General features: G+C 30.8%; 4 protein-coding genes and 2 long non-coding RNA genes across 13 annotated transcripts; 3 read left to right on the top strand and 3 right to left on the bottom strand.

The window, feature by feature from the left end:
* Positions 1-2,745: 2,745 nt before the first annotated feature.
* LOC102578472 (axial regulator YABBY 5-like) lies at positions 2,746-7,332 on the top strand. Its single transcript, XM_006358219.2, has 7 exons — positions 2,746-2,945; positions 4,415-4,540; positions 5,660-5,786; positions 5,918-5,966; positions 6,082-6,157; positions 6,432-6,501; positions 7,056-7,332. The coding sequence occupies exons 1-7, from the start codon at positions 2,871-2,873 to the stop codon at positions 7,070-7,072; spliced, it is 540 nt and encodes a 179-aa protein (XP_006358281.1). The 5' UTR covers positions 2,746-2,870; the 3' UTR covers positions 7,073-7,332.
* Positions 7,333-17,469: 10,137 nt separating this feature from the next.
* LOC102606239 (nuclear pore complex protein NUP1) lies at positions 17,470-28,756 on the bottom strand. Of its 7 annotated transcripts, none has more exons than XM_015313881.1 (9): positions 27,463-27,798; positions 27,175-27,335; positions 24,349-24,407; positions 20,758-21,020; positions 20,180-20,375; positions 19,471-19,758; positions 19,299-19,382; positions 18,390-19,103; positions 17,470-18,156 (listed from the first exon to the last, which is right to left on the bottom strand). In XM_015313881.1, exons 4-9 carry the CDS (start codon positions 20,973-20,975, stop codon positions 17,647-17,649), a joined length of 2,010 nt encoding a protein of 669 aa, XP_015169367.1. In that variant the 5' UTR covers positions 20,976-21,020; positions 24,349-24,407; positions 27,175-27,335; positions 27,463-27,798; the 3' UTR covers positions 17,470-17,646. The 7 variants fall into 7 exon arrangements, with proteins under 7 accessions (XP_015169367.1, XP_015169368.1, XP_006358279.1 ...); XM_015313882.1 differs by having other exon boundaries at positions 27,175-27,588; positions 27,685-27,798; XM_006358217.2 differs by lacking the exons at positions 27,175-27,335; positions 27,463-27,798 and adding an exon at positions 28,425-28,756.
* Positions 28,757-36,347: 7,591 nt separating this feature from the next.
* On the top strand, positions 36,348-38,592 carry LOC102605898 (equilibrative nucleotide transporter 8). Its single transcript, XM_006358216.2, has 2 exons — positions 36,348-37,057; positions 37,747-38,592. The coding sequence occupies exons 1-2, from the start codon at positions 36,496-36,498 to the stop codon at positions 38,442-38,444; spliced, it is 1,260 nt and encodes a 419-aa protein (XP_006358278.1). The 5' UTR covers positions 36,348-36,495; the 3' UTR covers positions 38,445-38,592.
* A 7,382-nt stretch (positions 38,593-45,974) lies between these two features.
* LOC102605334 (uncharacterized) lies at positions 45,975-49,123 on the bottom strand. 2 transcript variants are annotated; one of them, XM_006358214.2, is made up of 4 exons: positions 48,795-49,123; positions 47,446-47,733; positions 46,456-46,628; positions 45,975-46,290 (listed from the first exon to the last, which is right to left on the bottom strand). In XM_006358214.2, the coding sequence occupies exons 1-4, from the start codon at positions 49,056-49,058 to the stop codon at positions 46,179-46,181; spliced, it is 837 nt and encodes a 278-aa protein (XP_006358276.1). In that variant the 5' UTR covers positions 49,059-49,123; the 3' UTR covers positions 45,975-46,178. The 2 variants fall into 2 exon arrangements, with proteins under 2 accessions (XP_006358276.1, XP_006358277.1); XM_006358215.2 differs by having other exon boundaries at positions 47,446-47,730.
* Positions 49,124-51,243: 2,120 nt separating this feature from the next.
* On the top strand, positions 51,244-56,955 carry LOC107062801 (uncharacterized). The gene is made up of 3 exons (XR_001474848.1): positions 51,244-51,320; positions 51,953-52,035; positions 56,730-56,955. It is a non-coding gene; the product is annotated as an uncharacterized lncRNA (long non-coding RNA).
* A 6,491-nt stretch (positions 56,956-63,446) lies between these two features.
* Positions 63,447-64,892, bottom strand: LOC102604996 (uncharacterized). Its single transcript, XR_001474846.1, has 2 exons — positions 64,675-64,892; positions 63,447-63,855 (listed from the first exon to the last, which is right to left on the bottom strand). It is a non-coding gene; the product is annotated as an uncharacterized lncRNA (long non-coding RNA).
* Positions 64,893-71,223: the final 6,331 nt, after the last annotated feature.

Here is a 71,223-nt window from a genome sequence, read left to right as displayed (position 1 = left end):
CCACCACTCCTCAAAAAAATATTTTTAATTTTTTTTAATTTTTATGACAGTTTAATGCGGTATGGAGTTTTAATAAAGAAAGAATTTTTTTTTTATAATAGTGATATCGGAGTCCGTTTGCACACTATATATCTCTACCATCACAAGTACTAAACAACTTTAATAGATGTGAAATTGTCACCTAATTATTTTTCTCTAGAGGGATTTGAATCTGAACTTCGTAGTTTTACTCCGATTCATTCATTACTAGGTTATATCTTAAGAAGGGTAAAAATGAAATACTTTTGAAATTTGTTGTGATCACTTATCATGGAAACTTTAGGTCTCGTTTGGTAATAAGTATATTTGAGAAAAAAATAGGAAAAAATTGAAAATTAGTGTTTTCATATAAATTGTCATTTCTTGACAAATATATTTAGCAAACATCTCAAGTTTTCAAGTTTCAGGAGAAAAAAAAATCTAGGTCAAATTCTAGTATTTGGAAATTTTAAAATTACCCCAAACTTTTATATTTTATAAAAACATCCATCATTTATAGTTTTGGACTAAATTTTATTCCTAGTTTGTTGTACAAAAATTTATCATTATATACATATTTTATATAATTTTTATCTGAACTTGCTCTCCGAAGTCACTTCCAATTACAAATAGTAATAGTAGTTTTTTGTATACAAATTAATGGTATTTTTTTTTCAAATTTGTATTAATTATGTTCATTTTCATGGATTTTACAGAACATTTTTATTATAAAACGATAATACAAACTTATGGGTGTATTTAATAATTTTTATAACTTATGAGTGAAAATCATAGTATATTTTTTTTTAAATCAAATATTTCTCTCAAAATCTACAACCAAGCGCATAGTGAAACTTCACCCAAAAATGACTTCCCCAAAATGACTTCTCAAAAATATTTGGAAATTTGTGGCCAAATGCTAGCTCAGAGTTAAGTTATATTATCTCTACATAAAAAAATGTGATATACCTTTTAGAATATATTAAAAATAAAAATATGTCATATTAATTGAGATAAAAGTACAAAATTGTATTACTTCCTCCGCCTCAATTTATTTTATATTTTTCAAATTTCAAGAGTCTAACAAATTTTTACTAATTGATATTTTTTCATATGTGAATTTTCTATATTTCAAATTATCAATTATTATAACACATAATATATATATTTTCATGGAAATTTCAATTATGTAACTTAAAAATTTTATATTTCAAAATATAAAAATTTGACTCTCAAAATTTAAATCGCATTACATTGTACAAATGGAGTCCTCTTTCTTCTTGACTTATTCCCTTGTAGACTGTTAAGCTACTAGTATGTATAATAGAGCCAAAAAATTTTGATCCCTCTTTCCCCTATGAAACCCTAATTATCTTTTCTATATTCTGACATAATTCTGAAAAGAGCCCACCTTAATATCCCTAGCTTAAATTCCTAAAAACCCAGTTTCCTATGTACCATATATCCTCTATACATACACACTATATAATAGGTACTAAGTTGTATTCATTTACTACTTATTTTTTCCAACTATTTCCTATTGCCGTGGGCACTATTCATCATATGATCCCTAGCTATAGGTCTATTTTATTTTATAGACAGAAGGATAGTCTTGGCGTAACTGGTAAAGTTGTGATCACCAGATAATCATATCACGAATTTGAGTTGTGGAAAACAGTCTCTTGCAGAAATGCAAGGTAAATTAGTTGTTGCCATGTGACTAGATCATGAGTACGAACTGTGGAAAACAGTCTCTTGCGAAAACGCATGGTAAAGTTGTTGCCATGTGACCAGATCACGGCTTTGAGCTGTGGAAAACAAACTCTTGTAGAAATGCAAGGTAAAGTTGTTGTCATATGACCAGATCGCGGGTTCGAACTGGGAAAAATAGTCTCTTGCAGAAATGCAAAGTAAAGTTGTTGCCATGTGACCAGATCACACATGTTCAAACTGTGAAAAACAGGATCTCTTGTAGAAATGCAAGGTAAAGTCGCGTATAATAGATCTTTGATTGTCCAACCCTTTTTCGAATCTCATACATAAAACGGAAGCTTAGTTTACCCGGCTGCCCTACCTTATCCTTAGTTTAAATTCCTAAAAACTCAGTTTTCCATGTACTATATATCCTCTATATATACACACTATATACTAGGTACTAAGTTGTATTAGTCTACTACTTTTTTTTCTTTTCTTATTTTCCCTTTTATTATAGTATTTCCTATTGCCCGTGGGCACTATTGATCATATGATCCCTATAGCTAGGTCATTTTTATTTTATTTTATTTTGTAGATACTAAGATGCATTCTTAGGTTTATAGTGTATAGGAGAAAGTGAGAAAAAAGAAATTAAAAGGTAAGTTTATGTTGTTTTTTTTTTGTTTGCTTTCTAAAGATAGATGTATTTTGTAGGGAATAGTAATATGTCTTTCTTTATATATACACATTTTTTACTGTTTTTGATACTACATTATATTAGTCCCCTCACCCCCCCCCCCCCCCCTCTCTCATAATCGTATTTAGAACTCGTTGGAACAACTGTTGAATCGTAATATTCATATAGTTCAAAAAATTCTAAAAACACCTAACAATTTAAATCTAAAACTAACAAAATAATAATAAATTACTAATTTAGAATTTAATTTCTTGACGGGAAGATTTTGTATTTATTCAATGTTACCTATATTATAGAGAGAGAGAGAGAGAGAATAAATAAAAGTATTTTTCTCTCTCTTTATAGTGTCTCTAAAAATAAGCTCTATATATTTGGTGTTGTTCCTTCTTCTTTCATCTTGAATTAACCATTTCTTCTTCCTCTTCTTTCTTCAAATAAACAAAAAAAAATCCATCAAAAAATGGCAAGTTGCATTGATATTGCTTCTGATCAACTTTGCTATATCCCTTGCAACTTTTGCAATATTGTTCTTGCGGTATCTATCTATCTATCTATCTATCTATCTATCTATCTATCTATCTATCTATCTATCTATCTATCTATCTATCTATCTATCTATCTATCTATCTATCTATCTATCTATCTATCTATCTATCTATCTATCTATCTATCTATCTATCTATCTATCTATCTACGTTTTGACCTTGAATTCTTTTTCTATCATATGGAAAATAAAATATGAATTCAGGATCTAGAGTCGGTTGATTTTAAATTAGTATGACCTAATAAGTATATGTAGTAGAAAGATGTGAGTTCAGTTGAACCTGCAGAACCTACTCTACTCTGAATCCAAGTTTTTCTATAAGTGAATTTTGGTTGTCTTTTCTTTTTCTTCTTTTTTTGTGCTTGAACTATCTTTGTCATGTGTGAGAAGATAAAGCTGATTTTAAGAATTCAAAGAGTTAGTTTAATTTGTGTGTTTTGCTAATATTATTGTTATTTTATATATATATATACACACAAATCAAGTGATCTATATAGATTTTGGGGTTTTCTTTGTTTTTAATTTGCTTTGAGAAGTCAAGTCACAATCCATATAGAGACTTTTCTTTCTTCTTCATTCTTTGATGTTTTGTAGTCAAAGAAAGAAGGAAAAAAGAAAAGTCATATTATATCCTGAAACCTGAATCCTGAACCCTGAACCTTCTAATCAGAAATATTTTCCTCTTTGTTCATTTTATGAGTTATTTTTTATGAAAATTTGATGAAGACAAGTCCTTAATATTACTCATAAATGATTTAATTTCCTTTTATTTGTTCTTTTTTTTAATATACCTTTCTCTCTTTTTCTAGCTCTGTGTTATATACCTTTCTCTTCTTTTTGTTTTACTGAAAAGATTGCACTAAGTGCAACCACCATATTTCTCCTCATGACTATGTTTTGATGAGCTTTTAGTTTTACCCTCATGTGTGCTTTTAAATAATCATCAATCTCTCCACTTTCTTCACAAAAAAAAACAACCAATTTTTGTTTTTTATATTTTTAGGGTTTTCTTTCCCAAAAATAGCTCTATTTTGAAATGTTGTTGTGTACACACACAAAAAAAAAAGGGTTTGTAGGTAGAGATTTTCAAGATTTAGAAAACCCCTCTAAAACTAAGAAAAAACAAGAAAAAATCATCTCTCTATATATATTGTGATTTCAAGATTTAGAGTCGGTGAATTCTGCTTTCTAGATATGTGTATGTGTGCCCCAAATTTTGCACGCGCACACACACATATAATAACCAAGAGTTTGTGAAGATATAATTGAGAGTTATGCAAAAAGTGTACGTTTTCTCTAACTCAGATGATATAGTCACACACTTGAACAGAGTTAAACACGACAATTGAAACTTGTTACAACTAGTCTAGATTTGCTACTACCTCCAACTTTTCAACAAATTTTAGTAATTTCAAGATCTTAAATTTGTGTTAATTTGTTTTCTTAATTAATTGTTGTAGGTGAGTGTACCATGCAGCAGCCTATTAGATATTGTGACTGTTCGTTGTGGACACTGCACAAATTTGTGGTCCGTTAACATGGCAGCTGCATTTCAGTCCTCTTCTTCACAAAATCATCACGTTCAGGTTCGGTCCAAAAAAGAAAAAATTAAAAATTAAAAAAAAATCACTTTTTTTTAATTTTTTGCAGCTCAAATTGTGGGCGTTTTGTTTTTCTCTATGTATCATAATTAATCATAGGTTTCTGAATTCTAGGGGTTTTTTTTTGTTTTTTATTTTGTATTCTTTTGAGGGAATAAATATGTACAGACATATTAATACTCAGATCGAGTTTTTCAAAAAAAATTAAAATTTTAAGTACTATACTAAATATATATAGCCGCCATATTAACTAAAAAAAAATTAAATGTAACATATTTATTTTCTATTTGAGGCTTGCAGCTTTTATAAATCTAAGCATTTTTCTAGGCTATACTTTTTTATATATATAGAAGAATTGTTTTGATTTGATAGTTTAATTTATTTATTTTAAAATTTTCTATCAGGGTTTGTCTTCTACTGTGGAAACAAAGCCTAAAAACTAGGAATTTTTGGTCCATTTAATTTTATTTTATTTTGTATTTATAATCCCTAACTGATTCAGTCACTTCAATGCTGTTATGACCTATCTTCTCTTCTTTTTACATAAAACATCACTTCAAACTTTTTGGTCAAACCATAAAGAAAACCCTCTTAGACCTACCACCCCTCCCCCACCCCCCACCCCTCACACACAAACATATTCAGTATAGTGTCAAGGTCGGGATACAGAGAGGATATAATATACGCAGATCTTATCACTATCATTAACAGATAAAGAGGTGAGAAGTCTCAACTACCCAACTATAACTATATATATCGGACTTCGCAAGTAGATTGTTGAATGACTAGACTGATACTTAAAGGATCATTTGGTTTGGTAAAAAAAAGGCTAGGAATTATACATTTATCACGCGTTTGGTTATTGATATTATATATCTCATATAGAATGTGGACTTATAATCTCAAGATATCCTTGTTCAGAACCAAGCGATCCTAGATGTGGACAATATTGATATTTTAATATAGTAGGCAAGTAAAAGTGGACAGAGGGCTAACACCAATCAATATAGATGTATCAAAATTTAATGTTTTCTTGTACCAAACTTTATGTATCTATTTATTTCAATACTTATGAAATTATGCATATTTTTGACATATTTTTAGGTTCCAAACTACACTGCGCCTGAGTACAAGATGGATTTTGGTTCATCAACCAAATGCAACATGAACAGGATGTCACTGAGAACTCCAATCACAAACAACGTTCATGAGGAGAGGATTGTCAATCGACGTAATTATATTCATATATACATTTAATTTTAAAAAATATACAACGTTCAACATAAAATATTACGTCACGTACCTAAGTATACGAATATTTTTGTTTGGTTATTAATGTTTAGTGTGTTTTTCTTTTTTCAGCTCCCGAGAAGAGGCAGAGAGTACCTTCTGCATATAATCAGTTCATAAAGTATATATGTATCTTTATTAAAGTCTTTTTTTTTTTTTTTGCAGAAATAACCACTATCAATTTTTATTTTTATTTAAAAATAATTTTTTTTGACACAAAATGCCTAAATGTGCAGAGAAGAGATTCAGAGGATTAAAGCTAATAATCCAGATATCAGTCACAGGGAAGCATTTAGTACTGCTGCCAAAAATGTAACTACTTTTTTCTTACATTCTTCAAACCCTTTTTTCATTTTTATTTCCTCCACATATCTATAATAATAATATTATTATTATTTTTATATATAAATATTGATAATATAAGGAATGCTTACATTATCAATATGTTTTAACGTGTTATAGCAGGTAATCTGGCTAATTTTCTATGTTATTAATCTCCCTTTTTTTTATGGACAATTATCAATAGTTATCTTTTAGGTAATAGTATAAAAATTATTTGTATGATGTTTAGCTTTGTGTGGTGTAGTGGGCACACTTCCCTCATATTCACTTTGGACTCATGTTGGAGAGCAACAATCAAGCCAAACTTGCTTGTGGTAATGTACTTATAACTCAAATCTATATATATTTGCATCTTTATAAAACCCTCATGGTGCATAAACTTTGATCTAGTAATTTTTTTTTTCTTAGGGTCATTTGACATTAATTAATCTTATAGTTAAACCTTTTTTTTATAACGATATCATTTATCTAGATATTTTCTTGATTGTTATAGTGAGATATGGTTATAGAGAACATATATAACATAATGTGAAAGTTGGTTTCAAATATAATTTAGTCGTTATAATGAAATGTTTGTTATAGAAGATGATTGTTGTAGAGAGATCTGAATATTATATTTCAGAAATCTAAGTGACATGCTTTAGAATATCAAAGAGAGGCTTTGATTTTTCTTTTCTTCCAAAGAAAGTATAAGTTGTAGATTTTCTTGATGTCTGAATTAAATTGACTACTAATTTTATGTTACACTATGTAAAATGAAGGCTGTATTTTTAATATTCTTTATTAGTAATATCTTCTTTTAAAAATATATATTTATATCCTGCAACACTTACTTTATTTAATTTTCTTTTGTTACATTATTTTTCAGGGAGCAGAAAACTATAAGCTACTTTGCTAAACAAATAAAAGATCTTCATTTTATGAAGCTGAGTGTGAACTTGAAGACAAGAGTGTGACATCAAGATGTTCTATGGAGTGTGGACATTATAAACTATATATTATAATCAAGTCTTTTTTCTAATTAATTCGTTGTATTTCAACTTATATATTGTTGAAAAAACTAAGTTTCTTTAATTATTATTGTCTTCCTCTTATCAAACAATTGTCTTTCTCTAATGAAAGTAAACTTTAGAGAGGTTTCTCTATCATGATCTTGTTCTTTTAACTTAATACATATGAAATTAATCGCTTGGGTGCTCTTAATTTCTTTTGTTTAGCTCCTGCCTGACCATAATTTTTGAAGTTGAAACTTGAAATTTGAGTTTTTGAAATTTGAAGTGGCGTTTGGACATGCATTTTACTTTAAAAAAATTGAAGTTCTGTGAGTAGCAGTCCAAAAAACTAGCTCCTTGAAAATATTTGAAGATCAGATTTTCAAAATTTGATCAAATTTCATGACCAAAATAATATTGGATTTAAAAAAAAAAACAATCTATGATCAAACACTAGTTTTGATATTAATGCAAAATCCCACTTATTCATGTTAAGTTAATTTTTGTTTTTAAAAAAAAAAAAACTAAAGATAGCAAGAAATGAATTTATCAAATCGAGCAAATACCACTTGATTTAACAATTAATAAAGCCGCGTTTGTACGATTCAAAACAGTCAAATATAATGCAAGCATTACTGCCTCCATGGCTCGAACCTCTTGATTTTCAAATATTACATCCAAAAGTTCAATTATGTAACTATGTTATAGGTTAGATTTTTGTGTTGCAATTTGAAGTCAAAACATAGAAAAACTTATTACTATTTTTATTATAAAGTTATAAAGGTGAATTTATTTATGTCTTGTACCTTGATGAAGGGTCTTATCTTCAGTACTTATTTTTCATTGTTATATCTTACTCTAAAGTCTTGTCAATAATGAGACTCCAGCCTTCCCATTTTTTAAATGCTGCAGATACTACAATTAGAAAATATATAACTATTCCATTTTGGTTACTTTTCATCTACTATATATATATACTTCATTCAAATCAAATGTCCTATAACATCATAACCAGAAATTGAAACCTTCATTTAAGGAAGCAAAAACCTAAAAGTTTTTTAAAAGCTTTTGAAATGTGTCAATTAATTAAAGTTAGGTCTTATTTTTGGTTGGACAACAATTTGTTAAAAGTTGTGTGTAAAGCCCCATGGGTGTTGCATAGGTGTTAATATTATGTCACACATTGAAAGTGATATGCCAAAAGTATGAATATGGATGTTTGGAATTGGAGAGAAATGAATTGGAGCAAGTTAGGAATAATTTGGATGTTTTTTTATAAAAAGTAACGACCTGAATATTTGTGGTGGATGAAAGTTATAATACGACATGATCAGCCTATATTTTTTTTTATCGCGAGGGAGGTGTCTTAAAGTTGTATCTTTCATATTAATCTTATAAGTTTGCCCATTGCAATCCAAAATTAAGATTTTTACAATGATTTAGAGCTATAATTAATACCTTTTAACAATGTTTTAACACCAAAACTCATGAATCTCTATGGATTCCCTTTAATTTTTCAAAAGTGAATTTAAAAAGTAAATGTTTTACTTTGGATTTGATATATATATGTTTTATAAGATCATTAATGTGAACGAGTTTAGTAAATTTATTTCGATATTTGTTAGATAGTATTACATACTTTAATTGTGTTCAAGCAATAGAAAAGCTCAAACTTTGGAGAATAATGCTTAGAATTCACTCTTGAACTATGAGATGAGTTTTTCTTTAAAATTGTAAGATTTTAAATGGAGAATCTTATTTAGAATCCATAATAATAAGTTTGAATTACTTAGAAAATCAAGGAATATGCTTACCTTGTCATAGGAGGAAAATGGAGAAGAGAATAGTTTTGTTCTAGGTCTTGGGGTTGTGAAAAAATGGAAGAAAAATCGTAAGGGTTGCTTTCATAATTAACTAGGTAAATTACTCGTGCTTCACACGATATTGAATTATTTTATTAAGCTTATATATGATCATTCGGTAATATCTGTACTTTCGATACATACACTACATTGTCAAGAATATTTTATCTTAAGGCAAAGCGTTCCTCCCGAAATCTTAAAGTGCTATTTTTTAATTTTTATTTTTGTTGCACAAAAATTATGAATCATAGAGAGTTTTAAGTATAAGAAAGAATTCTAAGAAAATCTCCATGAAAATAGTTGGTCAAAAATAACGAAATTTTCTAAACTTCAGGAAGTTATAAAGAACAACATCAGAAGTTAAAGAAGACCAAAAAGCCTAGAACAACACCCTCAAGTAAAGTGGAACATCACGTCCATACAAGAACATAATTATCTAAATTCAAATGGAGGACGTCCTGCTCCTTTCTTATGAACCTCCATCAATCTTTTTTTTATTATAGTATGTCGTATCATGTATATGTTAAAATGACCCTAAAATTGTTAATATCATAAAGTTTTTTTCTCCTTGTCTCAGAATAGTCATTACTATTGCTTAGGTTTTATATTACCAGCCCCAACTTTTTTAAAATTGTATCATAGTTATTGTTATGCTTATAGTATGCAGTTACAACGATTAATGCACTGATCAACCAAGTAGTAGATGACATCTGAATGAAACTGCTCACATGTAACATCTCGAAAATTTCTAAGCTAAGACCCGAACCATTCTTTATTTACATGTAAGATCGTATCAGGTAATTCTTAAATTGTTCATAGTTGTAAAGGTCAATTCTTTAGTGTGGAAATAGATTTGGCTATGAACTAAGGGGTCGTTTGGTGTGAGGGATAAAAATAAATAGTGATGGATAAAAAATTGTTTCTTGTTTGGTTGCCATGTTTGGGATAACTTATCCCACCATTTATAGCATAGTGATGGGATAAGTTATCCCATATACATGGTGGGATAAGTTATCGCAGGATAGCTAACCCCAGGATAACTAATCTTCGGATAACTTGTTCCCGACCAAATAATTACTAAGGTCAATAAATCCCCTAGCACAAAGTTGAGTCGAAAACTCCCTTACCGATTAAGTTTTGACATAAGATTCTACTTAGGTCAACTTCAAACGATCTTATCTCCCATCACATAATCAATTAGGTGGCCCATGACCTATCAAATTGAAGGTCATTGAGTCCTTTTTTCCAACTCCACCGAGTTTGCCTCATTTTGAGTTCGGAGTAAAAAGTTATGGTCGTTTTACCAGAGACTGTCATATTAAGAAAAAGTTGACGACAACCCTAACGAGCAGTCAACTACTTGACGGTCCGTTAGCTGGCCCGTCAACTTTGCAGAATTTTCAGTGTTTCAGGTGTTTTTGACGATGACATGTGACAGGTGGTCATCCTGGTGATGGGCCGTCAGGAACTTTTTCAGACGAGCTGTCAGGAACTCTGTGAGATACGCTTGGGGTTTAAAGTTTTCTAATTAATTAAGGGTATTTCAGACTTTTTCTATCCCTCCTAAGCCTCATTTTTGACCATTTTCACCTAAATAAGGGTCTAATCAGTGTTAAAATATTCTTTCACGTTCTTTAACAATTCAAAGACTTAGAGCAAGGATTCAAGAGGAGAAAAGCAAGGGTTTCGATCATTCTTCAAGTTTCCATCAATTTTCGTCAAGAACTTTGTTCTTCCCGGGTATGTAAGACTATCATAGTGTTGAACTAGTTCGTCCGTCCTCACGCCCTACATCTACTTTCAAATCAGTAAAAGAGTAATCTAGAATTTTTTTATCCTTGATTTCGAGTATTCTTGAGATGAGTAGTATCGTTGAATTCTGAATTTCTATTCTCAATTTTTGAGTTGTAGTATATCATGTATTGATATTTTTTGAATTGATTGTTCAAGTCTATTTTCCAGCATGAACCTTATTATTGAGTTATTTATTAAGAAATCTTTTTAACCAATCATTGTTTTAAATTGATTTCTGAGAAAATTAAATAAGAGTTTTGAGTAGAGTCTAAAGAGATGTTTTGAGAGAAAGTATAAGAGAACTAAGTACATCCCAACGATATCATTTTTGAAGTGAGAAAAAAGAAACTTTGATTTCTAAATGAGTTTATGAGTTTAGAGATATTTCAGAGCAGTTACCTCCTTTAAGAGAATAGTTTGAGCAATTATCTCAAACCAAAGAAAGGATATGTTTTATACATTTGAGCATGAACATATATATATATATATATTTTATTTTATTTTTTAGTAGTAGTATTGAGCACCGATATGGTGATGAATTCAAACAACTCAAAATCCTCATAAATGATGTCTTGCCAACATCTCTGTATGTGTGTGTGAAATTACATTTTATGTTTGTTTTCTCTTGTAAATTGGACTGATATTGATGGCAAAAGTTGTTTTCTTCTCTTTTTTCACCCAAAGGTGAACATATCTAGTAAAAGACCTTTTATGTCCAAGCATATCATATAGTTTACAACTCTCCCACAAATGAAGCAATTATGTTACCTATGTGAAACACAATAGCATTCATGGACCACAAAATGCCTATTGGCCTGGCATCCAATCTTTGTATCCATACCCCCCTACCCCCAATATATTTTGCCTCAAAGCACTAAGAACAAACACTTTTAACAATTTGCTTCAATAGCTTGCTCAAGATTTTTCTTTTTTCATTCATTCAACTTTTCAAAAGAATAAGTGGTCCAAAACTTTTATATGAATGTGTTTACCAATAAAAGAGGAAGATTACATATGTCACCAATTGTTTCCCACTTTTGATGTGCACTTGAAAAATTGCACCTTTCATCATGGAGCACTTCACTTATTGTATTTTGAGTTTAGAGTTTTGTATATCAAGAGTATACAAACAAAAAAAATGTAGAAAAATTTCATTTTGGGTGCTATTTCTACAAAAACTTCACACTATCAAAGTTACTTAAGATTCATAATAACTTAATATAGTCGTGTAATAAATAAAGTGACAACTTATTATGTTGTTCACATTCTGCAATTATGTTGTCAGGATGTGTGTCGAATCCTCTGTAATATATGCATTTTTTATGAATTCAATACGAATGTAATGATATTTTTAAAAGATTCAAGTAACATAGACGATTATGGTTGATTTAGTAATGACAATGTAATAATATTTATATTAAGATGCTATATTTGTTGTGTAAACTAGGAACACGTGTCATTAGTTATTACCTTGAGATAAAAGGGTGATCTCATAATTTTATAATCTCTTACCCAAACCAATGGTTCAATAACTTGTACACGTGTCAAACACTCTATCGACGCGAGTTTAAATTTTAAAATTTATATGTTTAATAATAATTTTAAATTAAATATTTATCAAGACCTAATTGGTTTAGTTTTAAGACTTGTAGACTCAGTACCATTTGACCATAAATTTCAATTTATTTTTTTTATTATTTTTGAAATTTATGAAATTGAAATTAAAGATGAAATTATGTCTGGTGATACTTTTTGCAAAGAACATTTGAAATAATACTATTAAAGGTGGAAAATGAGTTGAAAAGCTGGTGTAACATGTTGTTTTCGAATTTAACTTCAAGCTGAATTTGAAATCTTTATCAAACATTAAATTTCAAATAAAATAAAAAGTTGTTTTTTTTTTAAAAAAAAAGAGTAAATATTTTTTATGGTCAAAAGAATTAGTTTGCTTTTGTCAAAACTTATATAAGACCGTGAAAGGAATTAGTACAATTTATGAGTGACATTGACAGACTAAAAAAATCCAAAGAAATATTAACAGAAATATATTGAGCTACATTACCTTTTATCATTTATATATTCAGACTGGATTTTCTCAATTTTTTTTAGTTTTACTGATGAATAGTCAAATCAATTATATCTGTACTATATATATCGATAACAAAAAACTCCAAAAACAAAAATCCAATAAAAAAAGATAAAGAAATGAATACTAACATGATTAATTAATAAAAAGTAAAAAATGATCAAACTTGTCATGTACTATACTATACTATTCCAATTAATTCAATAGCTTTATTATCCATTAATTTTTTTTGTTTAATTCTTAGTTTTGAGAAAAAAAATTAAACCTTAATTAGAAGTCGATGCATAATAAAGATCTTATTTTTTTAAGAGTTTGAATATGTGAAGTCTACCTATATTACGCTTTAATTTTGTTAACATAAATATAAATACGAAATAATTTGTTAATAATAAAGTATATGATAAAATTGAACAATTTTTTTTTCATATGACAAATTTAAACTATTTTTCTTGACTAAATGTAAGAATAAGAAAAAGTTAAATTAGGAAATATGAAAAGATATTTATGATTGTCAATTGCCACCAAGAATTTGTGAGGTACATGTTTTTATAAACATGTAGGTCCATTTAGCTAGCTAGCATCTTTGAACCCTCTGGATCAAAGGATGAGACATGCATTTATGCATCTGAACATGACCGATAATGACAGAGATAGAATTTTCATCAAAAATATATTATGATAAAAAAAAATAGTAGCAATAAATATACACATTAGTAAAGAATGTTAAGCTTCTTATCGGCATTAGTTAATTATCAATTGGATCTAATGTTGTTATAGGTTTTAGGGACATTATTTACAAAGAGTGTTAATCGTCTAAAAAAAATACATATTTAACTGCAATTAAGCTATTTTCATTAATTAATTGCGACTGATGATCATTTTTTGATGTAGTGATATCAAAATATAAAGAGGTAAATTCACGAATAAGTCAATGAGGATCAATATAGGTATCAATTGACACCCCCCTCAAGTACATATGGCTCCACCTTGTGGGCAAAACATCGGTATTGAAAAGGATTTGTCAAAAAATCATATTGTAGGCATAAAGTTAAAATGAATTTGTATGTATATATAGTAAGTGTTAAATTTCTTTGATTTTGTAAATTTTTTGGTATGTACTTCTTCCGTTCAAAAATAAGTGTCAGCTTAGCTCTTTTTATATTAATTAAAAAATATAATAAATACAAGATATTATTTACTAAATTATTCATATTTATTAGATTTTTTTTAAAAAAAAAGTGAGCATTATTAAGAAGAAGTTGTTCTTCAATATGCATAGCTAAAAATAGTTACTGATTATTGTCCTAAATTTCAAAAATAAAATTTAATTTGAAAATAATATTTATATAAAACAAACAAACACTTATTTTGAATTTTTTTTTAAAAAGAATCTAAGAGCAACAAGAAAGGCAGTAAAAAAAAACAAGGAATGATTGAACAAAGTCTCCTTGGGATCAGCAAAATTTGGTTAAGAGATGGAATAACTTAACAAATTAACTACCAGAGTAATAGGAATTGTTTGAAAAAAAATTCATCAATTTTAATATTTTAATAGACAAATTTAAGATCATAAAATTTACAAATTTCATATATATTTTTAGTTTAATATCATCAAATTTAAAATTTTCTCTTCATTTCTTAAACTCTGTATCAATCAAATCAAAACTCTTAAGACGATCAAGAAACGTAAATATTATTCATTTTATTTATAAAAAAAAACTAAAGTTGGGATTAGAGTAGAAATTGTGTTTGACCATATGTTTTATAAAGAGCATTTAAAATTTGAATATACTTTTTAAAATGTGGTTTAGACTCCCCGATTTCTAAAAACTGGTAAAATAATCCAATTTGATTAATTAATTATCTGAAACATACAATCAAATATGTTTTATAGGAGTAATATCTCAAAACAGATAGTCATATAATATCACAGAGATTATATCTCATATATAAACCATTACATACTATTACTAACATCTTTTTACTTTATATAAATTTTTATGTTAAAATTGATCATGGAGTTGTGTTTGGTTTATAATTTTTTGCAAATATTTTTTGATTATTTGGATGTAATTTTCCTAAAATAACACGAAATATAATTTAAGTATGAAATTTTATAAAAAATAATCTACGAATTTTTTTTAAGATATAGTAAAAGTGAAGAGAAAAAAAAGTTTATAGTGTTTTTCAAATTCCAAATTCAATTTTAATTTTATTTGAAAATTTCATGATCAAACACTGATTTTTAAAATAAACAACTTTCATAACCAAACAGATCGGGACAGAGTGAGTATATATATGTGAGGCGTTGAAATTGATAAAATTCCATAGAGTTCATAATTGAATAAAAGGAATCAAAACAATAGTTATGGCGCATTTGGTCACTTCTTCTACTATTTTTTATATGCTCAATCTATTGATCCAGCAACAACTACAACAACGATAATGATAACAATAATATATATTCAGTAAGATTTTATGGGATCTAAGCTCGATATATCGATTCGCTCTAAAAAAAATTATAATTTATATATGTTTCAGACCGATGAGAGAGTGTGGAATGGAAAGGAGTACTGTAACACAGAATCTGAAATGTCAAATTCATGTCTGCTTAGCATTCATTTCATTTCTTGTCATTTCATCTCTGACTTTCCCCATTCTCTGACTAGTGACCCTTCTTTTTGACACATTTTCTGATAATATTGTTCTATAATAAATATTAATAATATGTACACACATGCATTTATTTATTATTTAGTACTCCCTCCGTTATATAAAGAGTGACCTGATTTGACTTGACACGAAATTTTAAAAAATAAAGAAGACTTTTAAATCTTGTGATCCTAAATTAAAGTTATGTCAAATGTACTAAATTGTCCTTCAATCTTGTGGCTTTAAACATGCCACGTGGAAAACTGAAATTAAAATGTTACAAAAAAAGGAAAGAGGTCATTCTTTTTGAAACAGACTAAAAAGGAAAGGAGGTCATTCTTTTTTAAACGGAGGAAGTATATGAGTACTAGTATATTATTTATTAATGTGATTTATTTTTTAAAAAATAAAAAAATTTAAGAGAAAAGGTCAAAAAATTATGAGTGTTCATTTGTCGGTTCGATGCGTTTTTTTGTTGTTTAGATCAAACTATTTTTTTGAAGGTATTTTTATTTAGTTTTACATAGTCTAATGAAATTTTAAAAGTCTTTTTTCATAGATTTAATTCTTTGTTATCATAGTTGTACCCCTCGAAGAAAAAGAATCAAATAAGAGAGAAAAAGATCCCAATCTCTATGACTATGAAAACCTTGGAATTAGGTCACATCAAAGATCATGCATCATTCGTGAAGTGCTAAATATTTTTTTTATTATTAATTAGAAAATTTGAATTTAAATCTTATAAAACAAATCGATCTTGACAGAAAAGTATTTTGTCCTTCAAAGTGGAACACTTTGGTGCGATCTAAATCAATTGAATTTCAAAATAAAAAACCTTACATCAGATGAAAAACTAAAAAACATGTCACATCAACGACAGACTTCATATCTTTGATAATAGTATAAAGTGAAATTCATGTATGTTAGTCCATTTCTTGGATAGATAGGAGATTAGAGATATTTCATACATTCAAGTGTGTGGTTTAGTAATTTAGAAGTGATGGTATATTATGAGAGTCTGATTGATTCAATTTCTAATAGAGAAATAAGGAATTAGATAAAAAAAAAGTTTATTATTTATTCGTCTGATTGGTGAATAAAGTTACTCAACATCTATTCTGAATGAAAGTAACTGATACCCAATAAAATAGTCGACATTAGCTAAAAGTTGATTCAAACACCATCTTGGTGGTACAAAATCATGTGTGAGTAGGGCCATCTTATCAACAACTTGGGATTTATATACTTACATGGCCAAAGGGATAAATTCTTTTTAGTTGGGAATTTTTTTGGATATTTTGTACAATCAATGCATGATTCTTAAGGCATCATGTTCTCTACTTGTGTTAAAACTAGATCTAGTTCAAATTCTTCTTTTATGTGACAACTAGAATTGGTGTTTGTGAAACTAGCTAGACCCTAGTTGTATAACTGAATAACTAGGGATATTTGGTCTTGATTTAGTTATTTATGTTTGGCTGGGGCTAAAAGGAGGAGAAAAGGAAATAAAACAAGAATATTATATAATTCTTCTTTGTAAGGAAGGTGGTGACTAGATACGACTCGATCGAACTCGGTAGCTTTGTTTAATTTAATGGTGTATTTTGAAATACACAGTTCAAAATATGTTTTACTTTATTACTTGGGACTTTTAATACTGCATCATACATTGTAACATAAAGCATCATTTTTCATTTTTAATTTGTCCAACAACCAAGTCTTAAATTCTATGTTGCTCGGACTCTACAAAAATGTCATCGGGTACATATCATCCTTCATAAATAACACGAGTACGGGAACATTTTTGGAGAGTCCGAGCAACTTAGCTTAAATCAACCTTCAACATATGGATAAGTCAGTTGAACTCTATATCTCAGATGCATAAGACAATCATAATCAAGTCAATCAGCAATTATGTGTTTGCTAAAACTTTTAATATCAGGTATTCATCCATCCTTCAAAATGAAAGCTGTGGCAGATAACAAAATGTAGGTGAGAATACAAAAAATTATGAAACAGAGTTTCCATCATTGGGTGAAAATCCTGCAGCTAGAGTATTGACAAACCTTCAAACTAGCATGTTGTTTTTCCTATTCCACCAAAAGATAGTCTTGATGTCCTGTCTGTTCCAAAGCTAAACTTGAGGTCTGAAGCATCCACGGGAACAGATGCATTGCTCGTAGAGGGAAAAGAGAATACGAGGCATTCAGCTGATTTACCAGTGCCAAAGGTGTATACTGGAGAACTGGATGCATCCACTGGCTGAGAGAGGACACCAGCTGCGGGAGATGGCATGGATGGTGTTGGTGGTTCTGAGAGTGCACCAGATGACGCAGCGACTGGGAAACTGAATCCAAACCCATTATCTGGGGAAGTCGCATTTCTAGGATTGGGCTTATTCACAAAAATGGATGGCAAGTTAGGTTTTGCACTAGACGCTTGTCCAGGAGCATTTCTTGGTAGCTGGAAACCCGTGGAGTTGGATAACGTTGCAGCATTCTGCCCATTACTTTGATTATGGAAAGAAGGCCACTGTGGGGTAGAACCTTTATCTTTCTGTCCATCATCCGTGCGTATCGAGTCCTGCAGCAAAGACATCCATGTTAAGTGGCGATTCTATATTATATTAGCAACAACGCCTAAATTAACATCCCCAGGTGGTTTTGTGGTTTTGTGCTTTTGCACCCTCCATCTTCTAATGCATAAATTAAATTTTGAACTGTAAAAGAAGTTGCTTTTAAGAACAAACTCGAGAATGTTAGGAAGGTGCAGATTAGTGCCATTTGAAAAGTTAACTTCCAATAACAAATACGTACCTTCCGCAAACTTGGAGTGTGAGAACCAGAAAAGAAACTTTTAACTTGGGAATCAGCTGCCTTAGAAGTGAAGGGCGGGACAGTATTGGCTTTAGCTGTCGTAACAAACACGTTAGCTATACTAGCAGCTTTAGCACTAGCATCCGTACCAGTGTCAGTTTCACGCGTAGTTTGCTCCTGAGGTATTTCCACACGATTGACTGTTCCATTATCTCCTTCCTTGGACGATTGGGCAGCTGCCAGACCATTGTTCATACGTATACCAAATTCTCCTAAATGTGAGGATTTCATTTTATCATTTGCAGTGGAATCAGAGATTTCTTTACCGGGATATTTCTTCCATTCGCTTGCCAGCTTCAATTCAGCTGCCTTTTCTGCAGGAGTGGGCTTGTGTCTGTCAAGTTGCTCTAATATTTTTCTTACAGTATCATTTGAAGAACTTATGAGTGGTATAGCTTCTTCAGACCTGCCTACTCTATGATCCACTGACTGGTACTTCTCTACACCACTAGTTTGCCCAACTTCCAAATTCTTTCCGGCAGCAGGCAAGAACAATTTGGAAGCACCAACTTTTTCTAAAGGTGAAGAAGCATTTGGGTTATTCAGGAAAATGGATTTCCTAGGGCGAGATTCTGAGCCAAATTTATTCCGTATGCGCCGAATCGGTCCCACAGATCCATAGCTTGGAAGAGGTAAATCAGTCCTAGTCTTCTCCTGAAATATTTTCATGAGAACATTCAGAAAGATCCCATCTGCTCCTTGAAAGAGTTCTATCACATTAAAATAAAGACTAATAATCACAGAATTCTTATAAACACGCAAGAACCTGCAAATCAATGTAGGAAGCTATAGGAAATCACTTAGTACAGAGGATTTTTGTAATAGGAAGTTGCTAAGACAAACATATACCTGGCTGTAGATTAATGATTGAGATTGTTGGAAGGGTTTCGTTGAGGGATCTAGCCACCTGCTACCAACCTGCGACTGAGTCTGCTGGCAAATTGAAGTGCAACATGAATAACTATTCCCGGATTAACAGAAGTATGGTTGAAGCACAAGTTAATTTAGTCACAATACAAACCCTATCTCTGGATTTCGGCAATAAAGTTCTAGAGTATGGGGTCCTTGGGAACTCAACAAGCCCATATCCTCTCTGATTCAGTGGAGTAAAATGACCACGCTGATCTTGCACCATGGCAGCGGGCCAACAAGTCGATGACTTTGGTGAAGGTGGTGGATGGAACCTATTTTGGGGAGCTTGCTCCACCTTGGATACAAAACCATAAGAATCATTTCCCTTACTTAACCTACGGCTTCCCATGTAAGCTCTTGCAATATCAATGGGGGATGCGCCAACTTCATCTCGTACCTGCAGTAGTGCAGTATTTTATCAGAGTACATCCTAAAATTCTCCGAAAGAAAGGAGCATCAATGAGGGTCTTTCATAAAACAATTATTTGTACTTGCTTCCAACCTATTCCAAACTTTATTCACTGGTGCATTTTTCCTGTTAAAGCTTTCATCCAAGACATCTCTTGACTAATTAAAATGTTGTTTTTTTTTTATAAAGGTAACTCTAATTAAAATGTTGTTTCTTACTAATCAATCAAGTGTGACTCAATTTTCAGACTAGCTGGCTACAGCTACATTAATCCTCTAGTTCATCCTGTTCTATTTGTATCTATTTAGCTGAGTTGAAGTTTTAGCACGCTTAAATACTAAGATTGTAGTCATTTCACAAAACAAAATGTGTTCTATGACAGAAGGGTTAATAATGATAATTAACTCACGTTTGTTTGGGGAAGAGGTGTTGAAGTTCCTGGCATAGCGAAGTCTGTTTCATCCCGCTTCCTGTCATTTGGTCTTCTAGGTGTCTCATGTGCTAAATGAAGCCTTCCAATGTCTCCTTCAGCTGTTCTGCTAGCTAACTTTTTTTCTTCATCGACCCTTGAGTTTAATATCTTTGTCAAACGCGTTATTTCATCCCTGCATATAGTGAAGACAGCTTTTCAATAAGAAGGTTTAACTGAAAAAATTTGAATGATGCACATGGTCAAAAGAGATTCCTGAATGAACACAAGACGGAGAAATCCAGCATCAGAACATGTACAGAGTGATGGAGGATCGTCAAAAAAAGAGGAAAGGGTTATTAAGTCAAAATCTCAGTTCCTAGTAATTATAGAGAACTGAATTCTCAAACCACTGAGGACTACGAGGAAGATAACAATTTTTAAGATGCATGCATTTTTCATCTAAAACAGAAATTGGCTCCTAACCAATGAGGTGTGACTGCAACAACATGATAGATGGGCCTGGCTATAACCAGAATTACAGAAAAAAAGCAGAGACATGAAGAATGATATGCTACCTCGAAAATGATTTCCCCTGCATGAGCTGCTCAATTCTGGAAATTTCAACACTATCAGAGGAATTCTTTGGTTTCTCTTCTTCCAGCTTCTCTGCTTCGGAGATCCCATTCGATTTCCCCGTACTTGGATCCTCTTCCTTTCCTTCAGTAGAACTGGAATTCTTTGGTTTCTCTTCTCCCAGCTTCTCTGCTTCGGGGATCTCATTTAATTTCTCCATACTTGGATCATCTTTGTTTCCTTCAGTAGTTCTGGATATCACATACTGCATAAACATAATATCCAACACTTGTGAAAATATTCTCTTTACTAGAAAACCATAAATAAATAAAAGTTAAGCTTTTTTCTCTTCATTTTTGTTTTCTCACACGTGGGTTGCGTTTGTTTGTTTGTTTGGGGGAGGGGGGCACTTTCACAGCATCAATTCCTAATAAGGCCATGGTATTGTTTTATACTTCGTTTGGTTGCTTTTTTGTTTATGGAATAATGTTATACTGGAATCTTGGGTGTACGTTTATATAACACCCAACGTGGGATAAAAATAAAAGGATAAGCTATACCTCAGTAAAACAATAAAATGACAAAAATTGCCCTTTTGTCAGAAAATGTTATTAAGAAGGTCAATGTAAAAATTAGGAACAAAAGCTTATTCAAGTTTACTAAGTTTAAAACCAAATATACCTATAAGATTATACATTGTACGTCTCGTTTTTAAATGTGATGTAACAAACAAATTATAAGTACTAAATATTCAAGGATACCAGTATTATAATCCAACATATTTTTTGTCCACGAACTGAAAAACTCTTTAATTGATCCCTGAGATATTCTCTGTTTTCCCTTTCCTCGCTAACACTAAATGTGGATCACCAACCTAATTTCCTTACCCACCCTTTTTTCTTCTTTGCTTCTTCATTTCCGTTTGATATCCCCTTCACAGAATGACATCTGATATCGGTCCAGAGTGTGTTTGGTGCCTATAGTGGCAAAAAATCTCCTCCATTTCAAACTAAACTTATGTCCCAATTTATATGACATAGTTCAGATTTCAAATGATGAACAAGAATATCTTTGTCCACGATTTATTCATATGCCCTTTAACTATTTTAAATTGGTAATCTTTGTGACTTATAGTACTTTTTATGTAGTTTCTAAATCTGTAAATTATTTTTCAAAAACCTTAAAGATTGTATGTCTAAATGCACAATCAAAATAAAGTAGACTCTCGAAATCCGAACCATGTCATAAAAATTGAGCTGAGTGTAGTACTTTTCTAATATCTAATTGTATTTATTAAATTAATATAAGCATAATCTTTGTCTAAGTTCGCTAAAAGTGGCTAAAGAGTATAAATATTTATACTATAATATTATTTGGGTATCTGAATGTATCTTCTCAACCAAGGACTACACATTTCAAAAAAAATGCAATTAGCCAATTATTCAAACACACATAGACAAAAGCTTACATGCTAACCTATTATCAAAAAACTAACCCATTCAAGCTTTCTTTTTTTGAAGAAGCTGACCTATTCAAGTTTTCTTCTTTTAAGCTCTGCGTGAAACAAAAAGAGGAAGGAGCAGAGAGTAACACGCATAGAAAATGGCGGTGCCACTGCTACAGGCAACCATTAATAGCATAAAAGAATAGTATTTACATTACAGATGGCCTATTTTGACTTTCAAAAAGGGGCATTCTACTTTTGCACCTTCATGAAGTTTCATCAGATCGATTATGCATAAGTAAACGAAAATATTAACTTTAGAGGATTAAATTAGGCTAGGGAGAAGCCTACTGTAGGTCCTTTGAAGGATTTATCACAAAAGCATATAAAAAGCTTTGAACATCATATGCAGTTAAGTTACTAAAAAGCTTTCATCTCCACGGTTTCTTTCCACAATTAAACAGCATAAATTACAAGTAAATTATGATGATTTTTATCAGCAAATTGGGGGAGGAGGTTTTTCTCAAAGTTGACGTCAAAAGAATTTTAGAATTCATCATACCTCTGTATAAGATTATGAAAACAATTCCTTTCCAGGACGGTATGAAGTATTTGACATACTTCTATTAGTGATGACAACAAACTGAAAGTCCTTTTGCTATTAAGAATGCAATTTCATTGGAGCATATATGATTTTTGTTCTTTTAAGAACTAAAAATTAGTAAGAGGCTAAAAGAATATTCAATGGGTTTACTTGTCAAGAAAAGAGTACTTATTTCTTTTTGAAAAGAGATTTTTATTGGATAATGGGTCTTCCCATCTTTCCTTCTCCACTAAAGTATCAAACTTTTTCTATCTGCCTAACCCACACATCATGGTTGCGTTCTTACCCCTAGACCAAACCCCGGGGGTAAAAAAAAAGTGCATATTTTGGTGAAGGAAGAAGAATGTCATTAACAAAGCATCAAGCAGATGCACAGATTACAAAAGAAAGAAAATATCAGCTCCCAAAAGGGAAAAAAAGGCTATCTAAACAGCTAACAACAGAGATCTATGGAGCTGATAAATTCCAGGAAAGAATCGACACCAAGTACAGGAGAGAGATTACCCCAACCAAAAAAAAAGTGCATATTTCAATTTGACTTTGATGTGCTCAATGTGAAATAACCTTTACATCTTTTTTTATGACAAGGGAAACCCGTAGCCGCTACCCTTTGGGTGCGCACAGGGTAAAACCCCCGATCCTATGCAATAGCGCGCAAACCACACGGGAGAGTAACCCACACTAGGAAAGCCTGATGCGATGAGCTCGATTATAGGAAGAAGATGAATTTATATCAAACTATTGACTCATTTTGTCTAGCACCATAACATAATATAAGCTCTAACCTCCTAAGGCACTTCCCATTGAGATATCCAAGTTTGACAAAATCTACGGACAAGAAAGTATAAAGCATAGACAAAATTAAGATTCCAGATCACAACCATGATATATACTGGTTTCTCTCTTATTCCCCAGATAAATTTTAACAATTAATTTGATATATTCTTTCAAATCATAATCATGATATGATACTGGTTCACCATCAATTCCCCGGTAAACTTCTAGCAAGTAATCTGAGATCTTCTTAGTGTATAATATACAAGTCAATCGACTTCTTAAACATCACACAATCAACTGTGAAGGAAACAACGATCAACTTTGTCGTTCTCGTTACCTAAAGACGATGTTTACTCTACTCTTTATCATGTTCATTTGGGAGTCTTAGTATTTCAGGAGCGTCTAATCAGGGTGGATAATTGCCAACCGTTTCCCCAAAAAGTAAGGCATCATGTTGGATGGAACTTACCCCTTTTCTATAAGGAACTCAGAGCTTAACAATCACTTCAGCAGAGATCTATTAGTAATGCAACCCTTGGTCTTCAAGTTTTCAAAGGTCACCTTCGCCAACAAATTCTATTCTCACCATTTTATTGCCATCCAAACTAAGTGTTAGATCTATTTATTATATTTTGTGCTCTTCTTTCTCGTGTAGTAAAACAATAGACATAATAACAAAGCAAAATCTTCATCCACACTCTACCAATAAAATGGAGAGATAATAGGAGAAATTTACCAAAATAAAGCAAGAACAAAAATAAAGCTTACACTTGAAGCACATTTGTTGTCATTTCCTACATCTTGTGTTGTTGCTGGATCTTCATTATCTGTCCCAAATTTAAAAAAATTGAGATTAATGATCAAACTGAGGAAACAAACAAGATAACAAGTTTAATGATATCTATATCTAATTAGCTCACAATGTTTGATGTATCAAACATACTTATCACAATGCATCCAATCGACTAAGATTCTTATTATTAGAACTCCTCTATCAAGTATAAATAAGAAAACTTATTAATGATCAATACGAAAAAGTTATTTTGTTGGTCATAAAGTATACAATCGAACATTGTATCTAATAGGGGTACTTTTTAAGGCAAGCAAAAACTGTATTACTAAGTTTAGCAAGAAGGTACATTCAGTGTAAATAAGTGTTCTTGGACTCATATTCTCTAAACATGGAGATCAGGGAAGACCAATGCACCTTCAATATCATTTACAAAATTCATCCTAACCCAAAAATTCAAATAATTAATACATCTACATTATACCAACAAAAAAAAGGGAGTTTGCTTTCTCTTCAAAGCATTTAGATATATATCGAAAATATTGTTAGAGAAAAGTTTATCCCTGACAGTCTCTATTCCTTCACACTTATATTGTGCAATGATGGAACTACTGATGTGGGGTTTTTAGGAATTCACCCTACTATATACTAACAAATTCAGGAACACGCACCCAATCTGCCAAGTGGCATGACTCCTTGAAGTGATAGGAAGAGATGTCCCTCTTAAGTCAGTTCACACAGAAAACATCACTATACATATTAAAAACATTTTTTTTGCACGTCTTTGTGTGTGAAAGATGGCTCATGAACCTTTAGCAAGCCAAAATATGTTATTGTTTGGAGCTTTAGTCTTTCAAATTATCTGCCAACACCCCGATTCCCTTTATGTCATTCCTTATCAACCGGTGTTAGCATAAACACACAGCGATTATGCCATCCTCACATAACACTATAAGTTGTCCGTCTATTGTTCAACTAATGGAATCCTTCCCAAAGCAATCAAACAGCAGAGTTATGCTTCATATCTCCAGCCTTTTATATCCCTACTCAACTTCACATGCCATACCCCTATGACATTCTGTAACTTGCAAATTGGAAGCTGTCAGGCTGTGTCTTGATAGATTTATTTAAAGGGTATATATCATACATTCAAATATATTGGCACATTTTCAAAACAAAAAATCTAGGCACAATTTTCACACTACTGCCATCTCCAACTTCTACTCTCGTCAAAGGTTGGAATTCCTCCAAAAAAATCTTGATTTGCTTCCATATACTTGTCATTTGAGGCCTCAACTGGTCTCAAACTCCAGCAGTTTTCCATCCATACCTCTCTATTCTGACCTTCCATATATCCTTCCTGTCATCACTAACTCTCCATAGCACCACTGGTTTTCCATCCATACCCCCTTTATGGTCTTCTGTAGATCCTCCATGCATCAATAAGTTTTTGTAGCCATTTATATGAAGGAGACCTTTTTTTACTTATAAAAGAAGAAAAAGAACAAGAAAAGAAATTTCCATAATGTAAGCTTAAACTTTTATTCCACAAACCACCTCTTTTGCATAATTAACCACCCCACCACCCCAAACCCATCCAAAGGAAATTCCGTCTAATCCCGTCCAGTTGCATTACTACTTTAGAGTGTGGTGATCACCAAAGATATAAAGTATGTCAGTGTTCCATCTAGCCAACTTTCAACTACTTTGGAGGTGTGGCAGTCACCAAGACGAGGTATGTTGGGTTACATCTAGCACACTGCTGATGGGTGTTAATATTCCCGCACGAAACAGATAAAAAGCCCAAAATCATCCCTTATCTTTTGCTTTAGACTCAAAAGTCATCCCTCTTCTTTCACACGGAGCACTAATAGTCCTCAATGTCGTATTTGGTGCACTTTTAATCTCCTTCCTAATGGTGTCTATTATTTAACGTCGCATATGTGCACATGGGATTACACTAGGTTTGTTGTTGTATGTGCACGTGGAACTCAAGTGAGAGCCATTTCCCTCCTACCAAAATTCCAGAACTTCTCTGCCTTTTCCAATATGTGAGATGTGGGGATGAAGCTCCGAAGCAGGAGCTAGCCTTCAAAGGCGGGCTTGTTATGTCTGAATAAGTAGCTTGTAATTGGTGTATGAGCATTATAAGATAAGGCAGCAGGGTGCCTTAAGCAGTAGCAAACACATGAGATCAGTGTTATTAAAACCGGTTAAAGTGTGAGGCGAGGCGAAGGTCGCTTCAGGGCACTAAAGCGAGGTGAGATGAAAAAGTCTCCTTTGAGACTTCTCAGTCACACCTTCCTGTACTTTTTTATCTTTGTATTTGGCTCCAATGGGAGGCCCATATATGAAGTTAAGAAATCTCCACCTTACAGCCCAATATAATGGATGATGCAAGCTTTTGGCAGTGTGCATTAGCAAATAAAATTCTACTTTTCACTTGATTCAAAAAGAATGATCTACTTTTCACTGGATATATATGAAGCCTAGGAATTGCTTGAAATAGTAGCAGACTCAAGTACATCAGTTATTTCTTCCTCGTCTTCCTCGTCTTCCAAGTGTCATCAATGTTAAATATGTGAAATATCCATTGCATGTCATAACTTCCTCTAATCCTAACCCCTAATATCCAGCCAAGTGCAACTGCTCTTTTGAGCTGTAACCTAAGTGTTTCCACCACCATTAAAATTTAGAAAAACTGAAAAAGTAAACATGATGAATAATCATCTTGCTCAAGTCCCCCATAAGAAGCAAAATATGCTCATGTCTACAGATAATTAGTATAGAAAAATACAGACAACCTTACAGTGGAAATGCAGTAACTTATCAACTTGATCCACCTATCTTCAAACCCCATCACTGATCACACAACTCACAATGTTTAGCACCATCGCCAATTTAAATGGTAGTAAGCTTTCTCCAAATCCATTTAACATGATATCCATGAGTTAATTGCCTCAGCCTATAATTAATGCAGTCATTGGCAATTAGTGCAACATTCACTATTAGCCTTAGTTTGATGAATAAAAAAAATTTGGTTTCCCATAATCAGAGTACCAATCACTCTTTTTAAACCTTTCAATAAGAACCTGAGCAATTATCTTATGTCCTTTTTTTGGCAAGTAATCTTATAATAGGTCCTTAGCTTCTTCTTTTTTTGTGAAGGTGGTGTTCCTGATAAATTTACATGCATCGCGTCTAATCCACCAAGCAACCTGAGTTCACAAGCATAGGATCCGTTAATCCTGCCAACAAAAGCTAATGCAGGCAGGCTCACATTAACTGTTGTAACTGGAGTTCAAACCTAAGACCTTCAAGTTGTTTCTCCTATGCCCTGACCACTGGGTCCAACCTTGGAGACATTATGAATCCACCAGAGTCCCTTAGCTCCTCAGCACCTTTTTTCCTTTGGGACCAGTGTTAGCCTGCTTGATGTCATTCTCTTATCAGCCAATGGTAGAAAAATACCAAATCTATGTTTGTACAATCATGGGCAGACCACACATAGGATCACAATTATTATTTTTTATACAACATATAATAATTGTGTGTCATATGAGGTCTACCATTCATGCAAAGTTGCAAATACAACTCCCAAGCTCACAAAGTCTAACTTCTTCAAAATTTTACCAATTCAACTAAAGAAACTACCACCGCTATTACACTTCATGCACATTGACATCAAAAAGGAATGTCATTAAGATACAAGTAGACAAAACACACCAGGTTCCATGCAAGGTATAATGATATCAGAGATGGAAAAACTAAATTTTCTTATAAAACCTACTACATATCCAAGAAAATCCCTGCAACCTAGAAAAGCAAAGAAACACCTTTTGCTAGAATAAGTTGTAAACAAAAGCTACTACAGTCACATTCCAACAGATCAGGTTGTAAGCTAAAATAACAAAAAAGTTCCGTTCTTGCAAACCTCAATTAACCAAAGCACCAACATACTCAATCACCAATATCCAATATCCAAAAAAACATAAAAATCGCACATTCATGGAAACCCTAATAATTCACATAACATGAAGTACGAGTCTCAAACCTAATTCACCGTCAATCTGTTCAAGTGGAGGAGGATTTCCAGCAATTGCATTCGATATAAAGGATGGAAGGATTCTGTTGGCGCTGCCGGAGATAATACGGTAAGCCGGATCAACCAGTTTCGATAACCAGCTAGTCCGACCAGACTGGTTCAATGGTGGACGGTCGTAAGGAGTCGCCGGAGGTTTCCTCGCCGACGGTTTCTTAAACTTCCCGCCGGCGCCTCTCTCGCCGTCTCTGCCACCGTAACGTGTCGGCGTTGTATTGAATTCCATCTCTCTACTGTGGAAAACAGTGGGAGCAACTGAGCAAAGCAATAGAGGATTTTTTTTGTTTATGGTTGGAGGAGAAAATTACGTTTTGGTCCTTACTCTTTGATATAGGTTTACCGAAAAAATTATTGACACGGACTTTAAAAAAGTAAAAAAAAAAGTAATTTTGTAATATTAAACTAGCAATTAGATTGTATCGAAATATTTTTTATTTTGTGATGTTAAATATGTTAGGTAGAAAATTAAAATAAAGAATTATTAAAAAAAGAAAAAAGTTATTTTTTTTAAAATAAATTAAAAAGAGTAGGTCGAATAAATTAAAACGAAAGGGGTAAAAATTTATCGTCAATGAATATAAAAATATAAAATATGTCTTTCATAAACAAGTTTATTACTACTACTTAATTGTGTAACTTAACTATATTAATTAGCTAAAGTTTAAACTGTTGGATGTAAAGAGGTGTTTGGGTCATATTATAATACTAGTGTACTTGTCCGTGCTTCGCGCAATCCTTAAAAAATTAGAATGAATAAATAAATATTAATTAATGTTATAATTTTATAGAAAAACAGAAATTATAAGAAAATGTCTTTTCAGGATTTATATATATATATATTCTTTTATTTACTAATCTACCATTTGATCTTTTTCATTTCCCTGCAAGTTGTAAGAATTAATCATCATAAAAATTAACGCACTATGAATGAGAACGGTAGATAAAAAAAACGTAAAATTTTATATGTAAAATTCTTCAGCCATCCAAGATAATAAAAACAAATTTATTGAATAGAAGTCTTAAAAAAATAAGATTATACCTATAGAGGCATATCCGAAAATATGAATAAGAACACACATACATATAGGTTCATCAAGAGGAATAAGGAAAAATTATCAATGATTTAATTATTTAGTTTTTAAAAAATTTATGCACATTAAAATTATTGAAATTAAATATCTTTTCTAAATTGGCTTAAGGAACAACTTTTAAATTTCGCTTTAGGAGTTGTTGCACAGATGTGAACCATCTTATGAGGAGAGGTTAGCTTTGTACGTGGGTTGACTCTTATCAAGAAAATATTTAATTTATTAATCTAATTAGTTGGTTGGTTTATCGTAATTAAGTAATGTCATGTGAATTATATATATTATTAATTAATAATTAACATATGAAGTTAAGATGATGAAGATGAATCTCTAAGAAAAAAAAAAGATAAATGAATTCCTATTAAAGAAAGGTGGCATATCACTCTTCTTTTGTTTAACTTTTGTATTATATAGAGATTTATTTTGAAATGAAAGAAATATCCATCTTTTTCTAGATATGTTATTTGTTTTGGAAGAATGTAAAAATCATATTGATCCTTTTATTTAATAAATATAATGAAAGAAAAATTAAAATTCAATATGAAATTAACATAATTATTTCTAAGATTATAGTAAGACATTTATACTAGAAAAGATAAAATTATTGCATTCCAATTCACAGTATAACTATATACAAGTCTGCAACAAAAAAAGTAAAAAAAATTGATATATCGTTAATGATAACACATTCTTCAAATATGTAAGAATCATCAAATTCAATATGAAATTAATATAATTATTTCTAGAATTTATAATAGAACATTTATTCCATAAAAGATAAAACTATTATGTTTAAATTCACATTACAATGTACGATCTTGCAATAAATATATTTCTAAAATTTATAATAGAGCGTTTATGTACAAGATAAAACTGTTACATTTAAAATTTTATTACATTTATATACAACCTTGCAATAAATAATAAAAATAACAAAATTTGATATATTGCTGAAATGGGGGGCATATGCCATTCCACTTCATTTCCTAACAAATAAATTTTTTGTACCAGTACACTAAATTAAGCTAATAGATGTGGCAAAAGAAACGTAAAAATGTATATATAGCTAAAAAAGGGGCCATATGCCATTCCACTTCATTTCATAACGAAGAAAGTCATTTTCAGTACACTATATAAATAATTGTGGCAACAAAATAAAAATGTACGAACCTTTTTTTTGTTTTTGGGGAATAAAGTTTCCAAAAAAAAAGGAGCAAATTGTTGCCATTATTAATATTAACAATTATTAAATAAGAATAATAATAATAATTGAGAAGAAAGCTATGGAAAGAAAAAGGAAGAATGTTGTTCTTTGGAAATGACTTTCTTTAGTATTTATAGTACTAAAAATAATTAGTAACTGAAAAAAACTAACGGATTTTGAGTAATTTCATATAAATGAGCATTAAGTGCATAATTATGCTTAATGAAGGGACTGCAACGTGGGCTGAAAGTTTAATTAGGCCGTTACTGCATTGTTTGTCATATTTAATTGAGCTTTACGAGATCTTTAATTATCCTTTAAGCAGACAGTCGAAATGAACCAAAAAAATGCAATAAACAATTCAATTCTGGCCATTTTAATGTAATCAACACAAATAATAATGAAAGAAATAATTTTTATTTTGAAGGTTTGAAGAAAGAAAATAAGAAAAAATCTCAAAATTATGAGAAAAAGGATAAATAGTAATAGAGGCCAATGAGGCATGCCACATCAGCGTGTTCATTTTCAGCTTTATTAATATATGTAGATTTTAATCTTAAATTATGATTTTAAAACTCGAATTCTTCTAATAAAAACAAAGATTTGGAATTTTAAATTGTGATTTCATTTTGTGTGAATATGTTTGATTGGACATAAAGTTTAAAAAGAAAATAAGAACTTTTGAAATTTGTGATTTTTACTTCATCTAGATTCTAGACCGCTTTATTATATGTTATATTTTTTTTTACACACCTCTTGCGAAATTAGTGTTTTGCTGATGATACTCTTATTTATTATCTTTATAATCATTTAAGATAGTAATATCTATTCAATAAGAATTGTCTTTTTAATTTTTTTAATAATAATAATAATTAAAAAAAAAGATAGTTAATACAAGGAATCACAATATTGGAGTATGTGTGTGTGTTTTTCAATTATAGTTTTTTTGTGCTAATTAGTCAATATAATTACTTCCCAAAATAATTATTATTAATAGGACTGTTCAAAATTGAACTGAAATTAATAACTCAAACCAAAAAAAAGTTATTGATTTATTCATAATGGGTTATTGGTTTAGCGATTTTGATAATAGTTTTGATTGTTTTTGTTATCGGGTTATCAATTCTTAACGGTTTTAGGTTTTTTTCTTAACGGGTTAACCGATAACCCGATAGTAAATTAAATAATTATATTTTATACCATTTTGTATATAAAGTCCTTGACTTAGAGTTTGGTTTCCTACTTTTATTTCTGGGTTGTCCCCAAACTCTTTGGTATTCTACAATGTAAAAGTGTTTGCTTTTTGAGAAATATGTAACTTGTGAACTCATGTGCATGGTTCATTTGGTTTGTCACCTTGTTTTAAAGATATTTTCAATGTTTTTTTGTGTCAAATCTTAACGGTTAAACCGATAATGATCAATAACCGATAAACCAATAACCGATAAGTCAATATCTTAATGGTTCTATAATGATTTAACATCTCTACAAACTGATAATCAATAAGTCAAGCCGGTAAACTTCAAAATCGAACCAAATCGACCGATACGCAACTTGATATATGGGCGAAATTTGGAGAGTTGATGCCTAACAAGAGTGCCCAAGAAGTTCTGGAAGCGGCCAAAGTTCTACATGGCGAAAGCAACGATATTGACTTTAACCCTAATTATTAAGGGCAAAATAAGATGAATGGACTCAGTTATGCATTGATTTTTTAAAATTGATAACTATTTCGGATCATCTATTTTTAGTTAGAATGACAAGTAAATTGGACAAAGGAGTTAATCGTAAATATTTGGGTGATGGTAAATTATCTTATTAATGATAGAATAAGAACTTTAAAGTTAAATTTATCACCAATTATAAAAAATATATATCATTTTTTTTAGACAGGTTAAAAACATTTTACAGAGATTGAGACAAATAAAGTATTTATTATTGCGTTGAAGTATATAACAAAGTGAATGATCCTAAATTAGAAAAGTGAAAAGGCTATAATATATAATTAGTGAAAAGGGCAATAATGGGGTTTAAATTTTTTTTGGACTAACATCAATAATTATAGGTTTATAGGAGTGATCCATAACCCACAATCCTCTTAATTCCTTTTTATAAAAGCAAAAGCCCTTATTCACGCAGAGAACTTTGAAATATTTCCTAAAATTTTTAATAATTATCTTTTCGAAAATATCTTAGCTGATGAATTTTCAAATCATTATAACTTTTATATGTTTCCATTTGCATGCTATAAGTTGTCATGTTTTTTGAATTATTTATAAGTATATACAACCTCTTATTTTTGTAATTATAGTTGTGATTCAGACAAGTACTTATATATGAAGTACAAAGAGATTTATATAAAATTCAAATTTTCATTTATGGTGCCTAATTTTTATAATTACATCTCCAACTTATTATTTTTGTGTGTGGATCTTGTTTAAAAGTAGGAAAAATTACCTAAATACACAACTTATTTTACTATATTTTCTACCATTTGAAAAAATTATAAAAATCTCTACTTTACGCGATGTATCAGGCGGATACATCACTTTACAATGTATCGGGATGTACACGAGGTATCAGGACGTTACTTTACGTGATGTATCAGCCGGATACATTACTTTACGCGATGTATCGATCAAATATATCACTTTACGATGTATCGGGACGTCCGCGAGGCATCATGACGTTACTTTACGTGAAGTATCAGTCGGATACATCACTTTACGCGATGTATCGAGACATTGAGTGATGTATCCAAAACTGAGATGTGATGTATCAGGACGTTGAGGGATGTTTTCGAAATTGGGACGTGATGTATCAGGACGTTTTGAGATATATCCGAATTCCACCAAATTTACGGAATTTTTTGTAATTTGAAAAATAGTATGGATAAAATATAATTAACTCTTAACACTGTGAGATTTGTGTAAAATCTTAATACGAGATAATTAATAATTATTGGGCTTCACATATTATGAAATTTTCAGACTAATACGTAGGTTAAGTGGCTATATATGAAAATGATACCAACATTTAAGCACACAACTTAAAACCTAAGTACTATACAAAGTTTTTGATCTAGTGATGAGCCTAATTAATTTTTTATTTGTTTCTCATCTGGTGTCCGGAGCCCACATTGAAGCGACTAAATTCGAATAGTGCTCTGCAAGACCCATTCGGGGGCGACTCTCCCAACATGATTTTCTCCATACCCAGGGCTCGAACCCGAGACCTCTGATTAAGGGTGAAGCACTCTCATCAGTGCACCACAATCCATGTTGGTGAGCCTAATTAATTACTTGTATTTGAGGTGTGGGATATATACATGCAACTTATCCTAATTTACTTTGTAAGGAGGACCAATGTGACATTTTTAAATTTGGGGACGAAACTAATAATTTTTGCCAGGTTTAAGGACGTTTTAACATTTTTCTAGACTTTTTATTAAGAATCTCATGTTCCTACAAGAATTTGAGACCACTTGTTATGGCATGTGGCAGATCGGAGGTGTATTTAAGTTCAATTAGTTAAGTAGATGAGTGTTTTTAAGATTATTAATAGTTCAAGTACGAAACTAATAATTCGCGCTAACACTACTTGAAAAACTGTGAATGCCGACCTCCAAATTTCCTACCTCCGATGGAAGTCGGTAATTTCCGACCTACGAAAGTCGATATTGTTAAATGTTTTTTTTTTCATTTTATTAAAAAAGAAAACCGACTTCAAGAAATCGATTTTTTGGGCAAACAATACAGGAAAATCACATACCGACCTTCGGAGATAAAAAAAATTCCCGATAAAATTTAATAAAAGAAAAACCTCAATCTCTTATAGTCGGTATTGAATTACTAAATAAAGAGTAATAAATATTTAATTACCCGACGAGCATGCAAGCACATGGCGGAGATGGGAGGGAGATACACAGATGGGGCCCCTCGGCCTAATGGCTTCGGGCACAACTTGCTTTCAAAGACTTGTTATTCACAAGATTCTGCAATTCATACTAATTATACTTCTCTCTTTTTAAATTTAAATTATGAATTCTCCTCCGATATATCGAGATTCATTGCACCCACCATGTATGTAGGTTAAATCATTTGATCCGTCCATTATGAAACCATTCCCGTATGATTCGCGCCAACAAATATTGGTGGCATGTGCAACACTATACTCTCTTTTTTCATTTGAGAAATTTGTTCTTCAAAATTATAGGACCCCTCCATTTTTGTCCCCACAAGGGTACAATTTTTTTTCTTTTTTCTTACAAATCAACCTAACTTTCATATTCCAAAATTCAACCTTACTAGTCAAATCTATGCCAATTAAGTGGAAACTTTAATTTACTAGAGTGGTTCACCTTCCATCCATGTCAATTCAAGAGGTGGTAGTCACTCACTCCCCTATAAAGAAAGATAGTTTTTTTTTTTTTTTTTGAAAATATAACCAATGACCATAATCAAAATGGAATTTGAAATCTTGAAAAAAAAAGAGGAATCTTTTATTTAAGGGATATAAAAGGTGACACTATATGGTTATGTCACATCTCGAACTATCCCTTAGATGTGATTGACACCTAACGAGCACTATTGTCCAGGTGAACCTGATTCTGTAACATTTAATATTCTTATGAGTTAATAGTTGTGTGCATATGGTGCAGTATCATGGTGTCATACCATGTCCACTGTGTGCGGCCCTTGTGCAGGGCTAGGGGTGTCATACTCCGTGTCCTGCACCTGTGGCACATAAGTTTAATTTGCCTTGTGTTATGGCTCGATCGTGCATCACACGCGCTTATAACACATGCATATAATTTTTCACTTACTTCAAATTAAATATGTTGAAACCACCCCGAGCCCCTCTATTCCCAACCAAAATCACAAATCCAAAGACATAATATATAAAGTCATAAAACATGAAATGGGGCACAAAAGCTCAAAATAAGGGGTTGGATTGTTACAAGTGCAACTTAGTTCTATTTTTACATACAATATTTAATTCTCAAAATTAAGATATAAAATTTATGCTTTTAGTCCCTTCAGTATCACCAAATTTTAATTTTGGTCCTTCTAATATCCGTTTAAGCACATTTAACCTTAAATAAATTAAATTGTATACTTTTGGTCCCTATACTTGTGAATCTTATTATTAACCATTATACTATTTAATTAGCCAAGTACTATGTTAGGTTTGTACTATTACATTATGTTTGAGGGTAATATTGTTCTACATATAATTTATAGTATATATAAATTGATTAAAAAAAACACATATTTCATCAATTCATCTAATTGAAAGTCAGATGTGCTTAGTCATATATTAGAATGACCAATAACTACGAGATGACCGTATATCTAATACATTTTTAATATATGACCAATTCACAATATCACCGCATCTACATCAGATTCTTAAATTATACGAGCCATATCTCAGAATCCAGCAATAAAGATGAGTAGTAATTAGTAAAACATGACTATTCAATCAATTAAATAAAAATGTAGTAATAATAACACAACATTGTTTGATCATTCAACTTAATTAAACAAAATTGAGTTAAGTTATTTTTCAACAAATCAAAAAGTTGTTCCTATCTATACCCTCGAATCTAAAAATTCATGAAATGACTGATTCGACCTCTGAATTTACACTCAGTATCAAATCCCCACACCCGTATCCGAACAACATAGGTGCTTACCTATTGGGATATCATTAGTAACTTGTCTATAAGATGCTTGACCAAATGATCATTCTCCACAATCAAAAGATGGTACAAAATCACAAAGGAATAGAGATGAACATGATCACAAAGGTTGATCAAAATGAAGCAAGAGACACTTATAAAATTTCATACATAATCCATTTCTTGCTTGGTGCTGGCAATTTGTTACCTTGGAATGCCTTAATCACTGCTGTTGATTACTTTGGTTATCTTTATCCAACAAAACATGTTGAGAAAGTTTTCTCTGTTGCTTACATGACTTCATCTCTTTTGATTCTTGTTTTGATGTTGAGTTGGAATAAATGGAACCAAACAATGAGTCTTAGATTGAGATTGAATCTTGGTTTTTCTATGTTTGTTCTTTGTTTAATGGTAACACCAATTGTTGATTGGATTAATTGGGATCAAAATGGAACAAAGGTGAAGTCAAATGCAACATATTGTGTTGTGGTTGTATCTGTTGTTGTTTGTGGTTTGGCTGATGGTTTGATTGGTGGAAGCTTGATTGGTTCTGCTGGTAAGCTGCCTAAACAATACATGCAAGCAATTTTTGCTGGAACTGCTTCTTCAGGTATACAAGTCAAACTTCTCTGTAACGACCTCGTTTGTCTGGATATTGTTTGGTTGAATGAAATGTTGTTATAGAGAGCATGCAATATAACATAACATGAATGTCGGTCTCAAAGAAAAGTTTATTGTTATAGTGAAATGTTGTTATTAAGGATGATTGTTATAGAAATGTCTGATTGTATATCATGAATTCAAGATTTAAGACTTTAACTCATCGTACGTTTGATATTATGAGTTCAAAATTTAATATTTGTTGAAAATTTAGTGTGTGTTTTTTCACTTAGCCCAAGCTTGGTTCTTGAATTTTATCTTTTTGTATATTGAACTTGTTTTTATTTTCACTTAATCAATGTGTTTTCTTTTTCAAATTGCTTAGAAAATGAACATATAGTCGAACCTCTCTATAACAGTCTCGTTTATCTGGATATTTTTTTGACTGTTATAGTGAAATGTTGTTATAAATAACATATAATATAACATAATATGAAAGTTGGTTCCAACGAAAACTTGATTGTTATAGTGAAATGTTGTTACGAAGGACGATTTATTATAGAAAGGTCTGACTGTATAGCCGATTCAAGATTTGATATTTGTTGAACATTTAGTGTTACTCTTTTCATATAGCTCAAGCTTGATTCTTGAATTTTATCTTTTTCGTATATTAAACTTGTTAATGTGTTTTTTCAACAGGTGTTTTAATTTGCATATTGAGGATTATAACCAAAGTATCACTTCCACATACTCCACATGGTCTAAAGACAAGTGCTCATTTCTACTTCATAATTAGCACAACAGTTTTGATAGTGTGCATCATCTGTTGCAACTTGTTGTACAAGTTGCCAATTATGCAGCAACATTACACACATCTTGTTCAAGATTTCTTGCCATGTTCGAGGCATAAACTCCGCGATGTGGCAAGAACTATAAAGTGTCCTGCATTTGGAATATTCGCGATTTACACTGTGACATTGTCTATTTTCCCAGGGTTCTTAGCAGAAAATCTTGAATCGAGTGTGTTTAAAGATTGGTATCCCATTTTACTTATAACAATTTACAACGTAGCGGATTTCGTTGGGAAATCTTTCACTGCATTGTATGTTGTTAAGAGTACTAGTAAGGCTACATGGGGTTGTGTTGCTAGGCTATTGTTCTATCCTCTGTTTACAGCTTGTTTACATGGTCCTAAATGGCTAAAATGTGAAGTGTCAATTGTATTTTTAACGACGATGCTCGGTCTGACCAACGGGTACTTGACAAGTGTCATTATGATTCTTGCTCCCAAGTCTGTGCCAAGTTCTGAAGCTGAAATTGCTGCAATTGTTTTGGCTGTTTCATTAGGGATGGGATTAGTGGCTGGTTCTGTTCTTGGTTGGTTTTGGATTATTTGAAATGCTATTATCTAGGAAAATTAGTAGAACCTTAAGTTAGAATTCATAAATATTTTGTTGTGATCAATGTATTTATGTCATTATGGGGAAAACAATGTTACAATTTAATGAATTGTGTTCATCAAACAAAAGAAATCTTTGATCGCAATTTATTCGTATGTTCTTTAAATATTTTAGATTGTTGATATTTGTGAGTTATATAACTTATAGTACCTTTTAGATAGATTCTATGTCTAAATTTGTGACTAAAATAAAAAAGTTGGACTATTGAAATCGTGTCATATAAATTGGGATGGCGGAAGTAATTTTCTGGCTATTCAAGTTTTGGGACTAAAGCTAATATCAAAGTCAAGCTGCCTGTTATCTCTCTGCTGGTTATTGCAATCCATTTTCAAGAAAGAATCAAGAAACTTATGTACACTGATAGTGTAAATAAATTTTAAAAGGAAATCTTGATGCAACATTAAAGTTGTTTTCGTGAGGTTCGAACTGTGGGATTAGTCATTGATACTTGTATTAGGGTAGGTTAATTATAAAGGTGGAGACAGAATTTAAAGTTTATGAATTTGGGATTCTAAACCTTTTCAATTAGTGGGTTCTAAATTGACAATTTATATATATTAAATGACTTTTTTACGACAAGTACAAAGTTTGAACTTAAGTTACTAAATTCGACTCTATTGTATTGGACAAAATTAGGCAAGATACGTGGACAAGTTACATGCAGACACGTGGAAGGAGAGCAACAATTCTACACCGATGGTAGACAATACGGTTCGTCTCGAAAAAATACAAACAAACCAAGATACAAAATCGGACCAAGGATTAAACACCCAAGGGAAGAGTCATCGGATGACACCAACCATTATAAAATCGTCTCTGAAACAATGTCAGACGTTACTCTTTTACTCTAAAATATCATTTAATTTGTCATTTAATATGAGTTAAGAGGAAATAATTCTTGTGCATTAAATTAATATGTTATAGTAGGTTGTCTGGCTAGAAAACAATATATTTCATACTTTTACAGACTATGTATTTTACCTCTCGTTATATCTTTTATGTGACCTGATAGTATAAAACAATGGGTGTGGAGGTACGGTAAGGAGCATCATAACAAATTTAATGTTAGCAAGACACATATAGATGTGGACAATTCTTAGGCATCTTAATGTGCAGCTATACATAGTTCTTTAAGAATAAAGACAGCCTGCAAAGAGGTTAGGCAAGAATATAATAATATTGTTGAATGGCAAACAACTAGTCATTTAGATATTTGTTGCCTCGTGTTGCTTATATACCTAATTTTTCTAACATTATTAATGGAGAATATTTCTTGTCTTGGAGTTTCTCAAATATTAGTTTTTTTAATAACATGCATTTGATATTAATAGAATAATCTTTAAAATCAAGATCTTAGAGGGCCAAATGAGGAGGGATATATTAGGAAAAGCTATAATTGTATAGTAATCAGAAAATATATTCTTTCTTAGAATAGGATTGATTTACAGAATATACATTTATAACCATATACACTTCTTCCTAGAATAGAACTTTAACCCTGCAATTGTATAGCTATAAATATGTGCTTTCTACTAGAGGTGTACATGGCCGGGTTGGTTCGAGTTTTTCAAATATCAAACCAAACCATTTATGTCGGATTTTTAAATCTATAAACCAAACCAAACCAAACCAATAAAACTCGAGTTTTTCAACCTCGGGTTTTTTCGGATTTTTTCGGGTTATTCGGATTTTCTGGTTTTTTCAGATTTTCCCGGTAAAGTATTCATACAAACATATAATTTACTTGTACTTCAAATATTTCTTTAGTCCTACCAAAATACAACTATCTAAGGTGTTTCTTAAGAAAATAACACAAAATATGATATGAGTAATGACACTAAAATATCCAACAAAATAATAATAATAATAATACTAATGAAATCACGTAAAAACAAATATTGCAAATTAACAAGTCATAATGAAAATGATCATAATTTAAAAGTACTAAATCATACTAAAATAAGTTTAATAAGTATTAGTTACATGACTAAATATTAAAGGAAATTAAAATTAGATATGTATTTGAATTGTCTAAACCAATATAAAACCAAAGAACAAATATTCAATATTATAGTCATTCTTAGTGTTGAATTGATTTCCTTTTTGCATTAGTATCATTCTTAGTGTTGAATTGATTTTCTTTTTGCATTAGTATTAATTTGATTTTGATTTAAATTTTATTATAATTACCAACATTTGTGGACTATAATCTTTATTGAACCATTCAGAATTCTAAGTTTCAAACTTGAAATAATATATTAAAAGATAAAAACTATGAAAAAGTATAAGAAATATTTAAAAATTATACCAAAGTATATATTTTTATGTATAATTTTTTTAAAAAAAATTATATATATAATGTTGGGTTGGTTTTTTTTAGTTAAAACCAAACCAACTCAAATATAGCGGGTTTTTTTTCAATACCAAACCAAGTCAAACCAACCACTAGTCGGTTTTTTTTTCTCGGTTTGTGGTTTGGTTCGATTTTAGATTCGGTTTTGCACCCCTACTTTCTACTGTGTCATTAATATATTGAGAATACTATTTTTCAGAATATCATTTGTTTCTCTAGCATGGTATCAAGAGCCATCGTTTAACAATTTTTCTGTGCTCTTTGCTTTTTCTACACATGTACCTTGTTACCTTCCTGCGTTCTTCTTGTCTCTTTGTATTTGTCCCTTTTTTTTTCTTTCTCCGTTATCAATGAATTCACAATCATCTTCGCACGATTTGCTCTCCACAAAATTGGATGGTTCCAAGTTTTCTCTATGGGAATTCCACTTTGGAATTTTTGTTCAAGGAAAGGGACTTTGGGTGGTTAGATGGTTTTGTTGGTCTGCCAACAGATGAAAAGGAGTTGGATCAATAGAATTTGAATAATGTGAAGGTAATCGCTTGGATGCTGAATTTGGTACATGCTGACATCGCTATGGGACTTAGACCATTTAGTTTAGCTTCAGAGATATGGCTCCACCTGCGTAACGTCTACCAACAAAGCAATCTTGCACGAGAGTTTGAAGTGAAACGCAACATTGCTGAATATACACAGAGAGACAAGAATGTTCGTTCCTTTTATGCCGGCTTGCAGCTGTTCTCTGGTCAGAACAAGATCAAATTTATGGGTGAAATATGTCTACGACAGGGCTCAAGGAAGTGTTAGGAGAACGACAAAGGACAAGGATGGTACAATTCTTGATGAAACTTCGGTATGAATTCGAGTCTATTCATGGCAGTTTGTTGAACAGAGAAGTCACACCTACTCTTGATGTTGTGTTGGCAGCCATCTTGCGTGAAGAGACCAGGCTTGGAACTCAGGCGGCCATGGAGTCAATGACATTACCTACTGTTGCATTACTTGCACAAAAATCAACTGTCGGTACTTCATCAGGAAATACTAAGAGAATTGTCCAATGCTATGAATGCAACGACTTTGGTCACATAGCAGCCAATTATCCTAAGAAGAAAAAATTTTCTGCTTACTGTAAGATTACTGGCCATCATATTTCGGACTGTTGTCGTCGTCCAAATCGTTCACGGCCTGCTCACTAAGCATACCAAACAGATGTCACTAAATCGGTTGGTTCCTTCCCTTCTGGACATGATCTTGAAAGGCTAATTCGAGATTCTATAGCAGCTACCCTTCTCGGAGCCATCTCAAGTGCACTCTCGGCATCCTCAGGTACAAGTAATTCTATTAAATCTACTTGGCATCTAGATTCGGGTGCTTCCAATCATCTGACCGGAGATCTGTCCCAATTTTCTTCATTGTATGATGATGTTTCTAAACATGTTATTCATACGGCAAATGGGCATACATTGCCTGCTTCGGGTATTGGTTTTGTTGGAAATTTGTCTAACATTCTTTATGTATCTAATTTGAAGGCTAATTTGGTTTCGGTAGGTCAGCTAGTTGATCAAAATTGTGTTGTAAAATTCTCACCCAATGATTGTGTTGTTCAGAATTTGAAAACCGGGATGACCATGGCCAAGGGGAGTAGAGTTGGCAGGATGTTTATTCTAGAGTCGGTTCATCATAGTCGTAGAAAGGAAGAATCGACATGCTTTGGAAACTACATTGGCTTTGTTGGGCACATCTAGTATGCCTAAGAGTTTCTCGCCTGAAGCAGTACATACTTCTGCATATTTGATTAATAGACAAACTTCCCCACCCATTGCTAATGAGACACCGTACTTCAAATTATTTCATAAGAAGCTTGATTATTCTCACTTGCGAGTTTTTGGTTGTGTTTGCTTTGTCCATATTCCAGCACATGAAAGACAAAAGCTTTCAATTACTAAGGCAGCACAATGTATTTTTGTAGGCTACAATGACACACAAAAGGGGTATCTATGTTATGATGCATCTCATCACCAACTTCGTGTATCTAGACATGTTATTATTTTTTAGGGTCAATTTTCTTACAAACACAATTCTAAACATGATTTAGAATATATTTCCTTTTTGTACAAGTTTGATGATGATGTGGTATATACTGATCCTCCGGAGCAGCCCATAAACTATGATTATGATGATCTCTAGCCGTCATGTTCTTCTGTTGTTGACTCTACATACGCATCATCATCTTCCGAAGAGGAATCGTCTCATCCAGTTACTCCCCCACGCCGATCTAGTCGGACAAATCGCCATACTCCTGAACGGCTCGGTTACTCTCCAGGGAAGTTTGGTAAGTCTTATGCCATGCATACCACACTACATTTTGTTGATGTACCTATATCTTACTCCCAGGCTTCTACACAAACTTGTTGGAAAGAGGCAATGTCAGAAGAGCTTCGTGCATTGAATGAAAATTCTACTTGGGAATTTGTTGATAAACCAATAGTTGGAGTTCTCTTTGGAAGTAAGTGGGTGTATTCCATTAAACTTAAGGCAAATGGTACAATTGATCGCTACAAAGCTCGATTAGTTGCTCAAGGGTACAAACAAGAGTATGGGGTGGATTATGAGGAGACGTTTGCACCTGTTGCTAAGATGACAACGGTACAGACATTATTGGCCGTGGCTTCAATGAAAGGTTGAACCTTACATCAGATGGATATGAAAAACGCATTTCTCCATGGCGATCTGGAAGAAGTGGTGTTTATGAAACCACCACCTGGGTGTGTTCTGCCAAGACCAAATGCAGTATGCCATCTTCGAAAATCTCTTTATGGCTTAAAATAGGCTCCCCGAGCTTGGTTTGACAAATTTTGATCCACGATTCAAACTGGGGGCTTCTTTCAGAGTTCTTCAGACCATTCTTTGTTTCTTCATACTTCTCCAGTAGGTATCACAATACTTCTCATCTATGTTGATGATATCATTATCACAGGAAATGATCCAGAGAATATTACTAAATTGAAAGAATTCTTGCATACCTCATTTAAGATGAAGGACTTGGGACGACTGACATACTTTCTTGGACTTGAGGTTTTATACTTGCCTATTGGGATCATGCTTACACAACAAAAGTATGCTCATGATCTTGTTGCAAAGGCTGGTCTTACTGATGACAAGTTTGTGTACACCTCAATGGAGATTAATACAAAGTACAAGGAGGTTGATGGAGAACCATTCAATGATCCAACATTGTATTAGCAGTTGGTGGGATCCTTAGTTTATCTCACTATGATAAGGCCAGACATCTCACATGCAGTACAAATTCTAAGTCAGTTTATGGTTAATTCTTACCGCATACAAACTGCATTACTTCGTCTCATTCGATATGTTCATGGTTCTATGAGTCAAATTGTTCTTTTTCATTCTGATTCTTCTATACATCTTGAAGGATATACTGATGCAGATTGGGCTGGTTGTCCTAATTCTAGTCGTTTTGTTACTGGTTGGTGCATGTTCTTGGCACATCCTTGATATCTTGGAAATGTAAGAAACAATCTTGTATATCTAAATCATCTACAGAGGCTGAGTATCGTGCTATGTCGGCAGCAAGTTCAGAAATTATTTGGCTACGATGTCTATTATCTAAGCTCAGTGTCGCTATTACATCTCCTATAGTGCTACATGTTGATAACACTAGTGCGATTAAAATAGCCACAAACCCAGTGCAACATGAAAACACAAAGCATATAGAGGTAGACTGCCATTACATTCGAGAATTGGTTATTGATCGTCTCATCACTCTACAACACATTCATTCTTATGATCAACTTGCTGATTTGTTCACAAAGGGATGACACGAGCACAACATCAATATCTTATCTCCAAATTGCTACTATGTGATCACCGGTATCAATTTGAGGGGGATGTTAGGAAAAGCTATAATTGTATAATAATTAGAAAATATATTTTTTCTTAGAATAGGACTGATTTGCAGAATATACATTTATAACCATATATATTCCTTCCTAAAATAGAACTTTAACCCTACAATTGTATAGCTATAAATATGTGCTTTCTACTATATCATTAATATATTGAGAATACTATTTTTCAGAATATCTTTAGTCTCTCTAGCAGGATATACTACTCTCATAGATATTTTCCTTGAGTCTTACTTACACATGAGACAAATTAAAGGTCTTAAAAGGCCGTGGTAGCCGGTAGAGGTGTCAATCAGGTAAATTGGATTGGATTAAGACATGTTAAAATAGATCGAGTTATAAATGTATTGGATTAAAATTGATTTAAACTTATGGTAAAACTAAAATCCTTATCCTTTTTCATGTGTGCCTTGCATAATATGTCTATCGTTGTCTTATGGCACTGCCAAACATTACTTTGGCAACATACTTGCATCTCACATAATGTAACATCTCCCACGACTACACGTCTAGGCTAACAGACCTTTGCTTGCAAGGCTGAACCTAAGCCATGTTCACAAGTCAACACACGAGGCTCTTAAGAGTGGTGCCTAGGATGTTCAATGAACACGTATGTATGTATCATTCCTAGGGTTAGCTAGCCCATAGGGACTAATCGGTCTATACATCAAGCCTCTAGACTCATTGAGTGCTCAATATTATCCTTGAGACGGAGCGGTGCACATAGAGTTTCCTAACTCTTATAAGCACCTTTGGACACTCCTTAGAGATACCTAGATAGGCCTGTGAGGTACCCCTCAAGGTTCCTTACTTGGTACGGCTTGATGACAAGTTTTAACTTAAGAATCATGATGGTCGTTTCTTTCTAATACGAACTCTAAACAAGGTGACTTTTGTTCAATTATACTTGTATTGACTTTCTTCACACATGCATAAAGTTTCATCCCATTCCCATATTCGTGGAAGGAGATATAGCCTTCGAAAGCTTCAGCTAATTACAACAATGCCACTACTTGTTAGGTGAACTATCTCGAAATGGAACCAACTTGGTGACATTGGTGAAACTTCTTTGGCACCCTTAGAAAATGCAATGTGACACTTCTACATCATCGTCGCCTCCCTCATTAAACCAAGTATGAAAAAATAAGAAAATATTTTTCTGAACTTTATTTTCCTTCGTACCAAATATATCCTTAGAAGTCGACTTTTTATTTCATTCTCAATTACAATCAAGCCAAGAAAGAGCAATAACTTAACCTCATCAAAATACTTTAGTAGCCAAGGCAAAAAAGAAAAATTAAAAAGGAAAACCTACCTAAAAAGGTAAAAGATATACAAAAAAAAACTAAAAAAATGTTAGCATGGTTAATTATTTATATTTTATATACAACATTATATAGGTAAATTATTATCATTCATTTGATATTGTCTATGTTCTTGTTCTTTTTCTTCTTCTACATCCTCTACATCCCAAAGAAAGTGAGCATAGGAAGCCAACACATAGCTGCATCATTGAAAAAAAATAACTGAAGTCAAATTAAAAGACACATATATGTATTATGCCTTTGAAAAATAAGGTAAGTTTTAGAATATACGAAATGATCAGTTGTTTGGTTGAAATTAGAATAAGAGATAATAATTTCGAAATATATGAGTAATGAATTGTTACCAATCGTTTGGTGCAACTTTAACAGCTTTGTCAAAGTAGTTGTTAGCTCGAGGGACATCTTTATGTGTTCTCCAAATTAAATCAGCATAGAATGAAAGTACATTTCCATCACTTGGATTTGCTAACATTGCTCTTTCACAATATTCTTCTGCTTTCACCAAGTTTCCACTCACCTGTTTGATATTCATCAATTTACAAAATAAAAAACTTTTAGGAATAGAGTGAACATGTGCAACTCCAATGTTTTATTTTAAATCTATATATTACCATTACTATATATTGTCGATGAGAATGATCCTACATTGGACTCGATCTACTACTTATAAGGTCTTGGATAATTCTTTTTTTTTTTTGAGATATAACTTTTGGCGTCCAAAGCTTTATTTGATATGATATTAGAGTAATGTTCATATCTGTTTGGGCGGCTTTCAATCCATGCTTCAGTTGGACCTAAATGTAAAGAGAGGTGTAGTCATAGAGGCGAAGCCAAAATTTAGAATTTATGAGTTCAGGATTTTAGTTCTTTAAAGTTATTAGGTTCTAAATCTATTAATTTGTATGTATTCAATAATTTTTTTTAATACAAATATAGATGAATCTGGACCAAAGCTAGTGGGTACGGCCGAACCACAATCATTAGAGTAGGTTTAGAGTCCTACATTAGTTGGAAAATTGATTAATTCTCAACTTAAATGGATCTGAACAATCGTCCCCTCAAGAACTAGCTTTTGGAGTGTAAGTTAGGATCAAAATTCATTTAGCATGGTATCAGACTTTGGCCCATTGAAGTCGATGTTGGTCATGCAAATTTCATTTACGCACACGTGCAACACATGACCATCATGTAGTGCACGTCATGTGATATAACACGTGTCATCCAATCGACACGTGTCATTTTATCGTACATAAACACCTCCTAATCATGATATGACCACTTAATTCTCTCCACTTTCCATCAAAAAAATGCAAATTAAAGTTTGTAATTAGTACCTCTTTCAAGAATCTTGCATAATTTCCAAGAAGTAGTGAGTTCCCAGGATTAGCTTGAATCATCTTTGTGTAATACAAATCAACACTAAACTCAGAACTATCTCCATCAGAATCACCACCACCACCACCACCACATTTTTTTCCTCTACCGTCTCCTCCACTTCCACCACCGTCAACCACCAGTTGCTCCACCGCCCTCGTGTGTTTCTCTTCCTCAACTTCATGTCTCTCCACCATTTCCAACCCGGAATTTGAAAGTAACATCAACCTATTTGTCAATCCTATCTGCTAAAAATATAATTAAGTAAATAAAACAATGTTATTAGATTAGCATCAATAGTTGAAGTTCTTGGATGATCAGATGGACACATTAATTTCAATATAGTATCAAAGAAGGCAAACAAAGTTCATCTTAGATTTAAATCTCACTGTCATTCATTATCAAAAAATATTATATATGTAAGGCTATTAAAAGGAAGAGTCTAATTTATATATTGTAAAATTAGTTCTTGAATCTAACTCACACCACCAAAAAGTTATCTCAAGGATTCTGCTAGGCAAGTTAGCTCAGAGAAAGAAGGATTCTCCAAGCCTTGCGTATTCGTTCAAAGAGCTGGCAATAACTTTCTTTCCACTCGAAAATAGTAGTAAGCCGGGAGAAAGACGTTCATATATTCCCCGGGAGGAGCTTATTCATCTCATTAACTATTAATGCGAGACTTTTGTCATTCTTTAACACCCCACCTCACGTGAGATGAGTCCTACTATGATATCATGTAAAATTAGATCTTAAGTCTAACTCATACCCAAAAGCTAGCTCAAAAGTAGGAGTGTAGGAGGATTGTCCAAATCTTATAAGGAGTCCACCCATCTGATTAATCATCAATGTGGGACTTTCGTGATTTTTTAACATATAAATCGACTACGATTAATGTAATTTTTTTTAATACTATCAGGTCATCTTACATGTGGCAGTATACATGTAAGCTCATATATATTCTTTGGTTGACTTGATAGTGTTATCTCTTCTCACATTAACATTGTTATAACTTAAAACTCTAAAAAAGAATCACTCCATATTTGGCCAGAATGTGTTGAAAACATAATTAAGCCAATGAAAAAAGAATTAAAATCGCACGTGAAGAGCCCTCCAAGATATAATCAAGCCCATGGAATTATAAGAATATATTATGCACATGAGGAGGCGTTTTAAGGACATAATCGTGAAAAAAAGAGTCAAAATGATACGTGAGGAGAGGTATGTTGAACACATAATTAAATAAATAAAAGTGTACTCTCTCCCGACCGTGAGAAATGAGAATTTCTAACAATTCATGAACATTATATACCTCATCTTCTTTATCCTCTTCATCAAATGTGGTAGGAAGTAGTAGATTGTGCAAGGCCATGCAACATGAGTTGCTTGAATTAGATGATGATGCCCTATTGAGATCAGTTTCAGATAAAACTCTAGACATCTTCTTTTGTACTGAATTACATTCTAATTTTGAGAGTGATGATAATGTTGACAAGTATTTTTTTGGTTCTTGTGGGAGACATGAATAATATTGTTGCTTGAGTAATGGACTTGAAGAGCTACGAAGAAGCATCATTAATTTAATTTGAGGTAGCAAGAGTTATAGTTTGACATTTTATAGGGGAAACAATGCATGGGGCAATCAATATTTTAGCTCCACGTTATTTTCTTGTTTATTTTTTTTTTTAAAATTCTCATTCGATGTCTGGTATTTCTATTGGAGCACTGACTAATCTGAATACACCTCGTGTAAGGGACATTAAAGAGAAAGTGTTTTCTTAAAAAAATTTCTTTCATATTCAGAGTTCGAATTTGAAACCTCAAATTAAGGGTGAAGAAGTTTTAACTCTACCATCTCAAATTATTTCATCTCTTTTGATTTCTTATGCGATATCTCATATCCCCATCAGAACATCGACTAATCTGAATTCATTTTGTGTAAGGCCTAGTAAGGAGGAAATATCTCTTTAATTTACCAAAAAAAAAAATCATATTTAAAATTTGAACTCGAGACTTTTAAAAATATTTTATCCAACTCACATCTACCTTGTTAGTCACATTGTTTCATCAACACTTGCAATTTTAGTTCAAAATGTTAAGCTATTTGTTCAAGATAAATATGAATGATATAAAGTTGAATAAGTAGGCCTACTCATCTTACATGAATATTCGCCTGAGATACGTATGAACAGGGGCGGCTCAACGTAATTGGGGGCCTAAAGCGAAATTTCAATTCGCGGCCTAAAATATAAATACACTTCATATACGTATTTATTCAAAAAAAAAAATTACACTATTAAGATGAAAATTATTAGTACTTAATATTGTTTTTTGAGTTACTAGTTTTAGGTAAGATTTTATCAACACAACATTGAAAAACATCCTTTAAGTGAGACAATTATTATATGCATTGTTAACATAATGATATAAGTAATAAGTTGATAAATATTAAATAAAGATAAGAGTTAGAAGTTTAGAATCATAGAATTTGACTCAAAAAATTGATGACTTGGTATACCTCATTTTAATATGCTTAGAGTAATGCTTGAAACTAAAATTTAAAAATTGGGGTTTTGAACTGACCAATTAAGAATTGAAATTTGAAGTCTTTTGTTTATGTGTATTAACAGGGGCGGCTCAACGTAATTGGGGGGCTAAAGCGAAATTTCAATTCGCGGCCTAAAATATAAATACACTTCATATACGTATTTATTCAAAAAAAAAAATTACACTATTAAGATGAAAATTATTAGTACTTAATATTGTTTTTTGAGTTACTAGTTTTAGGTAAGATTTTATCAACACAACATTGAAAAACATCCTTTAAGTGAGACAATTATTATATGCATTGTTAACATAATGATATAAGTAATAAGTTGATAAATATTAAATAAAGATAAGAGTTAGAAGTTTAGAATCATAGAATTTGATTCAAAAAGTTGATGACTTGGTATACCTCATTTTAATATGCTTAGAGTAATGCTTGAAGCTAAAATTTAAAAAGAAATAAAAAAGAATTTGTAATTCACTTTGTTAACACTTTTCACCGTTAATTCTTATTTTTAACAAAGTACAAAAGATGTTAAAGTGGATAAAATAATTTATTTTAAAAAAAATTATACTTTTTATCATAAATAATTAATTTTTTTATAAAAATTTTAACACATAATTTATTCTTGACAAAAATTTGGGGGCCTAAGGCAAAGGCCTTATTTTTTAAAGCATAGAGCCGGCCCTGCGTATGAATTGATTTGTATTATTTTATGAAAGACACATATTATGTCATGTAGAATGTGCATGTCTACTTGATCAACTTTTACACAAATTTAAGTGTTCACTTGTACACATCCAAAATTAAAAAATATAAATATAACTGAATCAATTTGTCAATCGAAAATATCTTCTCTACCTTCGTTAAGGTTCGGACAAAGGCGCCGTATATAAATTATGTTTTACAAATCTCAATCGAATATAAAGACTGAATCTTCCTCTCAATCATGGTTAAATTTTAAATACTATTAGAAAGTTTGTCATGTTTCAAAACATCTACCTAAAAGTGAGTATTGCAGCAATTCTAAGTTGTCGGCGAGGGGCCCATACGTGTGAATCTGGGGCCCACAAATGTAACACGTCACACTCGGTGAAATGTACTTTAACGGTCCAAATTTGTCCAGTCACGTGACAGCAATGATGACGTGTCAGAAGAGAAAAAAGAAAAACTGCTGGCAAAATTGAGAGTGAAAGAACATACTACTAAAAATGCAAACTAAAAGGACCCTCAACATTAGTGGTTGGGCTTAGATATGTGAGTATGAAGGTTGCGGATTACGGTATAAAGGTTAGTAGGTAATTGAATTTTGTCGTTTTTTTCCCTCTCAAAGGATTAGGTTTGGTGGTAGTTTGGTAGCATAGAGTCTGTTGTAGTATTGTTTTGATATTTGCTACCATAATTGATGTCTATTATGTTTTAGTTGTCGCATTATTTCGCCGTTGTTATTGTTCTGTACTCAGTGTCGTAGTATTGTTTTGATATCTGCTACCATTATTGATGTCTATTATGTTTTAGCTGCCACATTATTTCAACGTTGTTACTACTATGTATTGTACTGTACAATACTGTACTGCTTTCCTTGTCATTTGACATGTTTTTTTTTCCTGCCGTACTTTTCTTTCCATCACTATTTTGATTTACTACACTAAAGCCAAATATTTTGAAAATAGTATTTCTACCTCGTAAGTCATTCCTCGTACCTTGTACCTTTAGGAGGTAAAAATACCGCATGTGTATAATTTATTCTCTCGAGATTTACACGTTAGATTGCCTGAATAAGTTATTGTAGTAGGTGGATGTTTGGTTCTTCGGTTCGATTTTATCAAACTTCAATTCAATTCTCCAATTTTAAAATCAAACTAATTCGATTCAATATGATTTTTCAATTTTTTGATAATTATGTCCACCCCTAATTGTAGGCGGCTTGTTGTGGCCCAATGGTGGAACCCACGAGAATTTTGCTTGTTTGGAAGTGGAGGAGCCCATGGGCTTTAATTTAACGGTGAGTTGTAAGAGTGTTTGACAATTCAAGAGGTGCCCATGTATACTAGAAATTGACATTAGCACTTGTGTGATTAACTATTTTTTGTCTATGTTTGGTGGCTAGATGGTAAATTTAGTGGACAACTCTATATGCATTATAGCTAATTAGTGCAAATAGAATCATTTAACATTGTTGTTTAACTTTTCACAAGTTATGCCGATGAGGCATGACTTTTATACAATATTCATTTTATCTATTTTTAAATTGTTCATAAATTTTACATGTGTTGTTTAATTGTTCATAAGTCTTTTTAGACTGATAAAAGTTGATATATTTTTTTAAATTATTATTCTACCTATTTTGTTAATTTTTTCACAAGTCTGATTAGATTGACAAGGTTTACTTGCATTGTTCTATTGATAATAAGTCTAATTGGACTAACAAAATTTTGCAATATTTCAATTCTATCTATCTTATTCAAGTATTTTAAGTCATTATTAGATATTTGCCCTAAATTTATTTTCTTTGAATAATAATGAACTTGGTTTATTTTTTGTTAGGAATGTTTTTATTTTTTCATGTAGCTATCTATCAGACTATCATTACATTTTTCTAAAATTGAAATGAAAAAAAATTAAAGATGACTACTACTTCCATTTTTAGAATTACTTTTAAAGATGAAGTGACAAATTTGTGGTCCAACTGTGGAATTTTTTGTTCTATTCTTTGGCGGCCAAAATTGGAGTTTTCTTGAATGGTGTAGGATTGAAACCATGTGTGCATCTGGTTTTTTGGTTTGATTTTATATTATTCGATTTTAGTTTTTCAATTTTTAATTTGGTTTGAAAAAGTGTAGTCCAATTCAAACTAAAATAAATTTAATTTGATTTGTTTTTTCTCTTTTCGATTTGACTTTGTTTTGTTCGATTATTCGATCATGTCAATAATTAATAATATAATTTAAATTATATTTGCAAGTTAAATATATATATATATATATATATTACTATATAAGAAGAGTGAATAAAATTCACTCTTCTTTCGACACGTGGCATCATGGCCCACCTACTTTTATTTTATTTAAATCATATATCATATATATTATTACTGTATAATAATTACTATATACTATACTATATAAGAAGAGTGAATAAAATTCACTCTTCTTTCGACACGTGGCATCATGGCCCACCTACTTTTATTTTATTTAAATCATATATCATATATATTATTACTGTATAATAATTACTATATACTATACTATATAAGAAGAGTGAATAAAATTCACTCTTCTTTCGACACGTGGCATCATGGCCCACCTACTTTTATTTTATTTAAATCATATATCATATATATTATTACTGTATAATAATTACTATATACTATACTATATAAGAAGAGTGAATAAAATTCACTCTTCTTTCGACACGTGGCATCATGGCCCACCTACTTTTATTTTATTTAAATCATATATCATATATATTATTACTGTATAATAATTACTATATACTATACTATATAAGAAGAGTGAATAAAATTCACTCTTCTTTCGACACGTGGCACCATGGCCCACCATATTATTAATCACAACTTAAAGTATTTAAAAATACATAACATATATTATTTGAAAATAATGTAAAAAATATTATAAATCATAATAATTAACAATTTAACGGATATTGTGCCCGTGCTTCCATTTAGAAGTGAGAATGTTTAGGAGCTTAGGGTTAGTCAGTCAATTGACCGATTTGCCCTTCTTCTTCAACTTCCTCTATTTACTACAAAAATAGTACTAAAAATCAATTTAAAATATTAAAAATTTGGTTAATTCTTGAAATTTCACATGTATTGCATAATATAATAGAGTAGTAACATATATTATTTGAAAATTATATAAATAGTACTAAAATATAGTTTAAAATAGTACTAAGAATTTGATTAACTCTCGAAATTTCATATGTACTGCGTAATTGAGATTGAGTGAGAAATATATATTATTTGAAAAATAGAATAAATATGTGATATTATTAGAAAGAGCTTTAATATATATTTTAAAAATTATTTTGTCTTCCGTATATGATTTTCTGCATATATGTGGAGTTTTAAAGTTTTTAACATTTTAATATAGAAATATGATTATTTGAAAATTTTAGTACTTTCTTCATTTAAATTTTTCCTTGTTTTTCTTTTAATTTGTTCTAGATTTAAAAATTACATAAAAAGTACTTAAAATCACAATGTAATAATATAAGATATTAAAAAAACATAATTAAAAATCATAAAAGAAATTTTATTGACTCTTTAATTCCATATTGAAACATAAGAAGTTTGTTTGAAAATAACATAAAAAGTAACGTAAATTAAAGTAAAATAACAACTAAAAATATTGAAGAATCATATAAGAAATTTAGTTGACTTTCGTAAAAGTACCTACGTCACATAAAATGGAACAGAAAGAGTAATATATATTATTTGAAAATGATATAAGAAGTGCTATAAATCACAATAAATTAACAACTTCAAAATATATTTAACAAAGTCACATACAAAAAATTATATAACTCTCCAAATTTCATCGGTGTCACATAAATTGAAACAAAGAACTACTCCCAATTTATGTTATTTACTTTCCTTTTTAGTCAGTCCCAAAAGAATGTCACATTTCTATATTAAGTAACAATTTGATTATAAAATATTTATTTTACCCTTAATGAAATAATTTACAGTCATACAAATTTATATCATTCATTTTGGACCACAAATTTTAAAAGTCTTCATTTCTTTTTTAAACTCCGTGGCGAATCAAACTACCTCACATAAAATGAGACGGAGGAAGTAATATACATTGGGCCCGCGCTGGCGCGGGAACCTAATAACTAGTATATATATACAAAGAGAAGTAATAATATACCAGTACAATGACATTTTAAATTATTCGAGCAATATAATGTAATAATATATTCTTAATTTATAAGTACATTTTCATTATTTTCAAAATAGTAGGCTGATGGTCAAAAGTCTACGACTCGAATTATATTATGGCCAAATTCAATTTGCACCACACAAAACAAAAGAAAGAAGTTCGATGTATAGAACCATAAAATTGTTGTGACTATAGTTCATGAACTTAAATATTTTATTTTTATTTGATGATACTTCTGTATGGATCAAAATCCGATCATGATATATTCTATTAGATTATTTATATTTATTTTAACAAACAATATTTAGCATCAAAAATATATTGTTTGATCCTAACAACCTATTTGCCCTTGAACCACTAAAACAAATTCAATTGTTATCTTATAAAGTCATTAATTTAGGGGTAAACATCATATCATGTATGGACCACTTTTAAGAGAAGAATACATACTCAAAAAATTTCAAGTTTGTGATAATGAATTTGTGTGAATAAAATTATATTGTAAGGATATGTCAAATATTATACTCAAGGAGCATTTTCAATTCCCAATTGCAATCAAATTAGTCACATTAGAACCTAAAGATAATATGTAGCCCATCTTTCTGATTTGCCAATAAAATTTCATTACCAATCAATGTAGAGTAAATTTTAATAATGGGACTAAATACATGTGCCTATTGGTATTATTACTTTGTCTGTTGATGTAAACAAATAGATTTAGGATTAGGATTTGTCTATACCCTAAAATCTTGAATTGATAGCTTATCAATAAGAAATTGATGCCTTTTTGTAACTTGTAAGAGATTTGAATTGGTATATTTTAGGGGAATGTAACTTAGATAAATCCACTAGTTTAGTAGTTAATTACTTAGATACACTATAGTTTGCATTATTACGTATTTTATCAGATTTTGATTCCTCCATATACACATAAATTCATCAGTTTAAGTAGCTAATTACTTAGATACACTATAGTTTGCAATATTACGTATTTTCATCAGATTTTGATTCCTCCATATACATGTGACCAAATTTAGGTATAATTTGTTCTAGATACATTGTATCCAAGTGGATTCACATGTATCTGGGATACATAGCAAATCTCGTTCGCCTCTCTTTCATCTCGCTCGCCACTCTCTTATGTATCTGGGATACATACAAATCTCGCTCGCCCGTCTCCCTCCCTAATATTGCTCGCCTCTCAACCTATTTTTGTGTATCTGGCAACAAAAATATATGTTTTTAAGTGTAAGATACGTATGAAACTCTTAATTAGTGATAGACTACATAATAATATTTTGAAAGTATATATAATAATAGTATATATGATAGTGAAGTACATAGCATATGCGTGAAGAGAAAATGAATGTTATTGTTTTTAATATTCTAATTTAAATGATTTAGTAAATCCCACAAAGAAAATGAAATAGTGATAATTACGTAAAGGGGACAAACATTAATGCTAAGAGGCCGGGTTGCACACCTATTTCAACAATAAAAGGCCCAATATATACTGTGTATTCGTTTCCTCAATGAATACAATCTATATTATCAATAGTATTTATTCGCGCAATGAATATAGCATGTATCAACTATATTCATTCACTTGTATTTATTCGTTCTATTGTATCAATTGTATTATTTAGTTATACACTATGGTTATAAAAAAAATGATTCTTTTCAAAGCTAGGTTTGAATTCATAAATGTACTTTGTCAATTTGAGTTAATTGTTTGATAATGTGATATATATGCTCCTAAGTAGATTATAAGTGATGATTTGGTACACAGATTTAGTAAACAGCTGGTACTAAGTTGACACTTAACATCATAGCAGTATCAGTCACGGAGCTAAGTGTGTTAGAGGGTTCGATTAAATCCCCTTCGTCAGAAAATTACACTGCAAAGAGGAAAAGTTAGTTCTCAACCTACTTCATTGACCACTAGACCACACTGAAGCTTGTGTGCAATATCCATCTATCTTGATAGTTGATATGTAACACATCAAACACGTAGTTCTAAACACTAGTACACAATATATTACTATAGTGTAATCAATAACATTTTTTGTTTTTCCTTGTCCTGTAGCCTAAAAATCTTCTTCTTGAACCGAGGATCTATAAGAAACAACATTTGTATCTCCTAAGGTACATAGGGATACGGTCTTCATACACACTACTCTTCCCAGCCTCTCCTAAGGTACGTAGGGTTACGTTGGGAAGGCTGCAGGGGGAATTCTTGAATACCATAAGGTCTGCTTCTATTCCTTAAATTGATAGTACGTCTGTTTTACTATCCGAGCAACCCCTCTTGTCAGTATAGTATATCTATTGTTGTAGATGTGTAATCTGTTTTACTAGGATTTCTAAACAATGGGTATGGACTAATATTGTATCTGATTCTGTGGGAATTAATAGTTGATGTTGTATAAATATATATACTTTTAGAAATTAGTTGGCCACTGGTTTCTATAGTGAAAGAAACAACTAGGCACACATACAGAGCAAGTTAGACAAGTTATAAACACTAGAAAATAGTCAAAAGAGAGTGAAAATAGCAATCAAAGAAAGATTTAATGATCAAAATCATATTTGAAGTTCTGAGTTTTTTACCTAAACTATCAAGTGTTCATTTTTCCTATCTGAACTGTCTAACTATTTATCAAAACACATCTGAACTATCCGTTGTTTCCTTTTCCTACTTGAACTATCACCGATAGTTGAAAATACACTTGAAGTATCAGTTGATTCCTTTTCCTATTTAAACTATCATCGATAGTTGAAATGTGTTTCAATAAATAGTCAGTAATAGTAATGCAAGGTCTGCATCCTTTGCATCTATTAACACACTTTGGTGGACTTGATCCCAACATCACCATTCTCATTTGTTTCCTTTCTTCACTTCTTCCTATAACATACACAACAATTTCAATTTCAATCTCTCTTTTTTTTCCGGAGAAATAAGTGTCTCACGAGAAATTGAAAGAAACATATTATATTTGATCTTTATGTTCCGTGCACAAGTCATCACGCGTTAGGATTAACATATGCTTCTTATTTAGCCATATATACATACATAATGTTATAATGAAACTTCTTCTAAATTAAATCATTTTTAGACTGCAAAGACGGATCTAGAATTTTAAGTTAGTCACAAAGGCAGAGTCACTACACCCACTATCATGTTGTTGCACTGAGATTCATTTTGTATATATGTAAAGTATAGTTTAAAAAACTCTAAAAACATTATAAATAGTAGTTCAAGTGGAAAGCAGCAACATATAGTGACAAAATATTAAGTATTTAATTAATAGTGTTGATGGTTGAAAATATATTTAAATTATTATTTTTCGCGAGTTTCACATCTCAAATATTACATGTGTCATTTTTCTATCTGAACTATCATTATCTATATATTAAAAGTGAAAAACCTTTGGAAGCCATGAAAGTGAAAGGGGAGAAGAAGAAAGGGAAAAGGTAAAGTAACTTTTTATAAAGTGTAAGAAATAGTTTCGTTTTACAAGGTGTAAAAAATAGTTCCGTTATATATTAAAATATAAACGTTATGAGACTAACGGAAAATGTTTGGAATATTGAATAAAGTGGAATTTTTTCTTCCACTAAGCCTATTTTAGTTATTTACTAAAATAGTAGTTTATTTTGATCACTTTTATTTTTTTGTGGCTTATTTAGGTTCTGGATCTATATCAGACTATCACTACATTTTTCTAAAATTGAAATGAAAAAAAATTAAAGATGACTACTACTTCCATTTTTAGAATTACTTTTAAAGATGAAGTGGCAAATTTGTGGTCCAACTGTGGAATTTTTTGTACTATTCTTTTGCGGCCATATTTGGAGTTTTCTTGAATGGTGTAGGATTGAAACTATGTGTGCATGTGGTTTTTTCGATTTGATTTTGTATTATTCGATTTCAATTTTTCAATTTTTAATTTGGTTTGAAAAAGTGTAGTCCAATCCAAACTAAAATAAATTTGATTTGATTTGGTTTTTCTCTTTTCGATTTGATTTTGTTTTGTTCGATTATTCGGTCATGTCAATAATTAATAATATAATTTAAATTATATTTGCAAGTTGAAAAAATATATGTATACAAAGAGAATTAATAATATACTAGTACAATGACATTTTAAATTATTCGAGCAACATAATATAATAATAGATTCTTAATTTATAAGTACATTTTCATTATTTTCAAAATAGTAGGCCGATGGTCAAAAGTCTATGATTCGAATCATACTATGGCATCATACCATAGTTTACAAATTCAATTTGCACCACACAAAACAAAAGAAAGAAGTTTGATGTATAGAACCATAAGAATTAAGATTGTTGTGACTATAGTTTATGAACTTAAATATTTTATTTTTATTTGACGATATTTCTGTATGGGTCAAAATTCGACCATAATATATTCTATTAGATTATTTGTATTCATTTTAACAAACAATAATTAGCATAAAAAATATATTATTTGATCCTAACAACCTATTTGCCCTTAAACCACTAAAACAAATTCAATTGTTATCTTATAAAGTCATTAATTTAGGGGTAAACATCATATCATGTATGGACCACTTTTAAGAGAAGAATACATACTTAAAAAATATCAAGTTTGTGATAATAAACTTGTGTGAATAAAATTATATTGTAAGGAACATGTCAAATATTTTCCTCAAGGAGCATTTTCAACTCCCAATTGCAATCAAATTAGAGTCGCATTAGAACCTGAAGATAATATGTAGCCCATTTTTCTGATTGCCAAAAAAATTTCATCACCTTGAATTACCCAATCAATGTAGAGTTAATTTTAATTATGGGACCTAGTACATGTGCCTATTAGTATTATTACCTTTTCTGTTGATGTAAACAAATAGATTTAGGATTAGGATTTGTCTATATCCTAAAATCTTGAATTGATGATAAGAGAGATAAATATTAGCTTATCAATACGAAATTGAGGCCTTTTTGTAACTTGTATGAGATTTGAATTGGTATATTTTAGGGCAACATAACTTGCATAAATTCACTTGTTTAGTAGCTAATTACTTAGATACATTCTAGTAATTGCAATATTGCGTATCTTACCAAATTTTGATTCCTCCAGATACATGTATACATCATACATGTGGTCAAATTTAGGTGTAATTTGTTCTAGATACATTGTGTCCAAGTGGATTCACATGTATCTGGTAGGGGTGGCTGGGGCGGGTTAAGAGTTCCCCTATTAAAATTTTGCCCTACCCTACCCTGCCCCGTTTAAGTCACTGCCCTATTTAGATCAAGCCCTACCCTGCCCCACGCTGCCCTATTTAACCTCACATTACTTAAGTGAAATAATTTATTAGTTATCTTGCTCAAAAGGTTCTTCTTTTTGTGGGTATATGTATTTGCACTTTATTTACTGGTTTTGTATTTTATGATAAGTTTTTTGGGTTGCAATTATTTTCATTTTTTAATAGATTTTTGGTGATGATCTCTTGTATAGAGTGAACAAAAAATATTAGTCCACTTCACTTTTGTGTTTCATCATCTTATAATTCTTATAAATTTATGTAAAATCAATTTATTGGTCATTTTTCCTCATTAACATGGTAAATATATATTTATTCTTTATGTCTTTATTAATTTTGTTAGATATGTTTACGTGCATTTCTTAATTTTAGAGCAAGAGTTCATCACTACATCACATACTATATGCTATATTGTCTTAATTAGTTTATGTTTTTCAACATATTTTTATTTTGCAAACAAATAACCAAAATTAAATGAAAAGAACTAATTGACACCGTTATATTTGCATAGAACAATATATACCAAAAGAATAATGTAATTAATAATTATCAAGAGAAAAAGAATGTTGTTGTTTTTAATATTCTAATTTAAATGATTTAGTAAATCCCACAAAGAAAATGAAATAGTGATAATTACGTAAAAGGGACATACATTAATGCTAAGAGGCCGAGTTGCACACCTATTTCAACAATAAAAGGCCCAATATATACTCTATTCGTTTGCGCAATGAATACAATCTATATTATCAATAGTATTTATTCGCTCAATGAATATAGCATGTATAAAAAAAAGAAAAAAAAAATATAGCATGTATCAACTATATTTATTCACTTGTATTTATTCGCTCTATTGTATCAATTATAAGTTATTACCAAATATTCCATGGACCTTTTGTAACACCCAAATCAATAGTAGTTGATTAATGCCATAAAGGCTATTAACTACTGCCATAATACGAAAACAAACGGTTGCTACACAATTAAAAACGTTAATATATAATATTAGTAAGCTAAAGTAATTAAGGTAATAATATGTAATAAATAATTTCAAATATTATTCTTATGCTTTTAAGATAATAAAGATATTTTACCAACACTTCATTGATCAGTAGATCACACAACAGCTTGTGTGCAATATCCATCTATCTTGATAGTTGATATGTAACACATCAAACGTCGAAGTTCTAAACATTAGTACACAAAATATTATTGTACTGGAATCAATAACATTTTTTGGTTTTCCTTGTCCTGTAGCCTGAAAATCTTCTTCTTAAATCGAGGATCTATCAGAAATTACATCTATATCTCCTAAGATAGGGATACGATCTACATACACACTATCCTTCCCACAGCCTCTCTACCTTAGAATTCCATAACCTCTACTTCTACTCCTTTTGTTAAATTTTGCTAGAGCTTACAATTTAGTTTCTCGAATTAACTGCGTGAAGCTCAGAACAATCCGTGGATAATTTTTTTCTTTGTAGTTTTACAAGGAGTTCTGATTTGCACAAAAAATGATAGTATGTCTGCTTTACTATCTGAGCAACTCCCTCGTTGTGTAATTTAGAAGTACGAAGAAAATGCACAATTTTAGTGTTCTGCATTTTGTACAAATAAGTTCCTATTCCATCCATAGTGTCTACACAGAATTGCATATGGGAAATATTGAAACCGTCCTTTCCAATAGTATCGCTGCTGTCTTCGAGGGCCAACTGTTCAGAAATCTGAAGGCCTGGGCATTCGGTAATTCGGTTTGGTTTTGTTTTTTTCGGTTTTCAATTCTTGTACAACGTGTACCGAACATCGAACCAAAATAATTCAGTTCGATTTGATTTTTATTATTTCGGTTCGATTTTGTTAGTTCGGTTTTTTTGTTATGGACCTACTTAGTGGGCTTTTTATAATTTTGCAATTTTTTTTTTTTTTTGTTTGAATTTTCGCTGCTGGTCGCCAGTCAGTTGCGTAAAGTGGAAAGTGGTCGGTTGTTGCGTGCTGCTGGTCGACGCCGATCATCAGAGCCCGGAAGTGCAAAGTGTTGCAGCTACTGTGTGAAGAAATCCGAAATAAGGAATGAAGGAAAGTGGGAAACCGACGTGTGACGCCTGAAGACTGAAGTGACGGGCTGCGGCTCCTGTGTAAAGAAAGTTGGAAAATTTTGAAAAGACAAAGTTTGAAAAGACTCTTGTGTACTTTTTCTTTGACCTAATTTTCTTTTATATTTAAATTATAATATTTATTATTTAATAATATATTATAATATAATATATTTCGGTAAACCAAAATACCGAATAATACAAAAATTACATACCGAAAATCGAACCAAAATATCGAAAAATACAAAAACATATATCGAATACCAAACCGAAATACCGAAATACTTCGATTTTTCGATATTTATGCCCAGCCCTGGAAATCTGCCAATCAAATACAACATTCATTTCTTTGAATTTCCAACATGAGATTTCACACGCCTATAATCCTCCGACCAAATAGGCGTGTGAAATCTTGGATCCCACGAGTGGAATTATACTGAGTATATATGTATATATTCTTTTAGAAGTTAGTTCAACTGTGTGTGTATATATAATTGGCCATTGGTTTCTCCATTGTTGACTAGTGTTTGTTAAATCTGAGTGATATTAATGAAATAAAGTGAAAGAAACAACTAGGCACACATACAGAGCAAGCTAGCACCAGAAAATAGTTTACAAGTTTACCTTCTCCTCTAGGTAGAGTGAAAATAACAATCAAAGAAAGAGTTAATCATCAAAAACATATCTGAAGTTGTGAGTTTTCTACGTAAACTATCAGTTGTTCTCTTTTCCTATTTGAAATATCATCAATAGTTGAAAATACACCCGAACTATTAGGTGTTCACTTTTCCTTTCTGAATTGTCATTAACTATTTATCAAAACACATCTAAATTTCCTACTTGAATTATTCCCAATAGTTGAAAATACACCTGAACTATCAGTTGTTCCTCTTTCCTACTTGAATTATTCCCAATAGTTGAAAATACACCTAAACTATCAATCGTTTTCTTTTCCTATTTGAACTATCACCGATAGTTGAAAATACACTTACTATCAGTTGCTCCCTTTTCCTATTTGAACTATCACCGATAGTTGAGATGTGTTTTGATAAATAGTTATTTATAGTTCAAATAGAAAGAATGAACGTCTGATACTTGAGGTAAGAAACTCGCAAAGTGTTTTTTTCATCATTATCTCTGAAGAAATATATACATGTCAACTAATTAACTAACTCAAAGTTGTGCATAAAATGCATTAACAAACCAAGATATTGTTCACTAGTTTAATTACCTTCCTACTCTTAAGTTAGAAAAGAAAAAAGAAAAGAATATTGTATTAGAAGATCAACATTTCAAGGATGAAAATACTTAGTTCCACATTTGCATTTCCATGAAAGGAGATAATAGCCTTCATCTTCTCTAGATGTTATTGTTTTTAAACCTTTGTTTGTATGTGGAGGAATAACAAGTGTAGCAATGCAAGGTCTGCATCCTTTGCATCTATTAACACACTTTGGTGGACTTGATCCCAACATCACCATTCTCATTTGTTTCCTTTCTTCAATTCTTCCTATAACATACACAACAATTTCAATTTCAATCTCTCTTTTTTTCCCAGAGAAATAAGTGGCTCACGAGGAAGTGGAAGAAACATATTATATTTGATCTTTATGTTCCGTGCACAAGTCATCACGCGTTAGGATTAACATATGCTTCTTATTTAGCCATATATACATAATGTTGTAATGAAACTTCTTCTAAATTAAATCGTTTTTAAACTGCAAAGACGGATCTAGGATTTTAAGTTAATCACAAAGGCAGAGTCACTACACCCACTATCATGCTGTTGCACTGAGATTCATTTTGTATATATGTAAAGTATAGTTTTAAAAAAATTTAACATTATAAATAGTAGTTCAAGTGGAAAGCAACAACATATAGTAACAAACTATTTAATATTAATTAATAGTGTTGATGGTCAAAACCTATCATTTTTCACGAGCTTCACATCTCAAATATTACGTGTCTTTTTTCTATCTGAACTATCTTTATCTATGTATTAAAACACACCTCAAAGCTAATTAGGCTAATTATCAATTGTTCACGTTTCCTATTTGAACCATTACCTAAGTGTGATTTTAATACACAGATAGTGATAGTTCAGATAGAAAAAGGGAATAAATGTGAAACTTACTAGATAGTTAAGGAGTAAAACTTAAGAACTGATATATTTTAGATTGAACTTTCCAATTAGTACCTATCATGAGTAAGCTAGTAGATAAAAAGAAAGATTAAAGAATCAATATACCCTTTTTCAAATTCAATGAATGGAAAAAAAGAGAAAAAAAGTTTAAAAGAGAGAGTGATAAGAAGATAAAAATTGTTTTACCTGATATAGAAGCAAGGAATGTGAAAGAATAGATGAGCATCACAATGATTAGTCCATTTGAGTAGATATTAATGGATGAAGCCATCACCCAATCTTGTCCCAAATTTTCACAACATGAAAAATGAAACACAATTTCTATAGACCCTCTTTCACACCAAGTGTGTTGGGAAGAATTTGGAAGAGTCTAACTCTATATATCAATATAGCTCTAGCTATAGTTTTCTATAAAGACAAAAATGGAGCTTTAAAGGGACTCCCAACACCTATCTTAGTAGGGTCAAGGGCCAAATACAGTGAACTATTTAAAATAGGTAACTTTATCCTATTATATTTTTTATACTCTAAAATGAACGACAAGGATTATGGTGGAGAGCTAAGTACTTCTTCTTCCATAATTAAAAGTCTTGATTCGACTTGTTCGGATACGGAGTCGTCTTTGTTACAGAGTGCTTTACCCTTTATATGGGACTTTTCGGCGCGAATTTAGATTTAATCGAGTTCTAATGGATATCGAACACCGATTGAAAAATAAAAATAAAAAAACTCATAAATATCTTTATCGTTAATCAACTAGTTAAAAAACAACCTTCAACTAGTCATATAACATACAATACTCTTCTTACTAACCGTTGCTCCATAACAAAAATAAAATGTTAATTTTAAGGACTTCCAAATTTCTATAACGATCAATGAAATGAATGAAAATTATAAAAAATGAGCATTCAAATATTAGAAGAAACATAAAGAATTAGCAAATTATTTTTTATTTGTCTAAGTAAAAGAGTTATTTAGTACATTACTTCTTAATAGCAGAGACAAAAATTTACAGTAGAGATTCATCATTTATGATAAGATATAACATATTTTCAATAAAATAGTCTGGATTTCATCTCTTTTTAAAAAAAAAAAAAAATGAAAAGAAGGGGCCCCACCACAAAGAAACTCTGATTTTTCCTAATTGAGAAAACAGTAATGCTGACTCTATTTATTTTCAGTGTGAATGACAGTAGTGACAATTTGAAGCAACAGGTTCTCAAATTATTGAAGTACAAACACAACTTTATTTTATTTTTCACCTTATTATCACATGTAATATCAGCCTTTGGTTGTGGAATTGTCCAATCCCCCTACTTGAATTCTTTGTCATTTTTTTTTTTTCTTTGCTATCTCTTTGCCATACAAGGACATGACAGTTGACTAAAGATATGAAATACTTATATCTTTTAAACTGTGGGCTATGGGGTGTGATGCAAAAATCCAATAATACAATTGCACACTTTAAATAAAAATAAAAATATTTGAATTAAGATATATTTTGATTGATCATCTGAACATATGATAAATATTGTATCCACTTGAGTTTCAAACGTTTGTTACATAGATGATTAAGTAAATTAAATCACTTAAACTATGTTACCACCGATCCAATTTTATGCATTAGCTTCAATAGATAGTAAAATCTTATAAGGTGTGTTTCGATTTGTGTTGATGTGGATAGTTAAGCAATTAACGTGTCATATTTTATGTCACATAGCAAATTGGAGGTATATTTAAATTTAGTTAGTTAAGTATGTGAATATTTATAAGGCTACCAATAATTCGAAGACGAAACTAATAAGTTATACCAAATTTAAAGGTGTTTTTAATATTTCTGTAAAAGCCTTTACAAAAGAATACAGTATTTTGAGCAGTATTTTTGAATGTTGTCTCTTTATTAGTAGGTTTTTTGTAATTTCTTTTTTATTGTAGCACCAGAGGATATTGTACAGTAGACGAAACTGCTCCTCCCATAATCAGAGATTTCAGGTTTGAGCTTGTGGTATAAAAAAATCCTTAGTGGGAGCGTTTTTCCTCAAATGGAACTCTACACAGCGCGAATTTAAAATAATTAGACTCAAATATAAATATTAAACCCCGAATGAAAAATCGAAAAAAATAATACTAAATTGCATGTAACTGCAGCAGGCTTTCACAAAGATGCTAAAAATATTCCAACATTTTTGCTTAATAGTTACTACATGACGTATCATGTAAAATAGAAAAAAGCACTTGGCTGCAACGGTGGAGACAAGGGATTTTAGATTCCCCTTTACTCATTTTCACTTTATTTGAAGGGTTGTTACCTATAATTTTATAATATATAATTTATATTATTTTATATTATATTATTTATTGTTTTAATGAGAATAATATTTAAATAAATTATATTATTTTTTGTTGTTATATAATGTTGTCATACATCAATAACTCGAAGGACGAACTTCTAAGAAGAGTATGATACAAAGGTAAGCTATTACAAAAATATATGGTAAGAAATAAAATATGATTATTAAATCAGGTAAAGATAAAATAATTTTGGTGTTTTTCGTAATAATATTGATAGTACATGTGTGTTGATTTTAGAAAATTAAATCGTAATCGAGAATTAATTATCATATTTTTTGTTGAAAAAAATAGGTTTTAGTGGCGATTTTTAGTTATCACTAAAAATTAGTGGCGGCTATTGCAACCTTTAGTCGCAGCTAAAAATCAGTGAAAATCTTTACTGGTGATATTTTGAAATTTTGTGGCGATATTTGTCATTGCTAAAGGTTTAATTTTTTGAAGTGAAAATTTTAGTTGGCAACCTTAGGTGGAGGGATTAGTTAAATTTTAAAATCAAAACCAAATTGAATCAAATAAAAAATGTCGAATTGTTTTTTGATTTGATTTAATTTTGGGTTTTCCGTGAACACATCTACCTGATGTTTTATATGGCTGAAGTTCAGCAAAAATGACAAAACTTCATGCATATATAGCTGGAGTTTAGGCTAAAGTCCAATCAATTTTTTCTGAACTTCACTTATATAAACTTCATACGTTTTATCAGATAATTATTTTTGTCAAATTCAATTTTAGACACCGCATATCTAAAGTAGACTAGATAATTTAAGGCCCGTAATACGGGCCCAATATAATTTCACATATTTTAGTGGAAAATTACAAAATTTACAACTTAAGATATCATAATCCCCTCTCGGATGTATCTATCTCCTCTCGGATACATCCCTCCCATAGAGTAATATATCATTTGCAATGTATCGAAAAATCAAGGAATGTATTCGAAAACAATGAAAAATTTGAGATTTTTGTAATTGAGAAACTTCCGGAATAGAATGTAATTAGCCTCCAAAGATATGAGATTTTTGTACTTTATACTTTTTTTTTTACTTCAGTAAACAACTTCAATACATCACTTAATAATCTATTTCAAATGTTCATACGACATAAATGCATCGTTTACAACCCAAATTGAGAAAGTTGAATTCTGAAAAATTCTATGCAGCAAGGAAATAGAGAATTTTGTTAGATTATGAGTTAAAACATATCGTGTTCGAGGAATATATAAAATGTTAATGTCTTTAAAAAAGTTCATCGATCTACATATATTTCACAAGTGGTAACTATTTTTCACTATGTTATTATCTTTTTTTTTTGTAATAATTGCATCATAAGCTTTGCATCTGATAAAATACTAATCATTGATCAACCATTTCGTAAAGATCGATTCAAAGTCTTTCAAATCTCTATTGGTTCAACTTTAGTATATTGTGTTTGTAGTTTGCTTTGTCGACGAATTTTGTGATACATTTTATTATTGTCTTCGATAAATAGAAATACTTCTATTTATTTTGATTTTAATATTGAAAGTACTAATCAAAATTGATTTCTAACTCCACAACAATAAAAACAAGCAGGAAAGCAACTTTATTTCTATATACAATAACAATTATCGTAATGTTATATTCTAAATATTGAAATTATTTATTAAAAAATTATTTCTAATCCTACACCAATAAAAACAATCATGAAAACAATTTTTTTCTATATGCAATAACAATTATCATAATGTTATATTCTAAATTACATTAACAAAAATTTTTGATACTACACTCTTAATATCATGCCGTAAAAGAAAACTTTAAATCTTACCCCCACAAAATAACCAATATACTTGTTTTTCTTTTTCAGGTTGTTTTTCCCTTAATTTATTTATTTATTTAGTTTTTTGTTCCTCTATATTTCTCAACAAAGTCCTTTCCTATTGACTTTGTATTTTGTCGTTCTTCTTTATTTTTTAACTACTCTATTTTCTTTAGTTTGTATTTTAATATTCCTTAGAATTTGAATGTTAAAACTTTCTACCTTGTCAAATTTTCTCTGTTAAATAGTTTATTATATTATATTAAGAAAATATCCTTTATTAGAAATGAAAAAATTAATATTTTTAATCTTTTGATGAATACATTATCAAATCATTAATTTCTTGATAGTCAAGCACTGTTCATTCTTTTAGTCACAAAGTTTGATATTTTCTTCAAATTAATTAAAAAATATTGATACGTCATTTTAAAGACTATTTCAATGATCAGGAAATGAATTTAGTAGTCATATTATGTAACATAATATTAAAAATATGTTTACACAATATCCTTTAAAGTATTTTTAGGAACACAATATTAACTATTCAAACTCATTTTATTTTAAATTAGTTCAAAATTTTCTTTCTAAAATATGTCAAAACAAGCTTAGCATTTATTATTGTTTGTAAGAAGTTAACTAATAGAAATTCTTCATTTTAACAAAATTACAAAAATATCTTTATGGGCCCATAACAAAAGTAAAGACATACAATATATGAATTCTTCTAGATTTTCATTTTGACCACTAATTACACAATTATTATTTTACCCTCAAATGATGTTAAAATTATTAAAATGCCATTGATCGTCCTGCTCATGGCTCTTCTATATAATAGAAATGTTAATTGTCATAATGAAACAACATGAAAATTATAAGATATAATTTACTTATAGTTGAAAATTACTTATGAAAAAATGGAGTACAAACTATACATTTAAATAAGTTATGTCATAGACATATTAGTGTAAAGAAATTTCACTCTATAAATTTATTTACTTATTATAATATGTAATTTATTTTATTATGAAAATTTACAAATTTGATGTTTTATGAAAAATTGGTATGAATATTTTTATGTGACCTCATAGTATGAAGTTCTTTACTTTATGATATAGAAGAATATTACTTAAAATAAATTATAATATCCTATTATAAAAATGTGATTGAAAATATGGGTCCATATTAAATGTCATATCATTAGGTTACACATATGGCATTTAGAAAAATATATTTGGTTGTACAATCATTATAAATCTATTACCGCTTTTTTGATGCCATAACATAAAAACAAACATTATAGAATTTTTATGAAATGACAAATTTGCCCTTGATCGTCCTCAACTTGGCTCTTCTATATAATACTAGATTCTTAAGGCCCGTGATACGGGCCCAACATAATCAATTATTAATCGTTATTTGACAAATATTAAAAGGTATTTCTATAGCATTCTGATCAACATTAATTAATATTGATCCTGGTAAAAAAATTTTAGTATTAAAAAATATCAAAAAATAACCATTAAAGAATATAGTGCATTGAATGGTGTTTCTCCTTCCTTAATTAAATATCATAATTTTGAGTTTTGGATATGAAATTAAATCTTAATAGAGAGCTCTATTATATTTTAAAGTATAATTGATATTAGCGATGGGTTGATTCATTTTTTAAGTTGTAAAACTCTGAAGCATAATATTCAATTTATTTATTTATTACTATAAGACACAAATTTAGTAGGATTCAGTGTTAATTTGTCTGTTAGATTGGATTATACCTTATATAAAAATCATGAATCATTATGTATTATCATCTTGAAATCTGTTTTATTCATTTCAATTAATCTGTCGAATTTTTCTTTATAATCTATTAAAAAGTAATGTCCCTTTTCTTTTCTTAGTTCCAACTCCACATAGCATATTTAAGATCAGAAAATTAAAAGACATTTACTATATTCACATATTAAATTAAATCACAAGATTAAAAATCTTCCTTAATTCTTAAACTTAATGCCAAATCAATGTAGAACAAACGCATTGAAAACAGAGAGATTAATATTTTTTTATTTATCACTCATACATAAAAATTAGAGCTAAGAAGCATGTCTCACTATTACATTGAAGTTCTACATATGCATAATTTTTCTTAATGAACATAATTTTTTTAGCATGATATAAATGTGTTTTTTGGTTCCCTTTTTTTCATGCACAATAACTTATAGGAACAAGTATTTTTGTTAATTTTATCAATTTAGTGAAAAATTTTCAAATAATCTGAAAACATAAATGCATTTTCTTTGTTTTAAAAAAATCTATTCAGAATTAAATGCTAAATTAGCATGATATTTTAATACATAGATCACTACATATCGTATTGATTTTCCATCCAGATATTTTATCTTATTTCAAAATTTAAAAAAGTACTATTAATCATTTGCTATTTTTGTCATCTCTTTCTAAATATTAATCTACTTAAATTTATTTTACTTCTCTAATTAATGTATTGATTTTTCATGTGTTCCGATTCTTAACTTCTTATTTCAAACAAAAGAATAGCAATATTAAGTAAATAAAGTAAACAATCTGATTAAT

The sequence above is a fragment of the Solanum tuberosum genome, unplaced genomic scaffold (assembly GCF_000226075.1).
Source record: "Solanum tuberosum cultivar DM 1-3 516 R44 unplaced genomic scaffold, SolTub_3.0 scf00272, whole genome shotgun sequence".
Classification (NCBI taxonomy): Eukaryota; Viridiplantae; Streptophyta; class Magnoliopsida; order Solanales; family Solanaceae; genus Solanum; species Solanum tuberosum.
This window is presented reverse-complemented; position numbering and strand designations above follow the sequence as displayed.

Bases quoted from the DNA above. Each gene is read 5' to 3' on its own strand.
- LOC102578472 (XM_006358219.2), top strand. From the start codon at position 2,871: ATGGCAAGTTGCATTGATATTGCTTCTGATCAACTTTGCTATATCCCT. The intron at 2,946-4,414 runs GTATCTATCTAT...TAATTGTTGTAG, and splicing joins TTTGCAATATTGTTCTTGCG to GTGAGTGTACCATGCAGCAG. The intron at 5,787-5,917 runs GTAATTATATTC...TTCTTTTTTCAG, and splicing joins GGAGAGGATTGTCAATCGAC to CTCCCGAGAAGAGGCAGAGA.
- LOC102606239 (XM_006358217.2), bottom strand. From the start codon at position 28,698: ATGGAATTCAATACAACGCCGACACGTTACGGTGGCAGAGACGGCGAG. The intron at 21,021-24,348 runs GTAAGCTTTATT...ATGTTTATGCAG, and splicing joins ACAACAAATGTGCTTCAAGT to TATGTGATATCCAGAACTAC. The intron at 18,157-18,389 runs GTACGTATTTGT...TCTTTGCTGCAG, and splicing joins ACACTCCAAGTTTGCGGAAG to GACTCGATACGCACGGATGA.
- LOC102605898 (XM_006358216.2), top strand. From the start codon at position 36,496: ATGCTTGACCAAATGATCATTCTCCACAATCAAAAGATGGTACAAAAT. The intron at 37,058-37,746 runs GTATACAAGTCA...TTTTTTCAACAG, and splicing joins TGCTGGAACTGCTTCTTCAG to GTGTTTTAATTTGCATATTG.
- LOC102605334 (XM_006358214.2), bottom strand. From the start codon at position 49,058: ATGATGCTTCTTCGTAGCTCTTCAAGTCCATTACTCAAGCAACAATAT. The intron at 46,629-47,445 runs GTACTAATTACA...AATATCAAACAG, and splicing joins ATGCAAGATTCTTGAAAGAG to GTGAGTGGAAACTTGGTGAA. The intron at 46,291-46,455 runs GTAACAATTCAT...TCAATGATGCAG, and splicing joins AAAGTTGCACCAAACGATTG to CTATGTGTTGGCTTCCTATG.